Below are 72,089 nucleotides of genomic sequence, written 5' to 3' on the forward strand. Positions count from 1 at the left end.
TTAGTTGGTCTAACTAGACCCCCAACCTGCAGTCTTATATGTGTTTGGTTAGTCTACCTACTAGTATGTTGGGCCCTATCCAAGAAATCCGGAATAAATTTTTAAAAAATGATAATCAAATGGGATGGAATTTACTCCCATGAATATGTTTTACAAAAAAAGTGTGAGTTACACTCGGGAAATCGGATATTATCATATTGGATTAAAAATCACCAAAATATATGATTAACTTCAAGTCTTAATTATGGTCTGATCAAAATATTTGATCAAATACCATTGAACATATCCTTGTTGGGCTCAACAAAATATTTGGCCAAATACCAGAAGGGGCATAGGTATTACTTGTAAGCTTACTAGAGATAGTAAAAATGAGAAAGTACAATGGGGGGCACATGAATGTGGAGCTAGTGTTTGTAAATTGTGGCTTGTGTGTGTGTGGCAGAAGTGACTAAGGTACAAGTGGTTGGATAGGGCGTAACGATTGTAGAGTTAAAGGATAGCTACAAAAAGAGTTGATATTGGAGTATATGGCTTAAGCTAACTTATGAGGGGGATGTGAAGGCCAAGGGAGATTAACTTCACAAAGCATATGGTGATAATCCTAAAATGAGCGATGCATCTACTCTATAGTCCCTTTGAAAATCTTCACAAATTCTTACATGATAACATGAATTCATATCATGTACTCACATGATACAATATGTACTTACATGATGTGGTGGAAACCGTAAGCTGACTGATGCGTCTGGTCTACATCCTTTTGATAATCTTCACAATTTTCTATAAGATAGCATGGATTCATATCATGTGATTACACATCATTTATCCAATATTTGATCGTAGTGATTGAAATAATCCATGATATCAATTTTTATAAAAAATATATTCTTGCAATAACATAGTTTACCCATTTTACAACTTTAAGATGAGTAATTAAAATACCGCAAATGCATGCTACGATTTCCCTGAATTATTATGATTTTTCAGATTTTTTGGAATTCTTTTAAAGTTGCATCCCTTTTAGTTCAGAAATAAATGATTTATATAAGTTAGAATATTTATTTTGAGGATTCACTCCCACTGACTTCTGGAATTATGGGCTTTATGGATCTTCATAACAAGTGGCAAAGTGGGTTAGAAGAGTATCCCTGGGTTAGCGAGTTATAGAGCGAGAAGAAAGTCAAATGGTCTAGAAAATAGGGTTTCCAAGAGGACAATCGGCCAAATTAATTCATCGTGGACTGACTCAAACTGGATTTCAAGTGCTGGAGAGAAGTGTCGTGTAGCAGATCATTGTTGGTATCCATATCCAAAGAGCACTATTATTCTGGTTTCATTTGATTTTGATTAGAAAACCAGATCAATTTTGATATTGATATGAAAGAACAATATGCAACATTGCTATAATTAAACATTATTGTGGATATCATTTTTCTTCCAACAACAGTATCAAGTAATACAAGTCTATGCATAGTTAATATCTTTAATGATATTTGATACCCTTATCAATACCCGTATTTGATACCACCATTGGGACTTACAAACTCTACATATGGCGCCACCCATATTTATCCTAGCCACGGATTTGGACTAAGATCTTGAAAGCGATGTGAAATAACAAATTTTAGTAGATTCAAGGGTTTTCTTGGTTATACCTCTGGTTCCTCATCTTCACTTTCCCACTTAATGCAAGGAACTGGTAGTACATAGAGGCACAAAGCATAGAAGAGTGATGTAGCCAGAGCCCTCAAGGTGATATATGACATAGTTCAATAATACTATATCATACTATTAATCTGGTTAATTCACATTGCAGTGGTATAAATGGTCCTAAGACCTGTTACGCCAAAGCTGTCTTGTCTTTGGTGATTTTTTTTCATATGTACGACACCCCATGAAACAGCGACGAGGCATGATCTTCGAAGGCTTACATTTTATAGGTGTCAATCAGGTTAATTCACATCGCATTAGTATAAATGGTCCTTAGACCTGATACACCAAAGCCGTCTTGACTTTGGTGATTTGTTTTAATATGTACGACACCTCATGAAACAGCGACGAGGCACGACCTTCGAAGGCTTACATTTTATGAGTGTCAATCAGGTTAATTCACCTCGCATTATTATAAATGGTCCTTAGACCTGATACACCAAAGCCGTCTTGACTTTGGTGATTTGTTTTAGTTTGCACGGCCCCCAATGAAGCGGTCACAAGGCAGGGCCTTCAAGGGCTTATATTTTATAGGTGTTAATCAAGTTAATTCACATCACAATAGTATAACTGGTCCTTAGACCTGATACACCGAAGACGTCTTATCTTTAGTGATTTGTTCTCGTAAGTACGATTCCCCGTGAAGCCGTGACGAGGCACGAATTAATGGTCTGACTGAGCTTATATTTTATACGCCTTTGAGGGCTTATATTTTATAGGCCTCTAAAGATAGTTTAGGGGCTTAATGGTCAGACTGGGATAAAGTATTTGGATTGGTCCGTTTGCCTAAGCGAAAGTCGTCGAGAGTTTGGCCAGGTTTGACCATGGGGTCGGTTAGGGTTTTTACTTGCTGCCCAGGCGACGGAGCCGCCATTAGTTCTTCATCGCCGGTGCTGGATTGATCCTGCCGCTGCCAATTGTCCGTTTTTGATCTTTGAATTTCGATAAAAACTGGTAAATTGAGGGAATTTTGAAGCATGGGGGACGAATCTGCGAGGATTTCCGGAGTTGTTGGGGAGAATCCACTGCCGAAGCTCCCCATCCCCGGTAAAAGGAACATCCTCATCACGAGCGCTCTCCCGTATGTCAACAACGTCCCCCACCTCGGCAACATAATTGGGTGTAATTTTCTGCCTGCGCCAAAGTTTGATGTTGATTTTGGGTTTTAGAGCTTGTAGAATTCAGGAAAGATCGTTTTTTTTCATGTTTTTGTAATTTTTTAGGCGTTCTGAGTGCCGATGTATTTGCTCGATACTGCCGGATTCGGGGTTACAACGCAATTTACATCTGTGGGACGGACGAGTATGGGACTGCCACGGAGACTAAGGCTTTGGAGGAGAATGCCACGCCAAAGCAGATTTGCGATAAGTTCGTCCGGCTTGCCTTTCCTAATTATCGATTATTCTCTTTGATTGCAGCCGAAAACAAACCTCTTACTATGTTTCTCACAACCAACTGAATAATAAATGATGCAATTAAGCGTGCTTTAATTCCAAAAAATAATTAAGCGCGCTGATTTTTATCTTCCGTAGTTATTGAAAATATTCATTTTTTTGAAATATAAAAGATACTGAAGATATTCGACAATTGGTTTTGCGCATTTCCCTTAATCCTCTATAATTTATATTGCTAGGTACCATGAAATTCACAAGGAAACATGGGTTATCTTCCATGATCACAGCTGAGAACAGAACTTTTCCAATGTTTCTCACAACCAACTATATGGTATATTATATTATTACGCTAGCTGAAACATTTTATTTCTGTGGTTCCTGAAAATTTTCAACTATCGATGAAACTCTTTTGCCATAATAGTTTCCTTTACAGTCTTGTATTTTTAGGAACCATAAAATTCACAAGGAAACATGGATTAACTTCTTTGCTGACAGCTAAGAGCAGATCATTCACTATGTTTCTTACGATCAACTAACGAATGTCTGGTGTAGTTTAGCGCAATGAAATCTCTTTTCTGCAGTTCTTGAAGACATTCAAATATTGATGATGCACATTTCCCTTAATAATCCCCTTCTCGATCTTACTATATTTCTAGGTACCACGAAATTCACAAAGAAACATGGATTAATATCTTTAATTACAGTTGGGAACATATCGTTATTGATATTTCTCACAACTAACTCAATTGCTGAACTATTTCTCTTTGGTTTTTGAAGATCTCCGTCAATTGATGATTATCATTTCTCTAATTGTATCCTCTACGATCTTATCTTTCCAGGTGCCATGAAATTCAAAATGAAACATTTATTAATTTCGTCGATTACAACTGAGAGTAGACATTTCATTATGCGTGGCAAAACCAACTATAGGATAAATGATGTATTTATGCTTACTAAATCTGTTTTCTACAGTTGTCGAATTTTTTCATAAATTGATGATACTCATTTCCCTTAGCAGTCTCCCTTAAGTTCTTATAACATTTCTAGGTACCATGAAATTCACAAGGACATCTACCAGTGGTTTGGGATTAGCTTTGACCACTTTGGGCGCACATCTACCCCTCAACAAACAGAGGTCTGCCAGGCCATCTTTCAGAAACTCTTAGAAAATAACTGGCTCTCCGAGAACACTATGCAACAGGTCCACTATTTCAACGTTGAATTCTCCTTGCGCGTTTCCATTTGTGACATTCTCTGAACTGTTCCATAATAACAGCTATATTGTGATAACTGTAAAAAATTCCTGGCTGACCGGCTAGTTGAAGGCATCTGTCCAACTTCTGGATGTGATAATCAGTCTGCCCTTGGGGATCAGTGTGAGAAATGTGGAAAACTCTTGAACCCAACGGAACTAAAGGATCCCAAGTGCAAGGTAAAGAGAGAAATGCCATTTTCTACCATATTCCTGGTGTTTATTTCGTTCCTGAATTCATCATTTTCTTGATTTATTGCTTACAGGTATGCAAGGCCACGCCAAGAATCCGTGACACTGACCACCTTTTCCTTGAGCTTCCTCTGTTGAAGGATAGACTAGAGGAGTATATCAACAGCACGTCTGCCGCTGGCGGTTGGTCCCAAAATGCGATTCAGACCACTAATGCATGGCTGAAGGAAGGGCTTAAAGCTCGATGCATTACTAGAGACCTGAAGTGGGGTGTTCCTGTCCCTCACGAGAAATATAAAGACAAGGTTTCTGCTTAGTTCCTCAATCCCTTTTCATTAAATATACATTTAAGAGTTATAATCAGGATGTGAATTCGAAATTTGATTTATTTTATTAGTCTGCCAATCCTTTTTCAACTAATATAAGTTGAGAAAAACGAGGAAGCACTGTCGTTACTCCTTAATTTCTTAGTCTGCTCAGAGTGGACTAAGAATGACTGCAGGGTGGCACATTCTTCATAGCTCAATTCGTACATAGACCAAGTTACCTTTTTTTACGTATTAATATGCTTGCTCTCGCCCTTAGTTGTTAACCACTTGAAGGTGAAATGGATGCAAGTATGAGTTTCCTGTTGTAATTTATCTTGTTGTTCTTGAGCCTGAGTTTACTAGAGTAGAATACATAATTGAAATATTAATTCGGAACTTTGATGTACGTTTAATCCTTTAGCTACTTAACGAAAATATATTTTCTTATTCTCACCTCCTGATATTTAATACCAAATTTACTTTTAGGTCTAATTTTTTGCAACAATATGTATTTTTCGCTTAATAATGATTTGTATATGTTCTTTAAATCCAGGTATTTTACGTCTGGTTTGATGCTCCGATTGGCTATGTATCAATCACTTCGTGCTACACTAAAGATTGGGAGAAGTGGTGGAAGGACCCTGAGAATGTGGAGTTGTTCCAGTTCATGGGGAAAGACAACGTCCCTTTCCACACGGTAACAAATTTCATGCTCATGTAGTTCTGTCTCTTTCGGATGAATTTCCTTACTAGAATTTCTTTGTTTCTGCTTGGTGTGTGTAATTGATGATTTATGCTCTTAAAGGTTAATGAGTTTATTCACCTGATTAAATCTGCTCTTGCTGTTTACTTACAATCAGTGATTGAGTCTTAAATAGTGAGACCAGACACCTGTCGACTTCATATCAAAGCTAGATGGGATTAAGATTTGTGAAACTATATCCATTAAAATTTTTTTTGAAAAAAGAGGGGAAGGTCCCTAAATGTTCATGAAACGATGATCGCAGGGTTTAGTGTTCTAGGTTTTAGGGTTTGGGGTTAAGGGTCGTTTAATACAACTGCTGGTTACCTTTTTTTCCTGTAATTGTGTACCTATAATTCTTTTATATTTACTCAACCACTTCTTGAGAGAGATTTGTTTTTGAAAGATGATGATGGGGGTGATCACCTGACGAAATGGTAAACACCCGACATCCACGTATAAACCTCTGAAGATCTACCCGTACTTCTGGACAAAGATAACGTAATTCTTAAGTATTTCCTTGACTTGGAAAGAAACTCAAAATCAATGAAGAAATTCAATTTGTCTTATCTTTGGGTCTTTTCTGGCACTCTTTTCCTTCTCTAGTGATTACCAGTATCCATCTTTCATATTTTTGTTAAGGTCTGTAATCGCGTACTCTTCTTGTGCTCCTGAATCTTCTCATAGCTCAGATTTATGTGTTTTTTTACATTTTGCTCGGTTGGTTGAATCTCTAATTAGTTTCAATCTTGTGACATTGAGACGTCTAGGTGATGTTTCCTTCCTCCCTTCTCGGAACTGGTGAAAATTGGACTCTCATGAAGACCATTAGTGTGACAGAATATTTGAATTACGAATCAGGTACTCTTAGAAAAATCCGGGCGGTTTCTTTGCCTTGTTAGTTCGTGTGTAATTTTATCTTTTCCTAGTGTAAACAAGAAAAGAACTATTCTTAATAGCAAATGAAAGAGATTACATGGTTTTATAGGAAGCCCTAATGGGCTGACTAGAGAGGGCCCTTAATGGGCTAACAAGAGAGAGAACATAAAGACATGTAATATTCAGATCAACACTCCCCCTCAAGCTGGAGCGTGGATGTTATCCACACCCAGCTTGGAACAGAGCTCCTCAAACCTAGGGGCATGAAGCCCTTTGGTGAAGATATCTGCAAGCTGTTCAGCGGACGGAACATAAGGCGTGCAAAAATCTCCCGATTCAAGCTTCTCTTTGATGAAATGGCGATCAATCTCGATGTGCTTTGTACGGTCATGCTGAACGGGGTCATGAGCAATGCTAATCGCCGATTTGTTGTCGCAGAACAGCTGGACAAGAGAGGGAACTGGACACCGTAGCTCACGAAGAAGCTGGGTAATCCAAAGTGCTTCACACAGACCATGCGCAAGGGCACGGAACTCCGCTTCAGCACTCGATCGAGAGACCACTTTCTGCTTCTTGCTCCTCCAAGTAATCAGATTGCCGCCCAAGAACGTGCAATACCCAGATGTGGACCGACGATCAACCACAGAGCCGGCATAATCTGCATCAATGTAGACTTCAAGACGCAGGCCGGTATGGCGACGAAACAATAATCCACGGCCAATGGTGCCCTTCAGGAAACGGAGGAGACGATGAGCAGCATGAAAATGGCTCATGCGAGGAGTCTGCATGAACTGACTCAGAACACCCACTGAATATGCAATGTCCGGGCGAGTGTGGGTGAGATAAAGCAGTTTTCCCACAAGTCTTCTATATGGGCCAGGCTCAGCAAGCTCCTCATCCGCATCGGCACCAAGTCGATGGTTCGCATCAATCGGTGTCGAAGCAGGCTTGGCGTCCTCCTTTCCAAGCTCACAGAGAAGGTCCACCGTATACTTTCTCTGACAAATAAAGATCCCGCTGGAAGAATAGGCCACCTCTATGCCAAGAAAGTACCTCAACGGGCCAAGATGGCGAATAGCAAATTCCGACGAGAGATACATAGCCAGCTCAGTAATGGTCGTCGTATCATCACCCGTAATAATGATGTCATCCACGTACACAAGAAGAATAGCGACTCCCCCTGACGTGGAATGGCGGTAGAAAAGGGTGTGATCACCATTACACTGACGGTATCCACGACGCTGCATGGCCGTCGTGAAACGACCAAACCAGGCACGAGGAGATTGCTTCAAGCCATATAATGCTTTCTTCAGGCGACAGACAACAGACTGCGGAGACGATGGCACTAAGGAAGTGTAGCCAGGAGGTAATGCCATGTAGATCTCCTCAGTCAACTCTCCATGCAGAAAAGCATTCTTCACATCATATTGTTGCAAAATCCAGCCCCGATCCGCAGCAAGGGCCAATAAGATCCGCACAGTATTCAGCTTGGCGACGGGAGCAAAGGTCTCCTGATAATCAATGCCATGTTTCTGCGTGAACCCTTGTGCCACAACCCGGGCTTTGTGGCGCTCAATAGAACCGTCAAATTATGCTTCACAGCATACACCCAACGGCTACCCACGAGATGCTTCCGGCGGTAGAGGAACCAGATCCCACGTTTCATTGTGAGCAAGAGCCTGAAGTTCTTCCGCCATGGCCTGACGCCAATGCGGAAATGAAAGGGCAATGTCCACCGTCTTGGGAAGGGAAGTGGCATCAAGGGAGGTGAGAAGGGCATGATAAGAGGGTGAGAGGCGATGAGAGGAGATAGATTCCGCCAACGGATAGAGGGGAGAGGAACGGGAAGAGGGCAACACGGCTAATGAGGAGGTGGCAGGAGGGGTGGAGGTTGAGGGAGACGGGGCAGCAGGAGACGAAGAAGGAAGCCGAGGCTTGCGACGAGCAAGGGTAATACCATAGCGTTTTTCAGGCGGGCAGCGACGGATAGGGAGCGGAGGAATCGAAGAAGGTGCAGCAGAAGGGTCAAGCGCAGGAGCAGATACTGGAGGAGGCTCCACAGGAGGGACTGAGACGGCGGCCGGAGGCGGGTCGGGAGGCACAATTGCTGGAGGAGCAACAGGCAGAGACACGTCGGGCGGGGCCGGTGAAGAGGGACGAGGGACGAGGATGAGGAATTCGAGTGGATCGGAGGGAGATGGGGACGATGAGGGTTCAGGAGAGGAGGAGGAATAGTAGGGAAGCAATTCATCAAACGTGGCATCTTTGGTGACGACGAACCGACGAGAGGGTGGATGATAGCATAAATAGCCTTTTTGGGTGGAAGAATAGCCAACAAACACACACTTGATAGCACGGGGATCCAGTTTATCACGACCCAGTTGGTGGTTGGGCGCATAGCATACACATCCAAATACACGAGGAGTAAGATGAGTTCGGAGAGAGAGAGTTGGAAAGGAATGCTGAAGACGGTCAATGGGAGTGGAGTAGTCAAGCACTCGAGATGGAAGGCGATTAAGAAGATGGATGGCGGTGGAGACGGCTTCCCCCCAAAAATACTTGGGCACATGCATATGGAAGAGAAGGCTCCGAGTCATTTCAAAGATGTGACGGAATTTTCTTTCGGCAAAGCCATTTTGCTGTGGTGTATAGGGACAAGAAGTTTCATGGATAATGCCTTTGTCTTGGAAGAAGGTGCTTAACGTAGTCTTTAGCATTGTCGGAGCGGAAGCGACGAATGGATATAGAGAATTGAGTTTGGATAAGGGAGTAAAATTGAGGAATGACACGAGATATCTCCGATTTGTTCTTCAAGAAATATGCCCACGTGAATCGAGTAGCGTCGTCAATAAAGATGCATAACCACCGAGAACCGGAAGTACTATGAATAGGGAAGGCCCCACACATCGGTGTGAATAAGGAGAATGGGGTCGAAGAATGAGAAGGCGAGATAGGATCGTGAATGCGATGATGTTTGGCAATTCGACAAGCAGTACAAACAAAACGGTCCACAGAATGGCCTTGAAAGAGTTTAGGAAAGAGACGATAAAGAGTAGCAAAAGAAGGATGGCCGAGACGTCGATGAAGAAGCCACAAACGCTCGTGGGAAGCCGAAGGGAAACTGCCGCAGCAGCAAAAGCAAGAGAACTCGAAGGGCGAACAAGATAGAGCCCCTCATGCTCCTCAGCAATGGAAATCGTCCTCCCGACACCTTATCACGATAAAAACATGAATTAGGAGAGAAGGTAAGGTCTTGTTTCAAGTCGCGAACAAGGCTAGATAGGGAGAGAAGATGATGAGTAAGGCGAGGAACATGAAGAACTTTAGATAGATGCATAGAACAGGAAAGGGCCACACGACCAATACCCGCCACGGTGAGAAGATCGCCGGAGGCTGTTTTAACTTTGGAGGAGCCAGAAACGGGTGCATAAGTTTGAAAGGCTCGAGGATTTGGGGTCATGTGGGCGGTGGCACCGGAATCAAGAAGCCAAGTGGAAGAGGAAAAAGAATGGCCAGGAGGGGATGTAGGTGTGGGAAGACTGGTGGACATACCTGCGTGGGCCAAGGAGCATGAGCCCACGACTGGAGGATCAAGCAAGCGGCGTAGACGCTCCATCTCTTCCGGAGTGAAGCTAGCGGGCGAGGCACTAGTCGGGAGAAGACCGTACAGCATAGGCACTTGACCCGGGGGGGGCACGGACGAGGCGGCTGCAGCAAGGTTGCTTGGTTGTGCGCGTTTCCGTTGAAGCTTGTAGCACGTCTCCTTAGAGTGACCTCGCTTCTTGCAGTAATTGCAAAACAGCGAAGGATCACCCTTTGGAGAATCCTCCGTCCGAGCCGTCGGACCACGTGGCAAAGAGCCGGGTGGTGGAGTCGACGATGGGCGTGCAGACGAAGAGGAATGAGCTACAAGTGCCGAAGCCGAGTTCTGGGCCTGCTGAAAGCGGGATTCTTCAACCCGCACACTATGGAGCGCATCCTTGAAGGTAGGACCAGTCTCTCGATGAATAAGCTGAGCCCGTACAACTTCATATTCCGGGTTCAGTCCCATAAGAAACTGGAAAACCCGAAGTTGAAGAGTATATTGGCGGTCCACCGAATGGGGGTCGGGCGGCATGTAGTAGTCAATTTCATTCCACAACGAAATGAGCTCCGTACTGTACTCCATGATAGACCGGTCCCCTTGACGCAGGTTAGCGGGCCGATGTACCAATTCGTACAGAGTCGCAATGTTGTGCTTCTTGGAGTGGCTCTCAAGTGCTGCTTCCCAGACCGCCCGAGCTGACTCTAGAGACATGAATTCACCTTTAACACTAGGTGAAATACTGTCCAAGAGCCAACGATGAACTACCCCCTCAACGTCCAGCCAGTCATAATACTTGGGATCGGTCCGGGAAGGTCCGTCTTCTAGAAGATGGCGCATGAGACGCCCTTTTAAAGTTATCTGGACGTACTGGCGCCATTGCAGGAGATTGAATCCAGTAAACATACCATCCGGAGGCATCCGAGGCAAAGAGGATGGTCCAGAGGAGGACGACCAATTCCCGGGCTCGAGAGGCACTGCAGATGCATGTGGCGTAGATACCGGCGTCGAGTCTGGCGTAACAGTAGAGGTCTGGGCTTCAACCGGGTTTGTCATGATGAAAGCAGAGTAGACCACAGTTAGAAGGCGCCGGAACGACGAGAAGCCGGGACTGCAGGCGCCGAGACGTCGGGCGCCGGGACGGTGGGAGCCGGGACAGCGGGTGCCGGGACGTCGGGCGCCGGGACGCTGGCGCGGGGCGGGCGCAGGGCAGCGGGCGCAGGCAGCGGGCGCCGGACGATGGTCGCCGGGCGGCGAGCCGGGCGGCGCGAGCCGGGCGGCGCGAGCCGAGGGCACGAGCCGAGGCGGCGCAGGCCGGGACGGCGGCGCCGGAGCGAAGACGCTGGGACGGGCGGACGTCAGAACGGCAGCGCCTGGGAGGCCCGGAGCGACGGCGAGAGACCGGAGCGCGAGATCAGGCGGTTGTGAGAACCGCCGAAGATCGAGCGCAAGGTCGAGCCAGAAACCCAGATTAGGGTTAGGGTTAGGGCTCTGATACCATGTAAACAAGAAAAGAACTATTCTTAATAGCAAATGAAAGAGATTACAGGGTTTTATAGGAAGCCCTAATGGGCTGACTAGAGAGGGCCCTTAATGGGCTAACAAGAGAGAGAAAATAAAGACATGTAATACTCAGATCAACACCTAGAACATCATCTCAATGTGAGGGATTTAATTCTGTATTTGCCAGTCGAACAAAATTTGTGGACGGATGACGAATCATCATCTATTCCACCAGACCATCATCATTCATCCGTCCAGACATAGGGACAATGGACAGACTTATCGGGTGCGCTCTGGGTAGGCATTTACTTGGGCGCAGGACAGCATTTTGGGATTATAACAAGAGGATTAGATGAGTGATGGCTAATGACTGGAGGGGAAGGTTGGAATCGTTTGGATGATGATGGGCGATGGCTGCAACAAATGATGCCAGAAGTTGGAAAGAGCAAAAAGAATACCAAAAAAATGACGCATAATCTTTTCACCCAACTTTCCTTTATCTCTCCATTCGTCTTCATCTATTGTCCTTTTCGTTCTGTCATCAGTCTTGCAGACTGATCATGCCTTCCGATGGATGATGAATGGGATAAACATTTCCTACTTGAACAAATGACTGGACAAAGTTTGTCTGCGAACCTTACTTCCTAGGCAGTTCAATGTTATCACTCCTTTACGTTTGAAATGTTTAAGCTTTATGTTGTTTATGCCAGAGTCATCTTTCTTAGGAAATAATTCATTTGCAGGAAAGTTTTCAAAGAGCAAGGGTACAGGCGTTTTTGGCAATGATGCAAAAGAGACTAAGATTCCCCCTGAGGTGTGGAGATATTACTTACTGACTAATAGGCCGGAGGTTAGTCCATCAAATGAGACCTTTTATTTTCTTCAAAAATCCAGAACTGTTTCTTGCTTTCATGCTAATCCCCTGTTTCTTCTGCCGCAGGTGTCTGACACTCTATTCACATGGGCTGATTTGCAAGCTAAATTAAATAGCGAGTTGTTAAGTAATTTAGGCAACTTCATTAATCGAGTCTTGAGTTTTATTGCGAAACCTCAAGGTGCGTTGATCACTTCGGGACTTCTACTGCTGTTTTTATTTCTTAGAAACTAGATCTCAGCTCGGCTTCCCTCCGGTGCCACCCTCTCCACCTCTAGTGCGTTTAGGGTTTACCAAAACCCCGACCGATTCCACGTCAAAAACTGGCAAAAATACTAGTTACAAAGTTGGGCAACGGCCCACAACGAAATGTTGAGCAAACACGTGACACATTCTGTGAGCACGTGAATAGTCATAAATCCGAGTAGGCTGCTTACTTCTTGGGCCCACTCTGGTGCATCAGAAGGAAATAAAACACAAGACAAGAATTAAACAGACATTACTAACACCAGGACAGTAGAAGCGTCTTTAGATGTTTCTTTATGAAAAATTTTGGAGTCATGCTAATAGTTATATGAGGTTTAAACCTTCTCCACTTCAAAATTCTTCAAACAAAAAAACTTCATTTCTTTCACTTCTCATCTTCCCTTTGATAAGTCTTTCATACTCTTGGCAGATGGGAACTTGGCTTTGGCTGTAAACTGCGAGAAATAAATGTACAAATTTGGGGTAATTGTTGCAACATTGGTTGAATCAGGGTTCTGACCCGGGTCGACTAAAACCCCAACCTGCCCTTTCGGTTGAATCAGGTCACATGGTCTTGTAATACAACTGGTCGCATCAATTCCTAGTTATTTCTTAATTTATAAACATCAATTCCTTTGGGGTGGACTGATCTGAACTGCCAAACCAGACGACCTAAATTAATAAATTGGCTTACTGGGCTGACTGCGTCCGTAACATCAAGTAGATCTACCAACCCAGGTGGCCTGAATTCCGACCTGAAGGTCAGCTCATCTGATCTGACCTGACCTGACCCAAGCACGATGTTGAATCTTTTTTCTAACGGAGGAGTTTACCTTAAACCCGCTCTTTGAACACCAGGTCGAATCACTTTTCTCCGAAAGCATCCAAAGACTTATCAGACGGCCATTTTCTTAATTTCTATTGTTTAATATATAGACTGGTACATTTAAAATATTTAGTCGACTGATAACATGATTTATCATCAGGGCTAGGCTATGATTCTATCATCCCAGATGTTCAAAATCCTGAATTGCATCCAAAAACCAAAGCCTTGGGGGAGAAAGTTGGCGCTTACGTTGACCAATATGTTGAAGCAATGGAGAAGGTAACAAAAGTTTCATAGTTTGTTCCTCTTTTGTTGATGTCTATGATCGTGGTTTGAAATTTTAATTTTGAATTCAAATTTCCATGACAGGTTAAATTAAAGCAGGGTTTGAAGATCGCCATGAGTATTTCCAGCGAGGGGAACTTTTACCTTCAAGTGATGATTTTTCTTTTCTGTCCTTTACTGGAAGTTGGGTCCTCGTGGGAGCTGGAAATTAATTTATATTTTAATTCTGCTCGTAGGACAACCAATTCTGGAAGCTCTTTAAAGAAGATCCTGCCTCTTGTGCGATTGTAATGAAAACATCTGTCGGCATTGTCTACCTTTTGGCAACGTTGTTGGAACCATTCATGCCCTCTTTCTCTGATGAGGTGATTCTCTCTTTTTTTTATTTGATTCATAACACTAAATCAGTGCCGAACTGTTCATAAAAGTTTTATTCGGTTACTGCAAACACTCTTAAAATTTTTTTTCTAAACTTTGTATTTTCTTTGTTCCTCTTTAGTAAATGAACTTTGAATAAAATAAACAGGAAAAAAGAAGAGATGTCATTACAAATTGTGCTTTGGTTTGATAATATTTTATTAAAAGTTTCTTAAAGTAAACCTTTAGTAAAGTGAGAAAAAACAAAAAAAAGAAAACAATATCGTACCCTGCCTGCTAATGCCACAAATTCTTCGTCCTGAATATTTGTGAAAATTTCTTTTTGTTGTCAATGAAGGTGCTGAAGCAGCTCAACCTTTACGGAGTACGCCCTCTCTCTCTCTCTGATGAAAACGGGGACAGTCTTCTGGCCAAGAACCTGTGGAACATCATCCCGTCCGGTCACAAGATTGCCACGCCGCAGCCTCTGTTCAAGGAACTGGTGCGTTGACCTTTAATTGGAAATTATCAGAAATATGGAACTTTTAACTAATGGAATTAATTGTTCTTTAGAAAGACGAAGACGTAGCGGGTTTCAGGGAAAGATTTGCTGGGAGCCAGGCGGACAGGCTCCTTAAGATCTCCGAGCAAGTGAAGAACATCGCGGTTTCAGGTTTTTCTTTTTTCTCTCTTGAAATTTCATCTGGATCAAGATGAAAAAAAAAACTAAATATCTGCTTTGTTTCACTATAGATGGAAAGGGGAAGAAGGAGCAGCCGTCAGGCAAGCCGACGGCTGGGTCAAAGTCAAAGCCAAAGTCAGAGTCAAAGTCAAAGACAACACCAACGGCCGAGCCAGAGATTTGCATATCCCGGCTGGATATACGGGTTGGTCTGATCACCAAGGTTCAGAAACACCCGGACGCGGATTCTCTCTACGTGGAAGAGATCGATGTGGGGGAATCAACGCCGAGGACGGTGGTCAGCGGCCTCGTTAAGCATGTCCCCATCGAAGAGATGCAGGTCAACGCCTCATCATCCTATTCATGGACTAATTTGATTAATGGTCCATTGATCACATCTTAACGGTTGCAATTGAATTGTTTTTTACAGAATCGAAAGGTCTGCGTGCTCTGTAACCTGAAGCCTGCCACCATGAGAGGGATTAAATCCCACGCCATGGTCTTAGCCGCTTCCAACGAGACCAAGGTATGGGAGTCTTCATCCATCCCTCCAATCTTGATGAATCAGTTCTTTTCCTACCTTATCAAATCGATCGATCCATCGGATTGATTAGTTTGATCCATAAAAAAATAAAACGAGTAGATTTTTTTTTTTGAATGAAATAATCAAGTAGAAATAAAAAGCCATGGCCAGACTTTTATCAGGTGAAAAAAAGAAAAAAAATGTCCCCCAATTTCATCAAATTTAGTAACGGCCTTTTTGATCTAATCTGCTACCTTGATCCCCTTCATCAGACCCTAAATATTTACAGTCTGTTGCAAAGTGGCAGTTCTTGATATGTGTCTTGAGACTTAATCCTAGCTCAAAAGGGAAACCCAAATTCCAACTTCTGAAACTTTAAACTCTTGTGACTGCCTTGATCCAAAACCCTAAACCCGAAGCCCAGATTCTAAACCCAAAACCTAGATCGAAATCTGATAATCACTGGTGGCTTAGTGAATGGTGATTTTTTTTTCATTAAATCCCAGACCCTGAATTCAAGATTCAAAGAATATTATCGCTGTTTACTACGGATGATCAAATGAGTATTATTTTTTGCTTGGGCAAGGTGGAATTGGTGGATCCACCAGCAGACGCAAAGGTGGGAGAGAGGGTGATGTTCCCAGGATTCTCCGGGGAGTCGGACGTCGTGCTCAACCCCAAAAAGAAGGTTTGGGAAACGCTGCAGCCCGATCTCCACACCAACTCAGAGCTCATCGCGCTCTTCAAGAACATCCCTCTCACCACCTCTGCCGGCGTTTGCAGAGTGGCCTCCATTGCTGACGGCATCATCAGGTAATATTTTTGAAAGTTTTTAAATTTTTGCTGAAGGTTATTCGTCTCTTGTTCCTCGAGATTTATTCTCAGTTTGTATTTATTGAAGAGAAATTCTAGCAGTAACTGGGTGGTATTCATCCTGTTTTTCTTAATGAATTTTGTTTTTAGTCCATGTTTTTGGCCCAAGGAAGGCATTGGTGCATTGTTTTTAGTCTGGGTGTATCTTATTATCTTATTGTGGAATAGTAAAATATCCCTCACAATCAAATTTTTTTTTCTCCGAAAGCTTCTAGGACTGGTTTGGAGAGGGAGAGAGAGAGAGATAGATGGAGAGGGAGAGATGGAGAGAGACAGAGAGAGATAGATGGAGAGGGAGAGATGGAGAGAGAGAGAGAGATAGATGGAGAGGGAGAGATGGAGAGAGAGAGAGAGATAGAGAGGGAGGGATGGAGAGAGAGAGACGGACAGAGGGAGGGATGGAGAGAGAGAGAGACGGACAGAGAGATAGATGGAGAGGGAGGGATGGAGAGAGAGATGGAGAGGGAGGGATGGAGAGGGAGAGATAGATGGAGAGGGAGAGATGGAGAGAGAGAGATAGACGGAGAGGGAGGAATGGAGAGAGAGATTTTTTTTTTGAAATCATGAACTGTGATCACATGCCCATGCTGTGGTCACCGAGGACTTCCCAGTCGGTCACCTATCTTGGTACTGCTCCCGCCCAAGCACACTTAACTTCGGAGTTCAAATGGGATCCGGTACACTAGTGTGCTGATATTAGTGTGGAGACAGAGAGAGGTAGATGGAGAGAGAGATGGAGATGGAGAGAGATGGAGAGAGAGAGGTAGATGGAGAGAGAGAGGTAGATGGAGAGAGATATGGAGAGAGAGAGGTAGATGGAGAGAGAGAGGTAGATGGAGAGAGAGAGGTAGCTGGAGAGAGAGAGATGGAGAGAGAGAGGTAGATGGGGAGAGAGAGATAGATGGAGAGATATAGATGGAGAGGGAGAGATGGAGAGGGAGGGATGGAGAGAGAGAGACAGACGGAGAGGGAGGGATGGAGAGAGAGATAGATGGAGAGGAAGGGATGGAGAGAGAGACATGTAAAGAGGAGGGATGGACAGAGATGGAGAGAGAGGGATGGATGGAGAGGGAAGGATGAGAGGTATTATCTCTCAAGAATACTACCACAACTCCCCAAAAGAAAAAAAAACACACCTCTTGCAAAATAAAAATAAAAATAAATCACCATGTACAAAAATACTTTTCTTACAACAGCAGAGCCGCCACCCTCCAAAAAAGAAAAAAAAAACAAAAAAAAAAACTCAAGCAGACTTCCCCACCTTGCTCACAATCTGCTCAACCAAATCCCTCTCATCGGCGCCGCCGCCGAGCCCGGCGACGACCTCCTCCTTACTAACATCATCGAGCCGGAACCCGGCCTCGGCCATCTCCCCCACCAATTCCAGAGCCTCCCTGGCCTTACCAGCCCTACAAAACCCCCTGATCAAAACCCCATAACTAAACCCATTCCCCCTCTCTCCCCTCCTCTCCATCCTATCCCACACTCTCCCAGCCTCCTGCAACTCCCCTCTCTCACACAGCCCAGCCAACACCACATTATAAGTCATCAGCCCCACCACACAACACCCCTCCAACCTCCCCAGCACCTCCCCAGTCTCATTCATCCTCCCTTCTCTACACAGCCAGTAGACCAGCCCCCCCGCCCCCGCCACGTCAGCCTCCACCCCCTGGCCCACCAGCCACGTCCACGCGGCATAGGCCTCGGCCACGTACCCCCCGTGGCAGAGCCCCTCGACCACGTCGGCGCAGACCCGGCCTCGGGGAAGCCGCCCGCGGGCCGCGGCCTCGCGGAGCAGGCCGAGGGCCTCCCGGGGGCGGCCCGATACAGAGAGCGCCGAGACGACTGCGGAGTACGCGGCGATGGGGGGGTCGGGGAGGTCGTCCATGAGACGGGCCGCCTCGGTTATCCGGCCGTGCCGGCATAGCGCGTGGACGACGGCGGAGACGGCGGGGGGGTCGGGGTGGGGTAGCCCGCGGAACAGGTTAAGGGCCGCGGGGAGGTCGCCGGCGGCGGCGTAGCCGCGGAGGAGGGTGGTGTGGGAGACCACGTTAGGGGAGAGGCCGAGGAGGGGCATTTCGTCGAACAGGTGGTGGGCGGCCGGGAGCTGGCCGAGAGAGCAGAGCGCTTTGAGGAGGATGTTGAAGGAGCAGACGTTGGGGAGGACGCCGAAGCGGGCGGCGGAGCGGCGGAAGACGATGGCGGCGGCGGCGTACTGGCGGCACTGGATGAGCGCGTTGAGGAGGGCGTTGAGGGAGCGGACGGAGGTGCGAACGCGGAGCGAAGGGCGGATGTGGAGGAAGGCGCGGAGGGCGGCGCCGGGGCGGTGGGCGAGGCCGAAGGCGCGGATGGCGAGGATGGGGGCGGATTCGCCGCAGCGGAGGGAGGGGGCGGCGGAGAGGAGGAGGGCGAAGGCGCGGTCGAGAAAGGAGGGGGGGTGGGCGGAGAGGGCGCGGAAGAGGGCGAGGAAGGAGGGGTAGGGGGGGGCGAAGGGGGGGCGGTGGAGGGCGGAGGCGTGGTGGAAGATGCGGAGGGCGAGGTGGGGGTCGTGGGCGTGGCGGCGGAGGAGGGAGGAGAGGCGGGCGGAGGTGAGGTGGGTCGGCCAGGGATGGACGGGGGGGGTGACGGTGAAGGAGGAGGGGAGGGAGGAGAGGTGCGGGGGAGAGGTGAGGTGGGATAGCTCTGCTGCTGCTCTACGCGCCTTGGAGATGGAACCCATGTCTGCCTCTCTCACTCCCTTTCTCTCTCTCTCTCTCTCTCTCTCTCTCTCTCTCTTTGTCTTTGTCTCTCTCTCTCTCTCTCTCTCTCTCTCTTTCTCTTTGTCTCTCTCTCTCTCTCTCTCTCTCTCTCTCTCTCTCTCTCTCTATCTCTCTCTCTCTGTCTATATATATCTCTCTTTGTCTCTCTCTCTTTCTATTTGTCTTTCTCTTTCTCTTTGTCTCTCTCTCTCTCTCTCTATCTCTCTCTCTCTGTCTATATATATCTCTCTTTGTCTCTCTCTCTTTCTCTTTGTCTCTCTCTTTCTCTTTGTCTCTCTCTTTCTCTTTGTCTCTCTCTCTCTCTCTCTATCTCTCTCTCTCTCTCTGTCTATATATATATCTCTCTTTGTCTCTCTCTCTCTGTCTATCTCTCTCTCTCTCTCTGTTTATATATAGATATCTCTCTCTTTGTCTCTATCTCTCTCTCTTTGTCTATATATATATCTCTCTTTGTCTCTCTCTCTCTCTCTCTGTCTCTGTCTCTGTCTCTCTCTCTCTCTCTCTCTCTCTCTCTCTCTCTCTGTCTCTGTCTCTCTCTCTCTTTGTCTCTCTCTCTCTCTCTCTCTCTCTCTTTCTCTTTCTTGGGGCATTGTTATACAACTGGTACTCTCTCTCTCTCTCTCTCTCTCTCTCTCTCTCTCTCTATCTCTCTCTCTCTCTCTCTCTCTCTCTCTCTCTTCATGTCTCTCTCTCTCTTTGGGCATTGTTATACAACTGGTGCTCTCTCTCTCTCTCTTTATCTCCCTCTTTCCATCTCTCTCTCTCTCTGTCTATGTCTCCCTCTCTCTGACTAAGTCTCCCTCTATCACTCTCTTGCTTTTAATAGACTCGTATTGGAGAAATAGATTTGAGGTGCTGGGAGGAGGTGGGTTCTCTACTCTCTTTCTCTCTCTCTCTTTCTCTGGGCATGGTTATACATCTGGTATTTTCTCTGTCTCTGTCTCTGTCTCTCTCTCTCTCTCTCTCTCTCTTTTAATAGACTAGTGTCGGAGACACAGATTTGAGGGCTGGGAGGAGGTGGTTTTTATAATCTCTTTCTCTCTCTATGCATTGTTATACAACTAGTGCATTATCGCTCTCTCTCTATGCATTGTTATAAAGCTAGCGCACACTCTATGTCTCTCTCTATGCATTGTTATAAAACTAGTGCACACTCTATGTTTCTCTCTATGCATTGTTATACAACTAGTGCGTACAAAGACATACACACACACACACACTCTCTCTCTATGTCTTTCAGTCTCTATCCCTTTCTGTCTCTGTCTCTTTGTGATCCTCTTGGAAGGATATAGTCTCTTAAACCAACCATTGTCTTTATGTGAATTGAGGGTAATAATTATCATATAACTATGGATAATTATACTTTCATAAACTAGAGAGATAAATGATAATTATCATATAAATATGGGAATTTTTAGATGGGAGATGAAAGTAATATCGATTTTTGAAGTCAATGCTTTGAAAATTACCATGTTTGTGACATCCTGTCAAAGTCGAGAAGTTGACCTAGCAATTGATATCAGAATTGGATGAATGAGTTAGCGATAGACCTATTGGTAATAGAGGATTACAAAGATACATAAATCATACAATTTGGAAATTTAGGTACAAAGATATATGGATCTCAAAATTCATTGCCACATGGCAGCTTCTCCAATGGAGATATCAAATTCTTGAAAGAGTATAAAACATTGATAATGAATAGTATTATGAAACAACTCCTCTTGGCTGCCGATGGGTCACCTTATTCCTCGTAGCCAAAGTGTTGGTCCCATGTAGATGTGCTTGCTTGTTAAAATGCCTCTACATTGGCATACCCATGTCAGTTGCTACTATGGGCCCACATCTACATATTTTTTAGCTTTCTAGGTCCTAAAATATCATTAAAATTCTGATAAATATTGTATGTCATAGAAAAATCATATATTTTATTTTAAAACAAAATTCTAATGAAAATTTCTCCGTTGATTTCTAAATTTCATCTTCTTTAAACCCATGCCACTTATGCCACTCACGCCGAGGGGGGCCATCTCTCACTCTCTCTCTCTCTCTATGTCTGGGTGTGTGTCTCTCTCTCTGTCTCCCTTAGTAGACTATTGTTGGAGAAAATTTTTTTAAGTGTCAGGAAGATATGGCTTCTTGACTCTATTTCTCTCTCTATGACTTTTTAGTATATTGTACCGTAATCTGTATGGGGATGCCGGAGACTTTGGGAACCATCTTGTCCTTAGTTCTTTTTGTCCTGAATCATTTCATCCAGGAAACCTCCCATCTGGGAACCATCCCATTGGAGACTTCCTCGTCCCATCTGTTGTTTGAGATAATAAAAAATTGGGCCTCTTAAGGCCTCATAAGTGATAACTCAGAGCTCGACATCTTGGCCCCACTTGGCACTGGCAATGGACGTCTCAGCAGACCTGTCGGCACTTGAGGGACCTGTCTGCTCTCGTCCCTCTCTACTTTCACCCCTCTTTGTTATTGATAAGCCAAAAATAGGGGTAAAAATTATGCAGTTTTTAGCCCTTGTTGTTGTAAATTTTAGCTTATACAATAAAATTTATAAAACCTCACTTAAGATGCACATGATGAGTGAAGGTATCGTCCAAGGGACGCTAGTAAGGAGTTCAATTCGATGATTTTCTATAATTAGGGCCACTTAATCTTCAATGAGGAGCAATTTAACCTAATTGGAAAGAATATTGAGAGAGGAAGGTAGAGTAGATGAGAAGAGTAGAAGAATTTAGGGGACTCTAAGTTGAATTAGTTCATCTAAAGAAGAAGATCAAGGAATTCACTTTAGAGGGACTTAAGAAGAAGGTTTTTTACTTGGTTTGTTTGTTTTGTAGATTAAATAATTCAGAACTGACTACAACACTATGTGATAGAGATAAAAGAAACTAAAATTTTAATACCCTAGAATTCAAAGTTAATTTTTTTAGAGTTTTTCTTTGGGAATGCAGTTGAATGCCTAGTTAAATCCCTCAATTTCTCCTCTCAATCCTAATCAGGGCTTGTACATGCCGCTTAAGCCAAGCGATTTTGAAGTTCAGATCAGAATCAAGAAGAACAAACAAGAAATTGAACTAATTTCATTCAAAATGCACCAAAATTCAAATACAATGAAGGGAAAATTACCAAACAAGTTGATCCAGGCTGGGGCTCCTCTCTTTCTTGCATCTGTGATAGAGAACCATCAAGAATGACCCCCTCCTCTCGAAATTTGGCTTTTATACCTAGGTAAAATGGAAAAAATTACCATTTTACCCCCATGTAGTAATTCAAGTTTATCTATCAATGTAGGTTGGATCTGAATGATCCAACTGTATAGATAGAAAGAGGGGATCAAGACGAGCAAATCCATAAAAAAATCATCTCAATCGGACTTCTGGATTGAAAGTTATGAATAAATGAATTTAAACCAATATTAGCCATTGGATTAAATCATTTATTTATTTATTTTCTTCTTTTAATCGCTCGCTGACGTGTCGCTTTTTCATTGGTAGCGACGTTTCAACTTCTCCAGGCAGGCGTCTTCTCATTGCGCCATGTACCCCCTGGCTAAAAATGAAAATCGACAAAAGAAGGTAAAAATAGATTATGCGTATAAATATGACATGCACATGGCGCACGGCTTCTTCGCTGTGCGGACGAATCCACAAGCGCCATGTCACCGCCCGTGCATGCGCGTCGTACGCGCCACGCAGGCGGTGAACTTACCTGCCGGAGCCAATCCCTCTTCAAGCCCCGTCGGATTCTCATCCGACGGCCACGATAGCGCCACGTCGCACGCAAAGGACTCTTTGGCCTTTTTTTTCTGCGAAGCCCTTTATAAAACGTGAAATCACGAGTGGACGCCGCCCTGAAATATTTGTGTATATGTCCTTCCCGCATTCTCTCTCCTCCGCTTTTTTTTCTAAAACATTAAAACAATTAATAAACAATTTGCAATAAAACCCTGAAACTTTTTAAATCACATCTTTATGCTTGCAGTCACGACCGAGAGCTGTTTTGAGGGTCTTTTTGCAACAAAACTTTGCAAAAAGGCCCTTCAAAGTTCAAAAATGATGTTAATACTTTTTTTTTCTCTTATAAATATATCTTTTTCCCTTAGAATAAATGCATTTCCTCTTCAAATTAATCTCCAAAAAATCCTAAAAATTCGTAAAAAATTATAAAAAATTCTAGAAAATTCATTAATTCATCCCCATACTGATAAATCTTGAAATTAAATATTTAACTTGCCATTTTCATTCAAAAATAGTTATTTTGAGCTCCAATAAATCCTTTAAAATTCATAGAATTAACAGAAAATTAGGAAAAAATCAGAAATCACTTGAAAACAATATTTTCATGTAAATATATGATAACAACCCCATTTTAAGCTCTTTAAATGCATAAAATTGTGCTAATAACATGAAATAAAGACCAAATTTAGGTTTTTATCAGTTATCATCCCTCTCAGTCTCAACTCTCAGTCTTATCTGCTCTCAAATTGACCTCTATACTCTTGCTCCTCTGTATTTCCCTCTCTTCTCATCTTTCATTCTGTCTATCCCAGTCATTATTTATCTTTGTCCCTCTATTTTTCCCTCTATTTATTTCTATTTCTAGACATGCCTTTTGTTTATTTCTATCTACTTCAGTCCTTATATGCATTTCTTCCCTCTCACTCTTGCATTCTCTATTTCTCTTCATTTTTCTCTTAGACTGTTTCCATCTATGATATTGGACATCGTCGACGGCATCATCCGGCATGTAATTCCCTAACGGAGAATGTAACTATGTGAATGCGAATGACCTAGGTGGAGTGTACGTGCAGGTCCGACTTTTGGGACTTCACCGAGTTCTGAGCTCCGGGGCAGACGACCGATGACGATGACGATGACCTTCTGACCCTCGTCAGAGTGATGATGGCGGCTAGGATGCCGAATGGAATAAATACGTAGGGGTACGCACGTAATGGATGGGCTTGCCCCGTGCCTAGGGAAACACACAATTCGTAATTTTCTCAAACAATTTCTCTCACCCAAACTATAACCCGAGCCCGGTGGAGTGCAGCCAAAAGTATACTAGGAGACATAATATAACTAGCGAGCAAGAGAATGGCATACTTCGTCGGTGGTGACCTTCGTCGTCGATGTCTTCATCGATGCATAGACTGGTGCACGCAGGTGGATGGAGGCATGCCATCGACAGGCACTGCTTAGCGTGACTGGCGGTGGTGGCGAGGCGCAGGAGTGTGTTGCTAGGGATTGGAGGTGAGGATGAAGCCAGGAAGAAGGGAGGCGGTGAAGGACTCAAGCGTTCAGCCAAATCCGGAGTGTGAGCTCTTAATGGATTGGCGCAGGTGAGTCCGGGCCGAATGCGAGCAGAGGCGGATGAGTAGCAAGGGGGCACGTAAATCCGGCGGCACAAAGAGCTCTGCCGTTGGATCAGTGCGTGATCAAGCAAGTAATGCGTGAGCGGCTCACTGACCTTGGGCGCAACAAGACCAGGTTGTGGGTGACCTTCAGCACTGGCACTGGGAGCGTTAGTGAGGCCAGTGTAGCTGGCTGGTCGGCACGGGTGTAACGGCCTGCGGCATTGGCACAACAGAGGAGGCTATAGAAGGCGCAACTGACTGCCGGGTGTGGGCGGGATTTGATCATCACAAGGATACTGATCTGTATCACATATGCCACTGCACAGTGAGAGGAGTCCTTGGGACGCTGTTTCTCTACAGCAAGCGTCGAGCCGATCTGCTTGATGGAGTGTTTCACATGCCGCAGGTCAAAACTGTTTATGCAGCATGTGAGGGGTGATCTGCGTAAGCCCGATGATCGGTCAGTTGCGAGCTAGTTATCCGCAGAATTCCCGCAGCAGAGGGGCACGGATCTGTGATCTGAAGACATCAACATTGCGGGAGTTGACGGAACTCGGCAGGGCGTAGATCAATGACATTGAAGAAAATAAACATAAAATTTCATATTTTCTTAATCTCCTGCCATCCAAGGCCTCTAGGCTGCTTGGTTTTTTTCATCTTGTTAGAAAATAATATGTTTTATATTTCTCTATGTTTTTTTTGAAGTGTTGGGCATAAATTTTTTGGAAATTTTATAATATTTTTATGTCACTTCTATATGACCAAATACCCTACAAAATTTCTTGGCCACAAAAACCTTATACCCAATGGTAATCCTTGGTGAAACATCTTTGCAACTTCAGTGACCAATGCTTTACAGAAATATCCACAATACCCATATGAAAATTTGAAGTTAAAAGATACCATTTGAAGAATGTATTGAAATATTTTGGCACTTTGGGTCACTTAGATTAATATCAAATAATCATTAAATTAGGCATAGGATGGAGGCCTATGGGATACTTCATTCTATGTTTTTGATTAGGGTTGGCCATTTAGGATTGAGGATGGGTCCTCCATTTGAGGGTGGGCTGGTTGGTCAGACAGGCTCAGGTCCAAGGGTCAAACCAGACCAGAGCCAGAAGTAAATTATCAAATATTTAGTCTTCATTTTTTGTAAAACTCTAAAAATATTAAATCCAACTTGTTGGAGAGGTTTCTATTGAGCTCAGCTTAGCTGCCATATATTTGAGCATGTGTGTGCACCCAATTGATGTTGAGGACTTCTTCGTCAAATGTGGGCTGCAAGAACCCATCGAAGATTCTTTCTCGATTTAATGTTACTTATCTATTCACCTCGATAGTTCTCCATAAACAAAGGGAGGTATGGGGGCAGAAAAACCTAGAGAGGTGGGAAAGAATGGAAGTTAGGCAAAGGGGAATTCATTACAGCAGTTTTAAAGCTCATTATGTGGATATTCAGTACTTTGACTTTGACATTGACCAGTCAACCTAACTAGACCCGGACTGTTCCAGACGGGGACCGTTCAGGACCGGGACCAAACAAGAATGGGCCGGGACAAGACCAAAGTTTAGGTAAGGTTAGGTCTTTGCTAAAAAACTGGACTGGACTGGGACTGTCAAACCCTACTTTTGATATACTTAGAAACAAATATAAAATCTATGTTCATATGTTGTGTTCATAATATTTTTGTATAATTTATTACTCAGTCATACATCTATAATTTTTTTATATTAGAATCATATTCTTTCTTTACACTAACATTTTGTGAGGTTATGGGAGTGAAAATATTTATGTACGACCTCTTGGTCTGCATAAAATTCAATTAATGATATAATTTCTATTTCTCATTGTTATTAATTTTTACTACGTTGATCTCAAGTCCAATTTAATTTAGGATATTATATAAGATATTACAAATAACTAAAATGCTTCATGGTTATGATCTTATATTATCATCCATGTAAACCTTGTATAATAATTTACTACCCATATTCATCTCCTTGTAAGCGTGGATTGTAATATGGATAGAATAAGTTAATGTGGACAAAATCTAGTGGTTCACGTGTAAACTGGAAGCTCGTAGTCAACTATGCCATTCACTTGTATCCTATTGAGGAGAATAGGGTAATTTCTGTCGTGATCTTCAAAATTTATATTAAGGCCTCCCAAAATATCCCTTCTAATAACTTTACTAAATGAATGACACATTATTTTAAACATATTCTAGTCCATAGTTTCAATTCTAGTTTCAATTCATACTAATAGAAATCATATCTTACTTATTCAACCTGTCTATCACTAAGATGTTTTCAAACATATTTTCAGAAGTGTTATTTATCTTGTCCTTAGGGTGTTAAATTAAATACAGATACAAAATTGAATAATTAGGTGATTCTTAATATATTCAGATATCACAAATTAAATTTTCTTTTTTTGAATTTAAATAAAAATTTGAATTTTATTCTGCTAATTACCTCAGATAACTCAACCTGGTAGGTTATCGAGTCAAATGTGATGAATATCTATTTTCAAAGGACCTTTTTTCCTTGAATGTATGTTTCCCAAAATAAGGTATAGGTTAGGATGGGTAACTAGGACATCATACTATTAAATATATATATATATATATGTGAATGAATAAATTTGAGATAATTGATAATAATAACTCCTAGATTATCTTCCAATGAGAATATTAAATCCACTGATGTGATAGAGCATCTATAACTATATGGCAAGTCATTACTATAAAACCTAATATTTTGTGTAGAGGCCCTTGAACATAGTTAAGAGTGAATTATGATATAAGGACTCATGTGTAGATTTCTTAAAATTAGGAAACCTGATACAATCTCACTCATGTCCATGAATGGCTTGAGATCTCGAAGGGATCGTTGAGCCTCCTTGGGCTTTGAGGTATTATTTTAATATCTAATGGAGTAGGACTTCAGTATTCCCATCATTGGTGTTTCATAAATATTATTTAACAATGGTAAATGTTCTTATTATCCAATGAAAGATACTATCGTATTCTTCATCATAAACCTAATTTGACTTGAGCCTTATTTAAGGAGTCATCTCTCAATGGAAAAGCCCTATTAGACATAAAATAAGGGCATAAATTAATGTTTGAATATAGTGAATTCAAATCAAACATCTTGCTGAAAAGGGAGGCTAATCTTGTTCATTATAGAAATATATGTGCATGATATATCAATCTCACATTCCACATCTCATTCATGTTCACTAATTAAATGTATTCATTATAGTGCATGTGTGATGCTTGTAATGAAGTCCATTAATACATAATCCAACTTAGTGAATTATGATGAGAGAATAAAATAGAGATAATTAGTATTTAAGCATGTGTTCTAAATATTCGTATTCGAAGAATACTCGAGAAGGGCATCGAAGTATCTGAAATATAATAACATTATCTAACCTCACTCATATGATGATTATGGCCAGTCTTGTAGCCATTAGTGTGGAGACACCATGGATAGATTCATGGGCTCTTTAGTGAAAAGAGTTCACTAAAGTGATCAGTATGAATCCTTGAATGATATTATACAAAACTATCCGTCATGTTGATTCCCATCATGGCTATATAAATGGTCCTTAGACATGAGACACCAAAGAGGTATTGTGAATGGACAATTGTCCTTTGACTATGAGCAATAAGTTGCTAATCATGCGATTCTAAATAGTCTTAGTTTAGGTACATCAAAAAAGTTGATGGAGATGCTTGAGTGCTCAAGATGAGATTATTCATCCTCAAAATAAGAGGACCTTTCAAGTAAGATGATTTGATGAAGTCCTCAGCCAAGGTAGTAAAATATCAAAGAAGCGTTCTCTGAGGATTTTTGAACGCATCAATACTAACTCGGATGACCAATTAGGGTTTGAAAATTGACCATAACCTAAGTCTTCCTAAGAGCATCAAGTGGATGAGGGACTATACATACACGATGACCAATGATGAACAGGTTCCCTAATTTAGCCGATACATACTCCTTTGTATCTTTTAGACCACAAGGTGTAGCTTGGCACCTGACGGGTTGGAGAGTAAACCTATCGATTGGGTTAAATCAACTTGACATTAATTAATTCATACAATGATATGGTTACATAATTTGGACAGCCAATAAAAGTTATTGGGCTGCTGGAGTCATTTACTACTCTGATACATGGGCCTAGAGGGTAAAAAGCAAATGGTATTTGGAGTTGGAAGATATACTTAAGTTTGGGGGGTTTTTATGAAAAATACCTACTTAGTATAAGAAGGGAAAGACCCTAAAAGAAATTCACCCTTGCCAGAATTGTTTAGGGGCCTTCCCCTTCTTCTCCCTTCTCCCCACACCTCCACTCCATTCTGTATGGTGTAAGGACAACAATAGAGGTTGAACAGAGCTCGTCAAGATGAAGAAGTATGTCAAGGATCGCGTGGATATGCCTATAGGCTGCTCACATGAGCAGCTTGACTCCTCTCACTCGAAAATGCAAGAAATTATGGATGCGATTCATGCCAAGGTGATTCATTTTATGATTTTAATGATGTTATTATGATTGCGTTATGTGTCTTTTTCTGCATTGAATCCTCATGTTCACCCAGATCAAGGCTTCTAGAGCACAACAATATTGAGGTACCAGATATCAGGCATCAGAGGGTCTCACTAACTCGCCTAGAGTAGTGCATGATATAGAGGCTCAGTCAACATCATCAGCAAGGCGGACTCTCCATCTCCTCTGTGTTGGCCAAATTTGCCTTCTCTTCTTTCTTGTGGCCATCACATTCATATGAAAAATGCTCAAATTTGTCACAATTTTAACATTTAATTTTTGACATATAACGAGGCTTATAGTCCTGATCTCTTCCCCATCCATTGCTATCACTACTTTTGCTACAACCTCTTCCTCTCCCGCGGCCATGTCCACACCAACATGAGCTTTCATCCTCCTCTTTCTTCTTGCCATTTTCCATGGCTTTTTCCAGAAGAAATTACTCCTCTCTCCTTGATAGGCTATCCTTCAATTTGTCTTCATGAATATTGAGGGATCCCACCACTTCTTGCAAGGTCATTCATTCAATTTCTCCAAACTACTTAATGTAGGATGTAATGAAAGCAAATTTTGTCCGAGTAACTTAGAGAAGCTTGGAATCCACATCTCCTTCTTCTAACTTTTCTCTCATGGTCCTTAGCTGAGTGACGACCTTGGAAAGCTTCCCTGCAAAGTTAGCTACATGCTCATCTTCTCCCATGATAATGAGCTCGAACTCGCGTTTTAAGGCTTGAACTCAAGCCATCTGAACATGAGCAGCTCCCAAGTTCTGCGTCTTCAAAATCATCCACGTCTCCTTGGCCATGAGCTTACTATCCAGCTGAGCCAATATCTCATCAGTTATTGCACCATAGATAATCGACAACGCTTGTTGATACATATTTTTTGTTGCTGTCTCTACCTCAATAGCTTCCGATAAACAATTTGCCTCAAACAGAAATTGCATTATCATAGCCCATACAGAGAACATGAACACTATGTCCAGTCTCCAATAGAGACTTGGGCATCAGGACCAAGGTTCTAATAGACTCACCTCTTGCTGAAGACATCCCACCAGATAGAGAGACACAATCACCATCTTGTTGTGGCATGAATCTGCTTCTACTTCCTCCTTGGACCAAAATCTAGGCTCTGATACCAAATGTTATGATAGAATCCATGATGCCACACCTTGGAAGCACCAAGAGAATGCTGATGGGAGAGAACACGGGAAAAAAGGAAAAGGAGAAGAGAAAAAAAGAAACCCTCATTCTGAATCTAAAATGTCTAACATTGTTCCTTTTATTGAAGGAATACAAAACAGGAGATGAAATCTCATTGAGGGGGGAAGTAAATGTAGTGGGACCCATTCAAGGGTCAAGGCCAACTTCACATTCTCTCTCTCTTGCTCTCACTGTTCTCCCTTCTCTCTCTCTTTTGCTGTTTCATCTCTCGCTCCTCTCTCTCTCTCGTTCGCTCTTCTCTTTCTTTCTTGCCCGATTGCTTTCTTCTCCCTCTCCCTCTCCCTCTCCCTCTATCGCCCTCCTCTATCTCACTCCACTCTCTCTATGACTCACTCGCTTCTCTCTCTCTCTCACCGTTCACCCTATGAGGGGTTTGGAGCGATCAAATTTTGGCACACTTGGTGCATGTTTTGCACTGCACAACCATCTGTAATATCTGTTTTGAAGTTGGATTGAAATAGAGTTCACTTGACCTGATTAGATATATTTTCACCCTTCTACTCTTTGTTACCAGATTTCACCTTAGCATAAATTGAAAATTTTGAGAGATTTTGTGCATCTAAAAAATAACTCAGAAGAAAAATTTGAGAGTTTGTCATTCAGAAATTTCCAAAAGACCTAGATGATCATTAAATTTTTAAGGATTCAGAGAGTGTATCTTTGAGACATCTGGAGTGATATGAGTCTCACCACTGTTTGAGTTCCCGGTTATGATGAATCTGATCTCAGAGGTGGAAGCTGCACTTGTAAGATATGCTTGGGAATTCTGTTGTTGCTAGGACATAGCGATATCAATCCCAGTACTACAATTTGGAAGAACCTAACCCTATATGTAATGTTTGGCTTGATCAGAGACCTGTTTTGGTTTGGTCGAACCAATTATTTTGTCATCTATGGGTCGACACCAAATTCGAAGTGAAAAGTTGAAAGCCATAAGTCAATAAAGCCAATAAAGACAAAATTAATGTGTCAATTTTGACAGGTAAACCAGCTATTTTTTTCATGGACCTGTGACCCTCAAGAGCCAATCATTTCATTAGGATTGATATTGAAATATAACTTCCCTCTTTCAATCATACAATCTATCATCCTGATGCAAAAATGATTTCTTTTTCATGGGATATGTGGCTGAAAAAATACTATAGCAGTGAATATAAAAAAGTTAAATAAACTTAACAGTGTGCAATAAAATTGTTCTCTGGTCAATTCTGTTGATGCAAAACACAATATACTTCTTAATTTGTATTAATTAAACTATACAATATTTTTCAAATAAATAATATTCTGTAAGTTTCATAGACTAAAGTTCCATTTAATAGCAATAACAAACTAAGATGAATGAAAGGAAATGAATAAAAATTAATGGGAGAAATTGAATACTGTGGAAATACGTTAAAGTATAACAGTATAAATAATTATAAAGAACATCAAGAGCTAAAAAATAAAATAAAAATTCAGACGACAATGAAAAAGAGATAATTTAAAATGGATCATGAGTGTTAACTGGTATGGAAAGATGGAAATTACAAGATCAGAAAAAGCTACATATATATTGGGGAGAAAAATATAAAAATAAAGGTATTAAATGTGAGGGTTGACTTGATCTAATCTCCTAGATGCTTTTAGCACCTTCAAGATACTTCTAGAGCCTTATTGATGCTTCTAGAATATTATAGAGTCTTCTAGACTATTCAAGAAGATAATGGATCCTTCTAGAAGCTTGTGGGCCTTTCTAGATATTCTAGAAAGGTGTGGAAAACTGCTAGAGAGGGAGGTCCCTAGAAGCTTCCACTAAAAGGAATTTTCTGCCCCATCCTGAGGTGGAATTCGGAGGGAGCTCTAGAAGGAATGTTGCGAGCATCCTGTGAGAAATATTGGAGGGTTCAAGCTTAACGAATTGGAGACATGGAGAAGTGTTGGGGACAACATAGGGTCTTACAAAGAGGCTTTTGTGAGGAGGGGACACCAAGAGTGTATCTTCTTGTTGGTTAGTCCCCTTGGTAAACTTGTTCTCTTTACTCCTTTAGTACTTGCTGTTTTGGACCTTGATTATGAACATTTATCATCCCATTCAAGAATAATTTTTTTCTCCAATCAGTGTGTGGTTTTTGTTTACTATCATCCCTATATTCTTGGTGGATTCTGGAGCTTGGTTGGACATTAGGCTCCAATAAGTTAATATTCTCAACATAAAAATATAGCAATATATATAAAAACAAAGAGCAGTATATAAAGAAAGAGGATCAGACAGGAAATAGGATGGATCCAGAGAGAGAGAGAAATATCAAAAGAAAGATAGATAAATATGAGTTTAAAGAGAGAGATGTTGAGACAGAAATATGGAACGATCAAGAGAAATAAAGAGAGAAAGGGAACTATACAATTATAAAAAGAAAGAAAGGGAGATTAGAATCAAGCATAGACAGATAATAAGAGCGAGAGAGATATCGAGAAGAAAGAGAGTACAGAATGAAAAAGAAATATCAGAGAGAGAGAAAAAAGTTAAGAAAGAGAGACCTGCATGAAAAGATACATGAGAAGAGAGAGAGATCAGAAATGAATTAGAAAAACACGAAAGAAAGAGGGAATGAGAGAAAGAATACAACTATAGAAAGAGAGAGAAAGAGCAGACTCGAAGAGAGACACCATAAAAGTAACATGAAGATCTTTTTATCAATATATTTACTACTACAGTTCCATACGGCATCGGTTCTGCCTGAAGACTGGGATCAAAACGTAAACCAAAAGCTTGGTCTGTAAAAAGTAGACTGACCCTATGCTATCGGTTCTGTTCGGTCAGATCATATTTCGGTTGCATTGTGATGTTGTCCAGTAGCTGCTAATGGAAGCTGCTGATATTTTACTGTGGGAAATAGTTTTAAAACCGGCAAATACTACGAAAGAGCATGAACTTTCATTTTTGTCAGCCGGGCAGCATGAACTTTCATGCTTGTCTAAAAAATAGCAAGAACCAATAAGAAGACGCCAAGTGGCGTCTTTTATTTTCCCCCAGCGGCAGTCAACTCATGACGCGGCTTCCACCGTGGCAGCCAGGTGGACTCCACGGTGGCATCCACATCTCCGGCCGCCGCCGACGCCGCCCGTCTCCGTTCGCCGATGCCGCGGCCCGTCTCCGTCCGCCGACGCCTCCTGTCTCCGGCCGCCACTGCCGCACGTCTTCGGCCGCCGACGCCGCCCCTCTCCAGCCATCGACGCCGCCCGGCTCCGGCTGCTGCTGACGCCACCCATCTCCGGCTGCCGCCGACGCCACCCGTCTCAGGCTGCCGCTGACGCCCCCCGTCTCCGGCAGCCGCCGATGCCGCCCGTCTCCGGCCGCCGACGCCGCCGTCCTCTCCGCCCTCCTCCGCGCTCGCCGCCGCCCACCTCCGCCCCGCCACCCCCGCCTTCTCCGAGCTCCCCTCCCCCCCCCCCCCCCTCGCCTGGAACCTCATGCTCTTCTTCTTCTTCCTCTTCTTCCTCTTCTTCCTCTTCTTCCTCTTCTTCTTCTTCTTCTTCTTCTTCTTCTTCTTCTTCTTATTCTTCTTCTTCTTCTTCTTCTTCTTCTTCTTCTTCTTCTTCTTCTTCTTCTTCTTCTTCTTCTTCTTCTTCTTCTTCTTCTTCTTCTTCTTCTTCTTCTTATTCTTCTTCTTCTTCTTCTTCTTCTTCTTCTTCTTCTTCTTCTTCTTCCTCTTCTTCCTCTTCTTCCTCTTCTTCTTCTTCTTCTTCTTCTTCTTCTTCTTCTTCTTCTTCTTCTTCTTCTTCTTCTTCTTCTTCTTCTTCTTCTTCTTCTTCTTCTTCTTCTTCTTCTTCTTCTTCTTCTTCTTCTTCTTCTTCTTCTTCTTCTTCTTCTTCTTCTTCTTCTTCTTCTTCTTCTTCTTCTTCTTCTTCTTCTTCTTCTTCTTCTTCTTCTTCTTCTTCTTCTTCTTCTTCTTCTTCTTCTTCTTCCTCTTCTTCCTCTTCTTCTTATTCTTATTCTTCTTCTTCTTCTTCTTCTTCTTCTTATTCTTATTCTTCTTCTTCTTCTTCTTCTTCTTCTTCTTCTTCTTCTTCTTCTTCTTCTTCTTCTTCTTCTTCTTCTTCTTCTTCTTCTTCTTCTTCTTCTTCTTCTTCTTCTTCTTCTTCCTCTTCTTCTTCTTCTTCTTCTTCTTCTTCTTCTTCTTCTTCTTCTTCTTCTTCTTCTTCTTCTTCTTCTTCTTCTTCTTCTTCTTCTTCTTCTTCTTCTTCTTCTTCTTCTTCTTCTTCTTCTTCTTCCTCTTCTTCTTCTTCTTCTTCTTCTTCTTCTTCTTCTTCTTCTTCTTCTTCTTCTTCTTCTTCTTCTTCTTCTTCTTCTTCTTTTTCTTCTTCTTCTTCTTCTTCTTCTTCTTCCGGTGGCCGGATACGGGCGGTGTCGGTGGCCGGAGACGCGCGGCGGTGGCAGCCGGAGACGGGCGGCGTCGGCAGACGGAGACGGGCGGCGGCGGCGGCGGCCGGAGACGTGGATGCCACCGTGGATCCACCTGGCTGCCACGGTGGAAGCCACGTCATGAGTTGACTGCCGCTGTGGGGGGGGGGAAAGAAGACGCAACTTGGCGTCTTCTTATTGGTTCTTGCTATTTTTTAGAAAAGCATGAAAGTTTATGCTGCCCGGCTGACAAAAATGAAAGTTCATGCTCTTTCGTAGTATTTGCCCTTTGAAAACCGGTTTTGAGGTTGCGAGCATTGGAAGTTTCATTTCAAACCTTCTCCACAAACACAAACTCTGTGACCTGCTTTGCCGAAGAACTGATATCTTGGTACATACTCGTTCTGGCGACCTCTTCCTGTGCCATATCTTCGTCTACGTTTTTCTGGACTAGACTGAGGAAATTACAAAGTTAGACTGGCCAAAAAAGAAAATTCCCTAGGCCCCTGGCCTTTTTTCCATTGATTCATCTGTACCTCAATGGATCTAACCTTGAAATAACATCATCCAGGAAGGAGAGAGAGAGAGAGAGAGAGAGAGAGAGAGAGAGAGAGAGAGAGAGAGAGAGAGAGAGAGAGAGAGAGAGAGAGAGAGAGAGAGAGAGAGAGAGAGAGAGAGAGAGAGAGAGAGAGAGAGAGAGAGAGAGAGAGAGAGAGAGAGAGAGAGAGAGAGAGAGAGAGAGAGAGAGAGAGAGAGAGAGAGAGAGAGAGAGAGAGAGACAGAGAGAGAGAGAGAATCCGCACACTAAAGAGTACATCCTGAACTAAATTGTAAAACTTTGAGCAAAAGACGACCGTGAAGAAATTAGCTATTCCCGCTTCATCAGTTTCTTTTATTAGGGTGGGTTACGCATCTTTTCCTTAATTGGTAATCTTAGTTTATTTTTCATATTTTGTTCTGTTTACAAGTCTTTTTTTGGATTTGTTTCTTAGTTAAGTCTTCGCTGATTAATTACTTTTAGTTTAGTTCGGTAGTTCATTAATCCCTCATCTAAACCGGCTAAGGGGACCGGTTCAGGCCAGGAATCTTTAGAGAAGTCCAATGCAATTGGTTTCTGACGAGTTGAGGGTCATTTTCCTTTAACCCTGGTTAGACTGCCTCAATCCTTCCTGCTGCCATTGGCGATTTTATTGTAAAACATATTCTTTACATGGGCAAGTCTCAACATCAACACTTAAAGCGACACCCGTCAAGAACCGCGCACAATTTTCAATTCAACATATTCCAACGACACCCGCTTTCTCCAAAAGGTCTACGGGAAGAAATTACTGTCCTTGGACAGTATGATATTTCGCCAGGCATTCTTGGACGATGTCGTATTGAGTGCCACAAGATTTATGTCCTTTAAAACTATCTCGCGGCAAGGAACAGTTCGGCTGCACTTCAGCTCCACAATCATAGGGCTGGCGCTCGTTCCCTTGAAGTTATTGTATGTCACTTCGCTAATGGCCACGGCGGATTTCTGACCAAAAAAAGAGCGACTTATTAAACAGTTTAAATCAGAACTTGAAAAAGCTAGAAAAATTGAACCGAGTAAGATTTTAAACGATGAATACAAATTGAACCTTTTGTGGGCATGGTAACGGGGAGTCGCAGTAGTTCTGGTCGATGATGATAGGGTTCATGACCTTGTTCATGATGATATTCCTGAAAGTGATGTTTCTGACGTACCCTCTTCCTCCCTATAAAGCTAATTTAGTTAATATTTTGGAGGAAATGAAAGTTGGTAGGAGTTAGAAAGTTTGACGACCTGCCAGGTTTTGATACGAACGCCGTTGGTTGTTTCGTCTAGTTGTGCTGTGTCTATCAATACGTCGGACACAGTCTCTTTGATCCCGTTGGCTCCAAGGCTTCCAATACTGAAATTAAGAAGATGATAACAGGTTTACGTCAGGTGTAGTTAAATAGATGTTTGGTGGTACAAACGTGGAGAGACATGAAAAGAAAGAAATAAGAAGAGAGGGAGAAAGATAGACAAGTATATATACGTAAAGAGAGATATAAGTTCGTATATATAGAAACCGACGTATTTGTACAAATACACTTACATACAGATGGCGGGAAAGAAATAAGAAGAGAGAGAAAGATAGACAAGTATATATACATAAAAAGAGATATAAGTTCGTATATATATATATATATAAATGGTCGTATATGTACAAGTACATTCACATACAGATAGCGGGAAAGAAATAAGAAGAGAGAGAGAAAGATAGATAAGTATATATTCATCAACAGAGATATAAGTTCGTATATATATAAATGGACGTATATTTACATACAGAGCGGGAAGTGCAAGAGGGGGGGGGAGAGGAGGACAGAGAAAGAGAGCCAGAGGGTAGTGGAGGGGGAGGGGGAGAAGGGGACTGGAGAGGGAGGAGGAGAGGGGAGTAGAGAGAGTGGAAGGAGAGGGGCAGAGAGAAAAAGTGAAAGAAGAGGGGGAGAGAGAGTAAAAGGAGAGGGAGAGAGAGAGAGAGAAAGAGAGAGAGAGAGAAAGAGAGAGAGAGAGAGAGGGAGAGAAAGAGAGAGTGGGAGAGAGAGAGAGAGGGAGAGAGAGAGAGAGAGAGAGAGAGAGAATGGAAGGAGAGAGAGACAGTGAAAGAAGAGGGAGAGAGAGAGAGTGGAAGGAGAGGGGAAGGAGAGAGAGAGAGAGAGAGAGAGAGAGAGAGAGAGAGAGAGAGAGAGAGAGAGAGAGAGAGAGAGAGAGAGAGAGAGAGAGAGAGAGAGAGAGAGAGAGAGAGAGAGAGAGAGAGAGAGAGAAAGGAGAGAGAGAAAGAGAGAGAGAGAGAGAGAGAGGGGAGGGAGAAAGGGAGAGAGGGAGAGAGAATGAGTGGAAGGAGAGGGAGAAAGGGAGAGAGGGAGAGAGAGAGTGGAAAGAGAGGGAGAGAGAGAGTGAAAGGGGAGGGAGAAAGCGAGAGAGAGAGTGAAAGGGGAGGGAGAGAGGGAGAGAGAGTGAAAGGGGAGGGAGAGAGGGAGAGAGAGAGTGAAAGGGGAGGGAGAGAGGGAGAGAAAGAGAGTGGAAGGAAAGGGAGAGAGGAAGAGAGGGAGAGAGGGAGAGGGAGAGAGTGGAAAGGAGGAGATAGGAGAGAGAGAGTGGAAGGGGAGGGAGAGAGGGAGAGAGAGGGAGGAAGGGGAGGAAGAGAGGGAGAAAGAGGGAGACGGAGAGAGATGGAGAGAGAGGGAGAAAGGGAGAGAGGGAGGGGGAAGAGGGAGAGAGGAGTAATAACGAGAGAGAGGGAGAGGGGGGGAGAGGGGGAAGAGGGGGAAGAGGGAGAGGGGGAGACGGGGGGGGGGAGAGGGAGAGAGAGGGAGAGAGGGTGAGAAAGGGAGAGAGAGAAGGATAGATAGGGACTTGAAAGGAGAGGGAGAGAGAGGATTAAAAGGAAAGAGAGAGGGAGATATAGAGAGAAAGAAAAAGAGAGAGGGAGAGAGGGAGAGGGAGGGAGATAAAAGGAAAGAGAGAGAGGGAGTTAAAAGGAAAGAGAGGGAGATAGAGAGAGGAGGAATGAGAGATATGGAGGAAACGGGAGAGGGAGAGAGAGAGAGAGAGCGAGAGATAGGGAGAGTGCGGGAGAGAGGCGAGAGAGGAAGATAGATAAATAGATAGGTAGATATATATTTATAGAGAGAGGAAGATATATATATATAAATAGAGAGAGAGGAAGATGTATATATATATGTAAATAGAGATATATATATATATAAATAGAGAGAGAGGAAGATATATATATATATATATATAAATATAAATATATATATAGAGAGAAAGAGATATATATATATATATATAAATATATAGAGAGAGAGGAAGAGAGAGATATGTATAAAGAGAGAGAGAGGAAGATATATATATATATATAAATATATAGAGAGAGATATGTATAAAGAGAGAGAGAGGAAGAGAGAGATATGAATAAAGAGAGAGAGGAAGATATATATATATATAAATATATAGAGAGAGAGGAAGAGAGATATAAATATAAATATATAGAGAGAGAGGAAGAGAGAGATATGTATAAAGAGAGAGAGAAGAAGAGATATATATATATATACATATATAGAGAGAGAGGAAGAGAGAGATATGTATAAAGAGAGAGAGAGAAGAAGAGATATATATATATACATATATAGAGAGAGAGGAAGAGAGAGATATGTATAAAGAGAGAGAGAGAGAGAGAGAGAGAGAGAGAGAGAGAGAGAGAGAGAGAGAGAGAGAGAGAGAGAGAGAGAGAGAGAGAGAGAGAGAGAGAGAGAGAGAGAGAGAGAGAGAGAGAGAGAGAGAGAGAGAGAGAGAGAGAGCGAGAGAGAGAGAGAGAGAGAGAGAGAGAGAGAGAGAGAGAGAGAGAGAGAGAGAGAGAGAGAGAGAGAGAGAGAGAGAGAGAGAGAGAGAGAGAGAGAGAGAGAGAGAGAGAGAGAGAGAGAGAGAGAGAGAGAGAGAGAGGGAGAGAGAGAGAGAGAGAGAGAGAGAGAGAGAGAGAGAGAGAGAGAGAGAGAGAGAGAGAGAGAGAGAGAGAGAGAGAGAGAGAGAGAGAGACAGAGAGAGAGAGAGAGAGAGAGAGACAGAGAGAGAGAGAGACAGAGGCAGAGAGAAAGAGAGAGAGAGAGAGAAATATAGATAGAGAGAGATAGATTGAGAGGGAGAGAGAATGATACATAGAGACAGGGCGAAAGAGAAAGAGATGTGCATACAGGGAGTGAATGAGAGAGACCTTACAGACAGAGATAGAGAGAGAATCCTACAATGAGAGAGAGAGAGAGAAAGAGAGTTTATTCATCGGCGAGCAGAGGAATAGAAATACCTAATTCCGTGACCCGGCCCGCAGAAAATATTAGTTGCCACGATTGATCTCGAATCTCCGACAATTGACAAGCAATCGTCACCTGGTTTTCATTTCAACATGCCAAAGTTAGAAACTATTCTCAGAATTCGTAATACAGATTGAGCTCTCCGTTCTATTTCTTGCCTGTTCTGATAACGACGTTACTAATCTTCACATTTGTGCTGCCTGAAACGTGAATTCCATCGGTGTTAGGACTGGTCCCTGAGGCGGATATAGCAAGACCTGACACGTCAACATTATTGCAAAGCGCGAAGGTAACGTGCATCTCTGGACTATCTTTGAGACTCAGATCTTTGACCATCAACCTATCGCAAAATCTGAAAGTCAGAGCCTGAAATGAGTTAAAAAAGGGGGTCAAACCTCAAATCAAGGACCGTTCTGTACAGTCACATGCTTAATGACCTTACCGTTGGAGCAATCTTGCAAGGCTGAAACACAAAAAGACAAGTATTAGCCATATCTGATAAGGCCACTAAATAATTTAAAGGGTTTTTTTTTCCTTTGAAAGAAGAGAATCAGAAGAGAATTAAGAGGAGAGATCATAAATGAGAAAACAATGACTTCCCAAAGTAAATTATGAAAGTCTATCAATCCCGTACTTTGGAGGGATCTATTTTGCAAGATATCTTCCACCACACTTGCCCATTTCCGATGATGGTTCCTCCGCCATCTACGCGTAGGTATTTGACACTATCAAAGAGTATCCAGAAACTACGGTTTGTGTCATCCCAGTCTGCTCTTTCAGCTGAAGCTAGAATTGTTCCCGTGATCTGTTTGTGAAATTTGCCAGAAACCCTAAATCCGGTTATCTTTAGATTTAGAGAAGATAAGACGTGGGGGGAAATCTTTCACACCGTTACTGTGACTGCCGACTTGCAGGGACCAGAGAAGATAATCGGCTTGAGGAGATACGTACTCCCCGAGGGTATAAGCACGGTCGCTGGCGTTGTAGAGTGGCAAGCCAAAACCCAGGCCATCATGAACGCCTGCAGAAGGGATTTCAATTAGAGATTACCTTATGCTTGAAATGTAATGAGCTAAGTGTTTTCTCCGAATAAAGCATAACTTTGATCTTTATGATAATTTGTCTTTTGAGAATCGAAGAGTGGAGATGGACTTCGTCAGGAATACAGACATAAGATAGAGGAAGAAACAGCCACACACGGTTTCACAATTAGTTAAGAGACCTCCTTCCGCCTAAACCAGGCTCCACAATTAACAACATATTTATCCTTATGATAGTTTGCTTATCTCACAATAATGAACTTTTCTTTCTCTTCAATAAGATGAACGTGAGGAGAGAGCTATGAAAATTCTTCTTCAACGACCAAAGAATTACCTTATTGTCAAATGAAACTCCGTCCCCTCGCGCCCCGAAGCTCTTCACGTTGAAAATCTTTTGGAATCTTGGAGCTGGGTGGCTCTTATGTATCGTTCTTGGCAATGATATTTCCACCGAATTACCCAAAACAGGCCGAGAAGTATTAAGAAAAACTACACCCAAGATCACGAGAAGCATCAGCCGATCCATTTGATCCCTCTAGAAAGAATAAGAAGAGGATATAGAGAGGTAAGTGGAAGGAAATGTTATAACTGTGAGAAAGGGGAAGAAGGTCAGTGCATATAAAAAGGAAGAGGGGTTTAAATCTTTCCTTCCGGGCTCTCTTCGATGATAGACACCTCACTCATGATGTCTTTAATTTTGATTAATTTTCTATCCGGGGAGTTGATAGTGGATCATACGGAAGGCTTACCCTACAGTTGAGATATTTCGGACAACTGCAGCCTTGTGACCTGACAGAACAACGGAAATTTTCAGTCCTGCACTCAGTGCTCATTCTCACTGATAGATATTTTGAAGAATCGATTTTATATAGGGAGACATAAAGAGAGATGTAGATAGAGAAAGAAATAGACATAGATCTGTATATAGAGAGATAGATATATGTATGGAGAGATAAAGAGAGAGAGTTGGAGATAGAGATAGAGATCAAGATACAGATAGATAAACAGACACAGATAGAGAGAGAGAGAGATAGAAATTTCGTTCATGAAACAGGAAAAGAGCTTCTTTCGCCATCGTGAAATTGCACACGTGCCGAGTATTGCTACCCATGAAGTGTTCCACAAGGCCATCTATCTATCGGAAGCCGTAGGCCGCAACTGAAGGCTTTATGGTTAGCCCCGTCCTCTCAAGCCAACTTACTTCGCCTATACACTTTTGCTCTCCAGTCACATCCACCGTATAGTAGATCCGGAGGCTAGTCCACTTTTGCGGAACGCCTTGAAATTCAGCCAACAGAAAGAAAGGGCCAGCCTGAGAGGCTCTTCGGAGGGAACTTGCTCATGTTTTCCGCCTTCCCTAAAGGGTTGATCATTAACGAAAAGCTTCTCGTTAAGCCAGATTTTGACAATTGTTCCCGTAATAGAAGTGTTCACTATTATTTTTAATATTCGTCACAAATGAAGGAAGGCGTATGAAATGCCACACCAGTTTCTGGGAAGTCATTGAGCGGAGTACCATCTTACGGTTTTAATACTGACTAATCGTATCGGATATGTTCAATAACAAATTTATTAAGTGACCCTCTCTTGTAAAATACGTGCAATGACAGATGCATTAAAAATCGAAAAACTTCCATTTCAACGCTCTTAGGCATTCCTATTTGATTCTTCCTCTGAGGGGTTGCTCCGTAACAAGATAATGATCCACACGGTCACACATCGGGATTTTTGAATCACGTTCATCAGTTACATTTATATTTATAGTTTTATGGAATGTCAACTTAAAAGCGTAAGTTAATTGATCCCGATTGTTCAATATCGACATATATATGCATATGAAACACAGCCAAGATTAGATTGTTCAAAAGAGGTTCAGATCTTCCATCCTACATTCTATTTTCTCCGGATATCCAGTTTCAAGAACCCATGGATGTTTTGCTGGCTCACTGGCCTCATACAACTTTCGCTTCATATAATACGTTTATCAAAGTCTCTTAAACCATATTCAGTTTCAATTACCCATGGATGTTTTGCTTGCTCACTGGCCTCATAAAGCTTTCGTCCCATATAATACGTTCATCAAAGTCTCTTACCCCATATCTTCCCAAGGTTTATATCGTATCATTTATATCTACGAGATCTCTTGCTTAGTAGAGCAAGCATTCAAATACCTACCCGACATTTATACGTGAATATACTCCACAAAGGTTTAAGACATTACCTGACAGAGGAGTGGATTGTAAATTGGGCATGTCTGGTTCAGCAAATTTCTCTTCAGTAGTCAATGTATTTCAACGTTTTCCATAAAGTTTATCACGAAATTTTGCGTCATGACTTTTTAAAGCACATTCACAAATTCTTTAAGGATTAATAATAGCCCCCTACTTTATCTGGATCCGTCTCACATTTATTGATTGACAAATCGGACTATTTCAAGAGTTATAGAAGTTTCTTTTGTGGTTGAAACTTGAATACGTTGTATGTTCGTAATAGTGTATCCTTTGGCACATACAAACTTTGGTCAAACATCTAACTCGCCAAATCACCAGTAAAAATATCATATGTTTCTGCCCATAACCCTCAAATCAAACTCGCTCTCCCTAGACCTTTGAGGATATGAACTACACGATAAAGCATTTCAGATAAAATATTTCTGGGCACTTAATTTTCAAATGAGTCTGAATCCTTTTTTTCAGAAAGTAAAAGAAGCATGAAAATCAATGTAACCGATTTACTTAGACACGAGGCCTCTTCAAAATAACCCTCCCTCGGTTGGATTTCGACCAATGGTAGCCGCACCATCATCTAAGTCTTCTCCCTTTAAAGATATATTCAATCTTAAACCAGTGGCTTTCTTATAAATCAAGAAATTTTCTCGAAAATTTATAGACCGAAATTGTAGTGCTGCCATCGAATCAGAAAAATGTAGGGTCATTATGTTCAAACGGCACTATTTCCCTGCAAGACTATAAGTGACTATGAACCTCATGTAGGACTAAATACAAGAAAACATCCACCAGAAAACAAAAATTCTCCTATGATAAACCTATTATAACAAAGCAGTTGGAGTTCTGGATAGTTTCAGTCAATAACAACTGTTGTTAAATATTTTGGTGCCAGAACTACATGATTATGCTACATAATATCCATCTCATCTTCGTGATATAAATCATAAATGTTTCTCTTTACATTGATAAAAGCTATGGATCCCCAATTCAAAATATGATGATCTATTCGATTTAGCATAAATTTTACAGGGGAATGAAGTAAAAAATATGACCATTGTGACTATGATTAATATCTCATATTTTGTAACATACAGTTTGAGAGTCACCTTAAAAATCCTGAATAATTCAATTTTAACCCTGAAGATTTACAGCAATCACATGAAACTAAAAAATGGTATAAAAAGGATGGATGAAAAATATTACATAATTAGTTGTGAAAGAGATTTAAGTTGTAGACAAACTAAGGAATTCACAATGACTAACACTTGATTTTTAAAAAAAAACTAATTCATCAAACCATACTTTACTACTAAGAGATATTCAGAGTACAACTATTCTAACAACTATTCTACTGAACGATAAGATATATTTTCAAGCAGTAATAACATCAATAGCACCAATATCAAGTTTCCTCCCAATGAAATAATAATTAGGTGAAAATTTTTTCCTGGAAATAGAATAATGATTCAAGGATTTGTAAAGTTCACTATTTAATTCATGCGTAATCCACATATTTCTATCACCTTATTTAAGAAAATATTTTCTAAAAATATAAAAAGGAGCTCAAATTAAACGATTGGTTATAATCTCATTAAAGTTACATGTATCTTTGACCCAGAAGAAATATTTATTCTAGGGTTGTGTGTCCATGATGGTCATGACCCGTATATGGTTAGTGTAGTAAGAGATAAAATGGAATCATAACTTACAATTGAAATTTATCCTAGATCAAAGTTTGACCTGCGGAAACAACCTTGAGAATAACTTCTTATTATGAAAAAAGGCTCAATAGTTCTTTCCATTAGTACTAATTTTTATTCCTTCATTCATATTTAATATTTAAAATTTAAAATTAATGTTAGGTATAGATAATATTTAAAATTAATTATCCTTTTTGAAAATAATATAAATCCTGAATTAACTTTTCAAATCTGCTACCTTAATGAACTTGACTCAAAAGTCTCTCCTTCTAACACATGCTTTATGTTTGGGTTGTGAATCAAAAACCATAATGATGAATTTGATTTTTGAATCTGCTAGTTGCTCTCATATATACATTCCATATTAAAGAATTAAATTCATGATTATGAGCTTTGATTCACACGCCATAGTGATGAATTTAATTTATTTTTTTCCTGATTTACATGACTCAGTTATTACATATCTAAGAGCGGATAATTGAATAATTGTTTAAGTATCTGATGACCTATATCAATATTCAAAATTCTGATATCATTATAAATATCAAGTTTTATTTATGAAGACGTGAGATCTAAAGATTTTATAAAATTTTCTTCTGATTGAAATATCATATCATTAAAAATTTCCTATGAAATGCACTTATGTGAAATGTTGGATCACAAAACCTTTTTTATCTGAGACCTTCTATTTGAAATATCAGATCAGAAATACATTTTTTATCATTAATCCTCTATTTCAAATATTCATTCCTTCTGTAGTATTCATTTGTTTGTGATGTAATATATGAGTTACGCAATTGATTATCTGCCAGTTAGTTCCAAGTTACGTCGTTGAAGGAATTTGTGTGGATTCTGTAGAATCATGGAGATATAGTGGAATAAACATTACAAAGTAACCATTATGTCAACCTAGTAGACGTATTATATACTGGATTTTAGGGAGCATTGAGGTCAACATACGCTAACCTGAATGAAATCTTGAGAATGTAATGATAACTTAAAGCTCTAAGAAAAATTTAGGTGCCTTCATCGGGTTCGTTTGAATCAACTGTTCTTTCAGGTGCCTTCCCATTGAATTGCACGCCATGAAATCAAATTCTTTCAAGAAAATTTCAGCTTTAAACCAGGGAAAAATTCCAAAAATCTATATCCATTGATGAATACAAATAGTTCAAGGCCAAATTGAATAACATTATAATTTTATATTATTTTAAAAACATAAAAATATTATAATGAATAAATAATAATTTCAAATTTATAATGGCTGAATTAATTTGATTGAATTTTATGACTCAAATATCAAAGTATTTAATTCAAGAAGTCATTGACCCTAAATATTTTAAATCTTAATTTATTTAGATAAATATAATATAATAAATATTTCTCAATAATTTTCCTATATTATTTTTGGACAGTCAATAATTATAAAAATCATTCAAATTTAAACATATATTTATAATTATAATTATGATTTAATTGCCATCAGATAATATGACTTTTAAAATGTTAGTCAAGAAATGATGAATCCAATTTGATAGAAATATCTCAAATACAGTTTTTTTAAATAAAATATTTGTAAGTAATCATGTAATTTAAATTACTCACATTTGAATGAAATAAATATTATTTTTATTATATGTTTGAGTTTGTAGTTATAGCAGAGTGGTGGTAGCCCTAACTCTGATGTAATACGACGACACCGGGATCAAAGGTTCGTATTACAACACAGTAAGAAAGTGGTAAATTGATTAAAATCTATTTAAGTGAAGTGATGTCGATAGAAAACTCTAATTGAGCAATATGAAGTTTCTACTAACTAGAGTGAACTATCAATTAATTCCTCTAAGGGAAGGGATATCCACGTTTGACTCCCAATGACCCTCCGGATCAACTACGGTGATTACGACGTAAGGGGCATTTGACGGCCCAAGGTTGTCCCAATTCTAAAATCAACAAGTAATCATCTACCTCAATAAAGTCCTAACTCACGACAAAGTGGCTATCCTATTCAATTGACGTCCTCTACCTAGACAGCCTTGGGAAGACTGCACTGCACTAAGTAATGATACTAAAATGCAAAAAGGGGGAAGCCGAGAAGGTACCTGAGTGAAGCTAATCCGTAGGCGGGCTAACAGGGACGACTGAAGTTGGCAGCGTCGACGTATCACGCGTGTGATCAAGACTTGCAGGCAAAGTGGGCACTCACGGCCGCGAGGGCACTCAGGCGCCGAGGAAGTGGCCGCGTGCGCGGGTGGCAGCGCACGGGCACCGGCTTGGGCGTGCCTGGGCAGGCGCGCGGGGAAGAGAGCTACAGGCACGCGATGGCATGTGGAGGAGAAGGCCGCGGGCACAAGCGACAGCGCGTGGAGTGCCTGGCTCGGGCGTGTTGACGTGTGCGCGGGGAGGAGGGCCGTGAGCACGCGATGGCGTGCGGAGGTGAAGACTGCGCGAGGAGGAGGGCCGTGGCTGCATGATGGCGCGCGAAGGTGAGGGCCGCGGGCGCGAGCGACAGCGCGCGGAGCACCTGGCTCAGGCGCATTGACGTGTGCACGGGGAGGAGGGCCATGGGCGCGCAGTGGCGTGCGGAGGTGAAGACTGCAGGGCCAGGTGGCCGCGCGAGGGGCACCGACTCGGGCGCGCGCGGACGTGCATGCGGGGGAGCATGCTCACCATCCTTCAAGGTGATCTTGCAATGCTGGGAGTCCGCCCAAGATCTCCAAGAATGGGGAAACCCTCCTCGTTTCTTGAAGTTTCTTGACGGAAGAGCAGGGCGGTTCCAAGAGATGGGGTTGCGAACGATGGGAGAGCAACGACGGCGCAACCTTAGAGTGATGTCGACAAGGGAGGCGATGGCGACGATGGTCCCAAGAAACTAGAATCTTGAAAATTCAAGAAGTCTACCAGTGCAGGCGTGGAGCGTCTCTGCGGCGTCGAAGCAGTCTCAGAGTGATCTCGACGAGGACATTGACGATGGCGGCTCACGGAGTGGTCTCAACATGAGGCGGGGCGAGGGCAGCCACGTTCCCTCTACTCTCTAAATTCTATCTTATAAGCACTAAGATAGAAGAAAACATACTTTCAGTTCATCAAATTGCCCTTTTCAATTGGGGCATGCTATCCCCTTATGTAGGGAAGAGAGGTGCCAAGTGATGTCTCTAGAGGAGGAACCATCGCGAGACGTGGTCCGTCCTCTAGTCAACAGTTACAAATAAGAACTGGAAGATAACGTGGACAAGGCCCAAACATACCGGCTCGGTCCGTAAGTTGAATAAAACAAAAATACAACCAAACAAATAAGGCGCGAAATGAAATAACCACTTACGTGGAATACTTGAACGCAGGGTGGCGAGCGTCGATGCAAGCAGCCCGGTGTGGTTGAACTCGTCCCGTCCTGGCATCGTCCCGATGGTCCCCCATCAAACTCTCAATCGACATGTCCTGGTTTAGGCTCTTGCAAAGTAGAAAGTAAGTTCTTTAATTTTTTACCATAGCTGCAAGCTTTTTGGACACCATTTGTTGCCATCTGGTGAAAATTACCTGGGTTGTATTTTTAATTAACATAAGACACCTGAGTATCATTACCACATCACCTTGGGCACCTATTTCTATCATGTGGCTTCCGACACCTACCTAGTATCATCATGTGGCCTTGGATGTAGATGTGATAGTGATGCACAACCTCAAGCACCTACATGACACTGACATGTGGTTTAGCCAACTGATTGTAACCTAAAAAGTTGTGGATGAGGTATAACACAATTTATGGCAGGTAGTGGTGAGGTAGGGTTGGTAGGTTCACCAAATTTAAATGAAGCTTGACCTGATGTGTGCTACATGAGAATTGTCAATCTTAATCTCTGGGCCATAATGGGGCATGGGGGCTGTATTGTGGTGGCTGTTACATTTTTGCTGCAAGCTCATGGTACTTACCACAATGGGTCACCAGTATCTTTCTATTCATATCCCATAAAACCCTACTTATCACAAAAAGGTCCGTTTGAGGTCTAACACGACCTTGAAGTGTCCAAAGATATAGCAGTTTATAATTTAGCTAAAAATAGATTTGATTCAAAATATTTCCAGTTTTTTCTCAATTTTTTTTAGTTCAATTTATAAATAAGCTTTATAAAGTGTATATGTATATAATTTTTTTACATTCTGAGGTGATAACTATCAAATGGAAATGCCAATACAACGCATTTAGATGCTTAGATGTGGATGTCATCCCACATGCCAGTTACTTGTTGAGCTGATACATAAGTGTGTGTACCAGGCTGGATGGTTATTGGCCTAGGTGTACTCACTCGGTGAGATTAGTGGTTATTACATGGCCTTAACATGCTTGAAAGCCGGTGGAATGCATGCGCGCATCTTATTGAAATAGTTACTGCTTGGCTTATAGGGTGAAAGTGTTTCAAATCTTTTAGATGTGGGACTTAACTTTTCTATGTTTTTTAGGACACATGATGGATTAATCAGTGTCGACCATACATGTTTGAATCACTACCATTGATGTTTACTTAAGTGATAGGGGGTAATGTTGCTATCTGATTTAGTAAGAATTAGCTGAAGAAGTATGAAGGAAGTGCTGGCATGTAGCTCCAAACACACCCATTATTGGGTGTAGATGATCTCAATAGATGGATTTATCACTATTGTTTCTTGTATGTTTCTTAAGACATGTGGCATCATCTTGCCTATCATGGTCTTGATGAACGACAATCTGTTGGCCAAGAAATGCTACGGTCATATATTCAAATCATTTTAACACTTCCGGTGATTTATCTCCAATTTTCAGATTGAATTGAAGCAGGTAATTATTCTTAAGTTTTGGTGATTCCCGAAGCTTTATCTCCTCCTCTGGCTAAGAAATCCTACAATATTAGGTTGGATGAAGCCCTAAGAGAGTGAAAATTGAAGGGAGAACATCATTCTTGAAGTGTATGCTTTGCTGGAAAATTTGTTTATTAGAAGTTTTTGTCTGGCATCAATTGGATCAATTTTTGGTCTCATTCAGGTTAGTGAAAAGCTATTCCATAAAAAAGGACGCATTCATAAGCTTAGTCATGAATTAGATGAATAAGTAAGGAAGAGTTCATGGTTTCCTCTCATCTCGACATTGATTTTCTTGAATATCTTAAATCATCGATTTCTTTGTCATTGTACATTCCATTTGTGTTCTTAGTCTCGTTGAAATCAAATTTTCCATTTATTTGAAATCTACATTCTTAACCTTTGCGACCTAAATGAATGAATCAAAATTTCTAAATTACTAGTGAGTGCATTTAGTGATTTATGTAGTGCTTGACTTTAACTATTATTAGATTTTATTTTATTTTTATTGTAATTGAGTTGAGGTTTCATTTTCACCACATAGCGTTATGTTTTTATAGATACCAAAATGACATTTGTCAAATGGCACTGTTATTAGTCAATGATTTCTGCATTTTGTTGTCAACGTATTTTCGTTAAAAAAATAAATTACAGTGGATTATTTTTCTTTTATTAGATAATGTTGGACAAGGCATATACTTACATGTGATATATGGTCTTTTGTTTGAATTATTATCTTTTGGTTAGATGTATCTGGCAACTAGGAAGATTTAATTGTTAGCAGTGGTGACGAGGGATATTTTAGTGTTTTCTACTTCCTTACTCTTTAAAGTGAGGGGGGACCATAGTCCGAGAGAGGTTTAAACGATGAATTGTTTTTGGCTACAGCTGAAACTATCTGAATATATATACAGTCCCCACAAAATCATATGGTGCTATCACATTGCTTTTTTAAAATTTGGAAACTAATAGAGGAGAAGCCATGGCGCAGGAGAAATGAGCGGAGGCTACTATGAGGCTCATTTCTTATGCAAAAAAATTACAAAAAATGAAAATTACCTGAGCCAATGCCCTCTTGTATGGGGTAAAAACTTTCAAATTCTCTCCCATTATTAGTTTTTTACCTTCCTTTCATGAGGTGGCTTCAAAAGATTATTACTGAGATGTAGATGAGTTTTTTGCGGTCATTAAATATGTACAGTTCAATTGTTAAGAAGTTCTTTATATTCTCGCTCAAAGAGAAAGCCAAAGAGTGGTTTTGGAACTTGGTTCATATGTTTTAATCGTGAGATAAGTGAAACAAAATTTTCTGACAAATATTATTATGCAGGGAATAATGGCAGATGTGCGCACTCATTTAATTAGCCTTATCATACAACTGTGGTTGCACAATGCTTTTTAATCCAAATATTATGATGTACAAATCAATTATGCTTAAAATAGAAATATTTATAAACATGTTTAAGGGCCAGTGATATCTTAATTATAATATGACAACAATTTACTTAGTCATCATATGCGTTAATGTATATAATTGGATGCAATATAGAATTAGGTTAATTACTGGATAGGGTTAATTACTTAATTTATAATATGGAAATTACTTAATAACTGTTTTTGTAATCAAATTATACAATAATATTTTTAATGAGTCTTGTATCTTAGTATGTATAAGATGAATAGAGGGGTCGTCCAAAAGGATGCACAGTTCAAGGATTCGATTCAAGATATCCAGAATGAAGTTTTATTGGATTTAATATTGATTAGATCAGATCTTCATGGTAGATCAGGTCTCCAAGATTAAATGGGGTTGATTTCTATTGATTTCCCTTCTAAATAAAGGGCGACTCCTTATATCCATTGAGTAATTAACCTTAAATATTTCATCTAGTTATATCATTAAGTAATTAAGCTAAATAAAGGACGACTCCTTAGAGATCATGAGGCCAACGAATCGACAAGAGCGAGGTAGGACAGATGAGATAACATGAAGAGAATATAGGTCCTTACCTCTATTAACCTTGTCCTAAAAAGAGCATCTAGAATCAGAAGTGTAATTAGACTATTCAAGTTTTTAAACAATAATATAGGGGTTTTAAACAATGAGCGTTGGTAAATAATGTAGGGGTCGAGAAAAACGTAATGATTAAATAATCGATCCAAAATGTAATGTATTTTTTATGTATGATAATATAATTTGATCAATAATCATTCCTTCTCAAATCAAGATGAGGGCTAGTACATTTCAGGCTAGCTGAGGTAATTCAGAAGAACAAAAATCAAAATCAATGAAGAAAGAAACTGAAAATCAAATAAAAAACCATGATAATATTTAATCCCATGCGAGCTCCCCCCTAAGTGCAGACTGTGGTAGAATATCCAAAGATTACAAAGATGAAACAAAATATGATTTTTTATACCTATGGTAAGAGGGCTGGGACAATCCCACTTTTGATCCTAGGTTTTACCAAAAAGTATATACTTTACGACATTACTGGTCAATCCATCCATACAGATGGAAGAGAATACAATGAAGAAACATCCCTGAAAATTTGAGCTTGATAGGACGGTTGGATCATTAGGTATCAAGGTTTCTATCTTTACAAAATTTCACAAAAATACCCCCACTTTTGTGAAAACTTATTTATATGTTGATCCTAGAAATATTAGGATATATGCCCACCACTTTTAAATCACCTTCATTACCACTCTCATTTACTTGAAAAATTGTCAAAAAGCCCTCTATTCTTCCAAGAAAAAGTTAAAGTACCTAAATATTTTGGGGAAATCGGAGATTTATTCCAGGATAGTCCGAGAGAAGTTTCAGAGCCCATTTCTTCATATTCTCCACTAATAAATTTAAAGATACATTTTGAAAAAATAATTTCAAATAGGAAAAGTTTTAGGAGAATATACTAAAGACTATTTTTTTCTCATTTTTACTATGATAAAATAAAATTATAATAATTTTAGTGTGAATAAAAATGCATTATATATGAAATTAATAGTGTATATTGCATGTTATGATATTGTATCAATGAATATAGAATAAGATATGTTATTTGTGATTAGGTTGCCAACCACATATGTTTTTATCACTTATTCCTCAAATCAACTTTTAACGTATCAGATTTTACTGACACTGTCTAGATTGATATAAACCAAAGGTCTCTGAAAATTAAGGAAATATTCATTTTTTCAGGGCAAGGATTATGGACATATTGGGGATGAAATAATATGAAGGAAGGAAATTTAAGTAGGAAAGTGAAAGTTATTTTAGTTTCCAACAGATAAATAAAAAATGATAAGATATATTATTTGAACCACTTGCCGATGTAGTCCACTAAGTCCCAGTTCTTGAAGCCCATTAGCAACTAGTAGCCCAAGGTGGAGATTCTTCTAGAAACTGACCCAAAGACCAAAAAATTCTCCAAAAGATTTTTCTCTGACTGAATCCTCTAACATATTTGTCTTTTTAGAGGTGTAGATCTTCTTTTCTGTCTCATTATAATCTTCTTGACATATTCCACAAGCCCCATAATCTGTAGAATATCTACGCTGAGGCTTGCCAAGCTTCGTATCCTTTGTTTTATTTTGTTAGAGTTGTTTTTCCCAACGTATTAGGTAACCTTTTCATGGGTATTGTCATTATGGAGGAACCTGGGAATTTAGTTGCATTTTAGTCTTGAAGGAGCATTATTGAAGTATATTTTTTTGTTGAGAACCATGCTTTTCCTCTTTCAGTTTTCTCTTTGGTAAGTCTGCTCTTGTGCATGTGGACTCATACACAACCCCATGTGGGCTCAACTGTTGGAGAAGCTAGTTTTGTGGATTCAGGAATTGGTTGCTTCAAGTAGAGCATGACTTCTGGCTTCATGACTTAGGTGCATCTGTTAAAGTATCTAAAAATTATCCTAATGATCTTCCTTGATTAGACTAACAAAATTTATGATTGAATAGTGTTTTTTATTAACCTTCAATAATAAATTCATCAATTTCTGTATAACTTTTAGTCTAGCCAAATTATATAGATTGGCCAAGTTTTAACTAAGTCCTGAATTATCAGAATATTTTACAAAGAATGGAACCTTTGATATATCATGGATACGATTGAGTTGCAACACCATGTTGAAGAAGGATTGAAGGTCTTTCAATGAAATAAAATACAAAAGATAAAAAAAAAACAAATGAAATGGAAGACAAGTGAGAAATATTTTAGTATACTATATTATGAAAATTATGCTTCCAATTTGATTTAATGAACCATAACAAACTTCCAACCCTGCCTATTTAACATGTTTGTGGTTATAAAGCATTAAATGTATTAAACATTCAATGCTTTATAAATTGAGATTTAAAAATAAGGAACATGTATCTAGGGAAAATAACTAACTATAGTTAACTAATCCATGTGGTTCTTTCGGAAAATTAATTTTCAATGTCTTGGATCTGTCATGGTGGACATTTGTTGTTTCTATGACCTGAATGTTGTTGTTTCTACTTTTGGGTGAAGAGATAAATATGTGGCTACATTCATATATATACAAATTATTCTTATTGTTCATTCAAAGTCCTTGACACATTTTTTCATATTCATAAGAACGGATTGTCTTAATGGCCTCTAGCACACCATATACCCATTATGTCTTAACGTAAAAATGGGGGGTCCACTGATCAGTTGTTAACCTATCAGCTCGCCTCAACTACTCACTAGTCTGCTGCAATAAATCAGATCGCTGAATATATCAAAATACTTAAGTCAAAGTTAAAAAGTTCTTCACATAATGCCTTATTTTCATTAATATATCCAGAAATTGGATAATACAGAAAATAAAGAGTTATAATGATTTGACAAAAATTTAAGAAGAATAATTCTTTCTGTTTCACAAGTAATGTTTACTTCAAACTGATCTTAAAATAATAAAACGTATTTCATTTGAGTGAAGATAATCCCTATTTTTTAGAGTTTAATAGCTTTAAAAAAGCAGAAAATATGTTTTTATTTATTTGTCTACATTTAAGTTGATTTTAAAAACATGATTGTCTAGATTCCAGTTCATGGAACGCTAACTATTAATTAGTAAAGTATTGAAATAGTATTAACTTTAAGATAAATTAATACTGTTTTGTTCGCTGCAATTGATTATATATAAAAATCATATTTTGTTTTAAATTAAGGATTCATGAACACATGACCACAAAGAAAATATGAGTCCTTTATTTCCAAAATATCATTATGTTGTTAATGGTTCTTCCAATGTACAAATATCAATGTATAATTAGATCTTTTTTCATAATATGTATATAATGTTTCTAGGTCTTACTCTAAATTTTACCTTATTATTATGGAATATCTGACTAGTTTAGAAATTACCAACACATCATTAAATTTTATAAGGAAACAATTTAGTTTGAATCCTAACTAATTTGGGACTACGCAAATTACTCATTGCATTTAAATTTCTCAATGTTTTATTCCATACCCAGTTTATGTTTTAATTCCTTATATATTAAATTTACTTATTATTCAGAATCATACTATGGTTAAATTGGTTAATAAATAGTGGCTGCATGGCTTAATTATCATCATCATAACATGACACATAAAAATCACACTATTTTGGACAGAAAATTTAAATAAATAAATGGGATCTTATTTCGTAGTTTTAAAAATTCTACGAACAAGTATAGTTTATTAAGTGTTTCCTATATTATTCAATGGCTCCTTATATTCATTGTATATTTATATAACTAGTATTAATTCTTGGGTTCTTAATAAGATGTGCACTAACATCCAACCTAACAAAACTATACATTCAAATCAAATACAATAAAGTGTTTGAAATATTTTTCTTTCACGACTAGTAGAGGAATCCAAAAAAAAACAAATAGTTCCTTTTCATTTTTACATTTTAGTATGTACGATGCTGAATGCAAGAAAATGTAATTTTATAAATTTGATAAAAAATCCTTTTATGTTTATAAAAATTTTCATATATAACCTATGAGGGGTACCTTATCTGAGTTAATTGTTTATGTCTAAGGGAGGTGTTTTTCAAACTTATGAATGGGAAGAAAAAATGAGCCCCAAAAGTCCCACTAATATTGGGATGTATTAATAGAGTAAATATGTTATTTTATATAAATTTAGTGCTTTAAGTTTTTAGTTTATGATTGAACGCCATTACTCTCTAAGGAACATATATCAAATGCTACCTACCAACACCATCTACAAGTCAAAGTACGTAACACACATTCACTATCATCTGATGGACACTACTATAGGAGACTATCCTTTACTATTGAGATATATGAGAACCTGATTGGTTTTAGATCAGATATCCTCACTACTCTATACTCCAATTTCACCATCATTTCAACTATTGTTATAAATTAAGCACTACATACTTTTGCTTTGAGTATTCCCTTTTAACTCCTACGTGTGGTTGCATATTGATGAGTTTACTATTACGCCAATAAATCATATAAATCTGACTAATTTATAACAGATGTCATTGAAATTAAGTTTTATGAAAATATTATCCTCCACACTCAAGGATAGAGGCCAACTGATATCCTAAAAAATTAAGGTTATGATTTTTTGTAGGTGACTTTTAGTTTAATCAATAAAAAAATAAACTTGTACTCACTTAAGTAAATTTAGCTAGTGATGCATACCGATAGTCTCCTCTTGGAACGATAATTAAGGATTGATTATTCTTGAAATAGCAAGATGAGGTGAGAGACATATAAAACAAAGAATCCTTTCAAGGATAAAGTGTATGCAGGACAATGATAATTAATATTAGAATTAAAATGGTTGCAGTATTGAGTAAATAGCAATAATTATGATTTAGAAGATCAAGCAAGAGTGAGGAAAGAGAGATGATACCAATAATTATGTGTGAGAGTGACCTAAAGAGCAAGTGATATAAGGGGAATGATGAATAGAATAATGATGTTACAGTGAAGTGAAAATGATCGGACTTGATTAGAGGATATGGAGACAAAACTGGAATGTGGAATGTCATAGTGAAGTTTATATAAACTAATGATGATACCAAGAAGAACCCATCTGTAGCAAGGATACTAACTGTAGATCATTACATTCTGTGAGGAACATGATAATTGGCAAGTGAAATTAAGCTCCCCCCTTCTCTATTGCCTTTTTTCACACACCAGGACACTAAGAACAGGCTTGATGGATCTGAAAAAAACTTACCGGCTTTCAATCATTTCACATTTGTAGGTAGCAAGTTTAAGAATGAACTTGACAAAGGTCCACCATATATTTATAGATCAATGGGTGTGGATCGAAAAGAGGGGGTGAAGACATAACATCCTACGTGTTGCATATTAATGAGTTTAGATATCAAGCTATGAAGTTGGAGCAATCCTGGTTGTCCATTTTTCTCTCTCCTCATTATATGAATTAAATCTTCCTTGTTTTCCATTAAGAGTTGAAATATCAAATCGCCATTCATTTAACCATTTGTGGGAGCACCTTGCCTTCTGCAATGAGTCACTCCTAGAATGCTATGTGTCCCTACGGGGAGAAAGAAGACAAAAAACTATTTGTAGTCATTCTTCATTTTGTTTTTTTCCTTTTGAATTCCGTGCTGACATAACTCATTCACATCGCCAAAAAACATTGTTCTTCAATGATTACGTGATGTGGTGGTGCCTTTTTGAGTGCCACCTTAAAACTAGTCTCACTTTCGAATCAATGGACTGTTACACGTGTGCCATGTGTACACCCACAACTTTTGACTTTTTTAGAACCATTTATGGAATTATGTTTCCTCGATCTTTGAATTCCACTTATTGCAATCTAAATCTGTCATCTTTCATTGGTCCATTAACAAGAGGTCATCATTCAATGATTGGGCTTTATTGCATCGCCATTCACGATGCCATAATGAGATCTTTGTCATAATTATCAGTTGAGCTAGTCATTCTAGAAATTAGTAATTGGTAGCCATTTGATCAAGTCAAAGGGTGACTCAGGGTGGGTGCAATGTGATGAGCTTAAGTTTATTAATTAATATTTATAAAATGAATCTTAAGTCATCAAATATAATGAATATAAATTTATAATTAGAAAATTAATAACACTTAAATATTTATTTTCATGCATTAAATACATAAATTTAATGGAAATAATCCAATACTTTGTTTGTTATCACCAAAATAGTTTTTAGGATTCGTTCGGTATCTTAACTGATTTCCCTGGCTTTAATAGATAGTATCATTCATGGTTTAGAACTGGCATCACTTAATCTCAGATCTGGAAGTTTCTTTTTGACATTTATCGTCGACCAGATCTTACCCCAAGAGAGGAAGAAGAGAGGGAGGAAAAGAAAGAAGAAGTGGGAGAAAAAAGGCGGAGGAAGAAGGAGGAGGAGAAGAAAGTGAGAGGGAAAGGATCATCACCGCCCATGCCTGGTTGCCGCCCCTGCTGGTCTTCGTGCCGCCCAAGATTGTGCTTTGTGGCCGTTTGTGTCACCTTTGACCCCAATCAGGCAACACTACCGCTTGCCTTCCTGCTTGCCACTAGTGGTAATGTCATAGTGTTGCCTTCTTGTATTTTGGGTATTTCATTAATTTTGAGGGCATGTTTGTCTTTTCCCCCTCTACATTCCCTACGGTTGGATAATTAAATAGAGGTCTAGAAAAGGAAAAAAATTACTTTTTGAAGCTCTCCTCAAGGATTTGGCCGGGAAGGACATAGGAGTTGCTTTGGAAGTCGACAGATCTTGATCCCGCATTCAAAGTTGTAAGTTCCTGATTTGTATTTTGAGCTTCTTCTTGAACGATTCTAAAACGCCAAGGCATGGGCGAAATGTACATGCCTTGGAAGTTGTTTTTAATGAAATTAGTATTGCATTTTGAGTCTGATTTGAGATATGATTGTTAATCTTTAGTTTTAAATAGATTTGGAACAATTCTGCATTTTTAGATTTTTATTTTAGGGTCGAATTTCACATTTTCCCCAAATTCTTCACTTTCTCTCTCTAGGATAACTCGTCTATTTTCTCTCTCTATATTTCAAAATTTATTATTTGGAAATTCAATTCAGTATATAAAAACCATAAAAATAAAATTTCAGCCATAAATTCGTCCATCTTGGACTCCAATTTCAAAATCCTTTTCTTGATTATTAAATTCCAAATTTTAATTCATAAAAATTGTCTTAAAATTTTACAATAATTGGGAAATTAATAATCCGAACTAATCTGATCTTATAATTGAAATAACTCAATCTTGAGCTTTTTGAACGAAATATTTTAAATCAAAATTAAGTTTTTACTTGATTTTGATTAATTATGAAACATTATTAAGTATAATTAAGGTTTATTAATTACAAATTTAATTCATACTTGAACTAATTCATTAAAAATTGTATAAAATTCTTGCTTGCTGCCTCCCTGTGGTTCGACCCCTTCCTTGCTCTATATTTTATATTTAGTGAGTAAGGGCATTTATACATTTTATTGTATAAGTCTAATTGTCAAATCATCGACATATTTCGACGCAATTTTAGGCTTATCATTCTCCACCCGAGATATACATATGCCGCCTACTGCGGTTGAGGTCCCCACCTATGACTATGGCAACGCCTCCATGCCTCTGTTACCGTGTCTATGCCCGTAGTGTCCATCGTTGTCGCACGCGCCCACACCATTCCACCGTTAGCGATTGCCCTTGAGTAGCACCCCACGCTGCTCGCAACAGCTAGTGCCGTTGGACGTGTCCGCACTATGTTCATGTATCGATCGCGGTACCCGTAAGATCATCGCCACCTCGCCGCACCATAGCCACTGCACTCCGCGCCGCCACTACCACACTCCGCCCGTCCTTCCCACTTGCCTCCAACCTTCGACTCTTGCTCCTGTGCTGCATCTGCCGCTACCAGTCGAGCTATACCATGTCGCCTTTGGCACATCTCCGCCCACCGGTGTGCAATACCCCATGTACCAAGACAACGAACACCGCCACTGACGAGGTACATTGTTCCACTTTCCCATCAATAATATTATGTCTTCTGGTATATTATTGGCTGCACTCTATAGCGCTTGGGTTTATATAGGTGAGAGAATATCTTGAGAAAAATTACAAATTGAGTGAATTCTTTGGTATGGGCTGAGCCCGTCCGTTACGTGCAAGTACCAATGGAAAGTATTCTGTTCGACGCTGTAGTCATCGTCCTCACTCTAGTGAGGGTCAGAAGGTCGTCGACACTGTCATCGACGACCCACTCGGACCTCGGAGTTCGGGGAACTTTCCCCACGAGTCGGGACCTGCACATATATCCACGTAGGATTCACATCATCACATAGTTTTATCTCTCAATAGGGAATTACCCGTCGGACGGCGCCATCGACGATGTTCAGCATCATCTCGGTATCCAAGCATCGCATCAGTATTGCCCGAAGGACGTCCTTGAGGACGTCCGTCATCACTCTCCCCCCCCCCCTCTGTGTGGGGTTTGACCTTGAATGGGCCCTACCTATTTTCATTTCCCGCTCAACAGCTTTTTCTTTCCCACTCAATGTTCCTTGTTAAACGGAACACTTTGGATATTGTGTTTTTCAGAACGAGGGTTTCTTCTATTATCTTTTATTCTTCATTCTTTTTATCCCTTGGTCTCTTCCAAGGAGTGGTAGAAGGGATTCTATCTCAACATTTGGTATTAGAGCCTGAAATCTGGTCTATGGAAGAAGCAGGAGCAGATCCATGCCACGAAAAGCTGGTAAATATGTCTTGCAAGCTGGTGGGATGTCATCAGTAGAAGGTGAGTATGCTGGAACCTCTGTCGTGATGCCTAGCTCTCTGGTCGAGACTGGACATGGTTTTCCCATTCCCTCCAAGAAGAACTGTTCTATATGGGATATGAGAATGGGAGTTCTGTTGGAGGCGAATGGCTTATGGGAAGCTATTGAGGCAGAGACGGTGACGAAGAAGAAGGATTGGCAAGGGTTGTCAGTTATCTATGGCAAAATATATGAAGAGATATTGGCTCAGTTGGATAGCAAGCTCACGGCCAAGGACATGTGGATGATGTTGAAGATGAATAGCCTGGGAGCTGGTCGTGTTCAGAAGGCTAGAGTGCAAGCCCTCAAATGAGAGTTCAAGCTTCTCATCATGGGAAAGGATGAGCATGTAAAGGATCTTGCCAGGAAGCTGTCCAAGGTTGTCACTCAGTTAAGGACCATGGGTGAGAAGTTAGAAGAAGGAGACGTGGTGGCAAAGCTAGTTCGAGCTACTGCAGCAAAATTTTACTCCATTACATCCTCTGTTGAGCAATTTGGGGAGATGGAGTTAATGAATTTGGAAGAAGCAAGTTGAATGCTCGCCAATCAAGAAGAGAGGAGCAAGTTATGCTAGCGAGAGCTATCAAAAAGGCGAAGATTAAAACTCCCATGGTCATGGATGTGGCCGCGGTAGAGGAAGTAACTATGGCCAAAGCAGTGATGGCAAAGGATGGAGCAAAGACAATGTCTACATACCTCGAGATAAGTCAAAACTTAAATGTTACAATTGTGAGAAATTTGTCCATTTTGCTTCCGAATGCCGCATCAACAAGAAAGAGACAAGGCAAATTTGGCCAACACTGAGGAGAAGGTAGAGTCATCATTGTTGATGACGTTGACAAAGCCTCTAGATCATGCATTACTCCAGGGGAGCGAGCGAGATGCTCTGATGTCAGATAAGTGGTACCTGGACACGGAGGCAAGCAACCATATAACGAGCATGAGAAGTCTGGCCACAGGTCGAAGGTGGATATTCAAGGCAAAGGAAACATCATACTGCAGTGTCAAGATGGAGAAGAAATGGCAGAGTAACGTTCTATTTATCCCAAAATTATGCTCTAACATTTTGAGTATTGGGCAGCTCGATGAACAAGGCTGCACGAGAGTGATGGAGCGTGGGCATTTGATCATATACGATCAGCAAGGGAGACTGCTGGTTCAGGTAAAAAAGATGAATGGTCATTTATATTTGTTGAAGTTAAACACTATCAGAGAATGTTTGGTTTTGGTTGATGATTCTAGCCGAGTATGGCATGAGCGCTATATGCATCTCAACCACCAAGCATTGAAGTTGATGGCTGATCAAGAATTGTGCTTGTATGGCATGTCGTTTTTACTTAAGCTTATACAAAAAAATTATAGAATTCCCTTTTTTAAAATATAGAAAGTTTAGAATGAGAAAGTGGTCAAAACTAGGGAGGCGCTTTGCAAGAATTGTTATCCTAGTTCCAATGGATTAATTCAAGAATGAATTGATTCTTGTATTTAATGAGCTTTTATTATGTTTAATATTGTTTTGTAACTAATCAAAATTCAGCAAAAGCTAAATGGTGATGTTAGTCTTTCCGATCAAGACACTCTAGATAGGATAATTTTGATTCTTATATCAGATTAATGTGGATTAGCTAGATTTAAATCGATCTGAATTATCGACATAATTCTTTTGAATTAAAATTGGGAATTTAAGAGAAAGAAAGGGGTTTTGAAATTGGACTTAAAGATGGACGAATTTTTCAATGAGATTTCTGATTTAGGTATTGTAAATGTTGAATTGAATTTCTAAACAATTAATTTCTATATCTAGAGAGAAAAATGGGACGAATTAACCTAGATAGAGAAAGTAGAAAGATTTGGAGAAAAATGAATTAAGATGACATTCGACCCTAATCTACCGATCTAAGATGCAGTATGAGATGAAAATCAATTTAGAACTAAGAATTACAAGTCATATACTGAATCAGATTCAAATTGCAGTGCTAATCACCATTACAATCATCTCCAAGGGCATATACATTTCGCCCATGCCTTAGCATTTTGAAATCGTTCCAAAAGAATATCAAATAGTGAATAAAAAACTTACAACTTTGATGCTTGAACCAAGATCTGTCAACTTCAAAAGCAACACCTGTGTTCTTCCTAGCCAAATTATTGGGGGAGAGCTTCCTTGGTAGTTTTCCCCTTCTTACCAACCTCTATTTAAAAATCCAATCATTTGGATTGTAGAGGGTGAAAAGACAAACCTACCCTCAAAATTTGGGCACAATCGGACGGCTAGATCTCAAGATATTGCCATTTTACTGGCACTTAATTCTAGCCATTGGATCTTTTTTAATCTCTCCGTGATGCAAGTAGAAATGTCATCTTCTGATTTTTTGCCTTGTTTTCTCTGCCCTTAGATGGTACGCTGCCATGTTGTTATGTGCGAAAAACAACAAAATCATTACCATTGATAAGAGAGAGAGCTCATACCTTTTTAGCGGCTGGAAAAGTATATTAAAATGGTAATCTTACCTATTTAATAGTTGAATGCAGAGTATCAATTGGCCGCATGCATTTACCACATGCAACTATTGATTCTCCACGTGCATTTTATACACAAAAATGCCAATACAACAAAAAAAACAAATTTACCTTTTTCCTCAAGCTGCCCAATCACAGTAATCATCAAACCAATGATTCACTCATTATGGCATCACGAATTGCGATGCCATAATGAGCCTATAAAAGGCTTATTTGGTGCTTCCAATCATTCGTCCGAATTTTCGAGCAACGAATGTGGAAATATGGCTAGTAAAACACATATATGTAATGTAATATTCATCAATTTAACATTTTAATTTGTGAGTTATTAGTACCCCGCTCTCTCATGGTTTTCCAATGTTAACTAACAACTTTGATGGTCAGGTGGATGAGATATCAGTCGAGGAAGCTGATATTGCATCACCTCCGCATGAAGTGAGCCCTGGACCATGGGAAGGAGATCCTGTTCTCACTAACGAAGACAGCTCGCCCAAGAGGTTTAGAAGTTTACTACGAGTTTATAAAGACATGGAGCAAGAACACCTTGACCAAGAAAAGTGCTTGGTGATAGAAGGGGAACTAGAAAATCTCCTAGAAGCTTCCAAGGAGGAGGTTTGGAGAGGTGCCATGGAGGAGGAGATGGACTCCATAGAGAAGAACTGAACATGGAGCTGGTGAATCCACCTAAAGGCTGCAAGACAATTGCCTTAAGTGGGTGATAACATGCATATTTAGTACATTGCTATGATCATATTTACATGTCCATTTGCATTAGATCAGGCAAAGTTGCATGTTATCAGGCTAAAAATGATTAAATTTATGTATGTGATGCATTCCTGAATTTTATACATTTTTTGTGTATTTGTTCAAAGGTTTCTGACTAGAGATTCTAAAAAAATATAATTTTTGAGACATAATATGATTTCTTCTGAAATTTTTTAGACGTTAAATTTGGAAAGCTATGATTTTTGTAAGTCAAAATATATATTTATATGTATTTGTGGGTTTTTATTTTAATAATTATGAATTTTTAATTTTTTTAGGCCTTTTTATTTGCATGGCCACGTGTCGCCATTTGATTTGTCAAACTTTGATGAACCCTAGCACTCGTTGATGATTGGCAACATCCAATCATTAGTAAACTCAATGATTGGCATGAGCCAACCATTAGCCATGCAATCATTGCTTCGCAATTCGCAAAGCAATGATGCATTTATGACTGATAAAAAGTTTTCTTTATTTACTTTTGGCATAAGATGGCGTGGCCCAATAAATAAAAGAACGCATTTTTTTGCAATGAATGAGTGCGCGGGCGAGGGAGAAAAAGACAATAAAACTAATTTTTTTTCTTTTTTTTTGGGTATAGCAGCGTGTAACATTGCCGCACCACATGAGGCCACATGTACATGTGGCCCACACAAAGCAATGTGGTACTTGCGTGGCGGCCATTGAGAGGACTAGAAAATAGGCCCGCATTGAAATGTTGTGCGCTGACACGCTGCCACGTCAGCGATGAGTGGAATCTTTTTTTTATCATTTCTTCTTTTCTATCTTTTGTATTTTCTTCTCTTTTCTCATTTTATTATAGATACACGTGGACTCCGAAAAGTGCACACGCAGAATATGAAAAGTGAAAAATATCAAGTGCTTTGACTTCTTAACAAAAATGGAAAGCGAGGATGCTGACGAGGAGAGAGAAGGAAATCAAGGGCTAGGATTGGCTCAACTTCAAACGACCATAACTTTTGATCAAAAACTTAGATGGAGGTGAAATTTTCAGCATTCCTGCATCCTCCCCTCCTCTTTCCATCAATCTCTCTGATATAAAAATAGAGGCCTGAATCACTGTGATATTCATCTTGAACTTGCTTCCTACTTGTGTGGGCTTATTGAAAGATAGTGAGTTTTGAGATCCATCAAGTGTGTTCTTGGTGTCTTGGGTATGTAAGAAGAAGCATTAGAGAAGAGGGGGAGCTTACCGGCACTCGTAGATCGTAATGATCCTGCAAAAACATAATGATCTAAGGTAAGTGTCATCTCCTTATGTTGTTTCTCTCCCAAAATCATCGTTATTGTAATTATAATTTTTTATCATCTTTTATTTATCATTTCACTTACCTACGTCCCCGTTATATTGTCTCTATCTTTACCATTATACCGTTTGCGCATTTGATCACTATTGTATCCGTCGCACCCTCTACCTTATTCTTGTAACACTTTGTGTAATTTTACTTAGATTTCCTAGATATCACTATCTTGACTATTATATTCTCGTATTTATCTCTTCTCGTATCATAATAAATATAGTGAGAAAATTAAATCCTTAATCATCGTTCCCTAAGGAGACGATTCGTACTCATCGCTAACTGCATATTCTTAATTTAATATGGTTAAATATATTTTTATTGAAGAATGTCAATTACCAACAACGAATTAAAACTCCTTAAATTGAGATTATTAGTGGGTTTTCAAGCACAAGAAGAACTCACAAGGAGAAGTGGAGGTACACAAGGCCAGACTGGTTGCGAAGGGCTACCTCCAAAGGCTTGGAGTCAACTTTGAGGAGGCATTTGCACTAGTTGCAAGAATTGACACTATCCATGCCTTGGTGGCCCTAACAGTACAAGGAGGATGAGACATGCATCATCTTGATGTCAAGTCAGCTTTTCTCAATCGAGTTATAAAGGAAGAAGTGTACGTGAAGCAACCTGAGGGGTTCATAAAGAGGGGCGAAGAACATCTGGTTCTTCAGCTGAAGAAGGCCTTGTATGGCCTAAGACAAGCATCGTGAGCATGTTACACCAAATTGGATAACTTTCGTATTTCCATTGGTTTACCAGGAATGTGTACGAGCACACAGTCTACATGAAAATTGTAACTGATGTGCACTTTCTTGTGGGAGTATACGTTGATGACTTGATCGTGACCGTGCTAGAGAGCTGTCACGTTGAGGCATTCAAGGGTGAGATGATGGACATGTTCGAGATGAGCAACTTGGGATTGCTCAACTCTTTCTTGGGCATAGAAGTTATTCAGTTAGATGGGGGGGATCAAACTGCATCAGAAAGTTATGCAATGAAGATTCTACAACAGAGTGGGATGATGAGTTGTAACCCAGTCCATATGCCGCTTGAAGCAAGACACAAATTTACCGCTGAAGGCTCGTCCCCTCCCGTTGACTCCATGGAGTATGAGAGTCTGATCGGCAGCCTAAGGTATTTGACTCATACCAGGAATGACTTAAATTATTATGTGGGAAATCTAAGCAAGTTTTTGGAGAGACCGACAGCTGAACACATCATGGCAGTGAAGAGGCTCTTAAGGTACATCAAGGGAACATTAGACCTTGGTCTATGTTATGAGAACAAGAGCTGGTTGGCTATTAGGATAGTGACCACGATGGAGACCTTGATGACTGTAAGAGCACCATTGGCATGGCATTCTTCCTTGGGCCAAACCTGATAAGTTGGACCTTGCAGATGTGGAAGATTGTGACTCTCTCTTCTTGTAAGGCCGAGTATATATCCATGACTGCTGTGGTGTGTCAAGGAATTTGATTGCGAGAGAGAAAGTCTGAAGCTCTCTTCTCTGTCTCTCTTGTTCTCTCTATCTCTCACACACACTCTCTCCCTGTCTCTCTCTCTCTCACGTTCTCTTTTCTCTCTCCCAATTTTTTTTCTCTCTCTCTCTGTCTTGCATGCTTTCTTTTCTCTCGTTCCTGTTCTCTCTATCTCTCAAACACACTCTATCCCTCTCTCTCTCTCGCAGGCTCTCTTCTCTCTCTCACGTTCTCTTTTCTCTTTCCCATTTTTTTTTCTCTCTCTCTCTCTCTCTGTCTCGCACGCTCTCTTTTCTCTCGTTCCTATTCTCTCTATCTCTCAGACACACACTCTATCCCTCTCTCTATCTCTTTCTCTCTCTCTCTCTCTCTCTCTCTCTCTCTCTCTCTCGCAGACTCTCTTCTCTCTCTCTCACATGTTCTCTTCTCTCTCTCCCTTTCTCTCTCTCTCTCTCTCTCTCTCTCTCTCTCTCTCTCTCTCTCTGTCTCGCACGCTCTCTTCTCTCACTCCCATTTTCTCTCTCTCTCTTGCATGCTCTGTGCTCTCTCTCTCTCTCTCGCATGCTCTCTGCTCTCTCTCCCATTCTCTCTCTCTCTCGCACCCTCTCTTCTCTCTCTCCCATTCTCTCTCTCTCTCTCCTGTTCTCTCTCTCTCCCGTTCTCTCTCTCTCAGATTCTCTCTCTCTCACTCTCTCTTCTCTCTCTCCCATTTTCTCTCTCTCTCTCTCTTTCTTGCTCTCTTCTCTCTCTCTCTCTCGCATGCTCTCTGCTCTCTCTCCCATTCTCTCTCTCTCTCGCACCCTCTCTTCTCTCTCTCCCATTCTCTCTCTCTCTCCTGTTCTCTCTCTCTCTCTCTCCCGTTCTCTCTCTCTCAGATTCTCTCTCTCTCACTCTCTCTTCTCTCTCTCCCATTCTCTCTCTCTCTCTCTCTGGTTCTCTCTCTTTTTCACATGCTCTCTTTCTCTCTCCCATTCTCTTTCTCTCATCTCTCTTTGTCTAGTTCTGCCTCTCTCTCACTCTCTCTCTCTCACGCTCTCGTCTATCTTCCTTTCTATCTCTCTCGCACGAGCTCGGCTCTCTTCCATTCTCTCTCTCAGGCTCTCCTCTCTCTCTCCTGCCCTCTCTCTCGTACGTTCCCTTCTTTCTCCCTCGGACGCTTTCTTCTCTCTCTACCTTTCTCAATCTCTATCTCACTCTTATCCCTCTCTCCAGTTCTCTCTCTCTCTCTCTTTTATGCTCTCTTCTCTCTTCCATTCACTCTCTCTCACTTCTAAGTCCTTGTTTCTTGCTCTGAATTTCTAGAATGTTTCATTTATACTAATTCATTTCTCTCCTCCAACTCTGTCAAGCTTGGTTCATTATAGGTTTTCCTGCTTATTTTTCTTACTATATCACCCAACACTCTACTCTATCAAGTTTTCTCCATTTCTTTTAGTGTTTTTCACTTTTATTTCATTCTTCTTATCATCATTTAGGATTCTTTCATTTTCTTTTTCTCCTATTTTTTATTATTCTTTTATTCTTATTTCTTCTTCTTTCCATATTATTATTTTTTTATTTTGTTCTACTTATTCATTTCCCTTTCTAGTCTTCTTTTACATTTTGTTATTCATTACCTTTTCCCTACTATTTTTTTACATCCTCTTTCTCCTGATTTCCTTAATTCCAATTATGTTTCTTTACCTTCTTCCTTTTCAGCATCCTTTATTCTTCTTTTATTATTTTTTTATTTTTTAATTATTCTTTTTCTTTCAACCTTCTTTTATTTTTCTCTTTTTATTGTGTTCATCTTTTCATTTGCCACGATGGACTTGATACGTGACTTTGCAATAAATTTTACCTCTGATGAAAAGTCCAAACCATTTTTTTATCTTAACTTTTTGTTCTTTGACTTTGACTAGTCAACATGACTGGACCGCGACCAGACCAGGACCGGACAAGGACTTGCACTGGATTGGACGAGACCGGACGAGACCGGACCAGAACTGGACTGATCTTTAGGTAAGGTTTAGCTCCTTGCTAAAAGTACAGACCGGACCAGGACCACCAAATCGAGCTTCTGATGATGATAAAATATTTTTATGAAAATTAATATACGATTACCAGAAAAGATTTTTTATTTTTGATTTGAACAAAAAAAATCTATATCATAAGAAATATATCAATAGTTTTCATATATTTATTTTAGTGGCAGGGAAATATATGAATAAGTTTTGATCAAAATATGTGAAAAGGCAAATGTTAATATACTATTATTTTAAGATCAAAGTATGATTATTTGATTATATTAGTTCATAGAAGTCCATTCATAATAAATCACAGATCAAAATCAAAACAATTTGAAAAAATAAGTGTAAATTGAAAAAATATGTGTAATTAAAATTTATTTAATTAAAATTTTTCAATGCATAATTAACTGCTTAATTACATAAACTTATTCATACATAAAACTTATGAATATGAAAATTTTGTTAATAATATCAGTATTGTGATTTTATGAATTTAAGAAAAAATAATATCATTCTCGAGACTTTAAAATTTCCAATTGTTTTATTTTAAAAATTCATGTTTTCATGGTGATCACCTCCAGTGTATTGTTTTAATGCATTTCTCTTAGAAGAAAACAAAAGTAGTTTTTGCTCATTATAAGGTTTGAAATTTTTTTACTGTGTTTAGGAATTGGCATTTTCTAAATTATCATGAAATCAAGACACCAAGGCATCAGATTAATTGTTATATAAAGTTATGTGAATTGACATTGATGTTGCAACCTTTGTCCTTTTTATGCTTCACCACCAAAATAATTACTTTTAAGCACGAAATAATTTTGAAAAATATTACTAAATAGTTACTTTATTTAATAATATGGTTAAATCTTGAAGTTGAGCATGGATGTATTTTGCATTAACGTGGCGAAGGTTTGAGAAACCTTTTAATCATTGGACCTAATGATTTAAAGCTCACATAATAGTTATAATACTCAGAAAATATTTAAAATAAAACCAGTGAAGTAATTACAAATAAACATGAATTTGGGGGGCTAATTCATCATTCATCTTTAACTTATTCAATAAATTCATTATCAATGTGAAATTCAATATGACCCGGACTCACAAAGGAATATGAATAGAAGTTATCAGAAAACTTATCAATATGAAATTCATCAATAATATTCATATTACAATTGGAAATGATGAGGCTCACCTGACTCATGAAATGCATCATTAAGGAAAATATTTCTATCATATATAGAAATCTAATTTTTATAATCTCGTTCATCAAATATGGGCTCATAGTGTAGTAAATAAATAAACATGATTAAAAACATCAAAGATAAATTAGAAAAAGATTAAAACATACCTGTATGCATGGGTTTCCACAGCCGTCCTATCAAAATTTACTCTCCAAAAATCTTATGCTATTATTTTATGTTTTAAAAATGGTATCACGAAGGCCAGTAATGCGGGAATTATCATATCAGATGCTGTGATGCAGGAATATTACATTTTCACAGATATTGGAAGAACAATCATTAGTTTTCAGTGTTTTTTTTCTGTCACCAATGATTCGCAGTACTCCATATAATCTGATTGAGACATCTAGAAAACAGAAAATAAGCCCCAATGTTTGTGGAACCCTTTCGATAATTCTATAGAAACTATTCATTTTCAAAACATCCTTCAAAACTCTATTCCAACATGAAAAAAATAATATCATTGGAAATAGTGACAAAACATTCAGAAGCATATTTCGCAATTTACTAAAATATTATATTTACAAATAAGGTCACAAGAATTTCAATTTCATGACATAAAATATTATTGTAATAATATTTTTTATCATTTGAATTGAAGTAAAGCATATAGATAATATTTGCAATGCAAATAGATATCTAAAATTAACAATATTATTATAAAAATTAGCAGCTTATCAGTATGATATTTTGTGAAAGTCTCATTTGTCATTTTGCACTCATGTTTGAGCACCCTTTTTTGTTTATATTTATGGAACTTGCACATTTTTTAGGGTTAGGAGGGCTCTTAGTTCATTGCTCTAGAATTTCATATAAATGCTAATTTTTTACAAAAGTAGGTCAAAATAATATAAGTTGACTTTAACCAGACCTTGATGAACTCGCTCCTGAGGTATATTTAAAAAGTTTCTTTTGCTTCGTAAAATAAATTATTTCCTGAAGTTCCAAAATGCTGTAATTAAAATTTTCTTACAGTTTTTCTGTGAGAAGTTCCTAATATACGTATGAAATTACAACGTCTATGTTTCGAGCACACATATTATAGAAAATTTCTAGGTTGTCAGCACAGTGTATGAAAGGATTATATTCATACTTTTTGAATATTTTCTTCTATGAAACCAGAATATTATTTACAGTGATTCCATATTATTATTCTTCGAAACACAATTTTAATCAAGCGTGACAGGAGCTTAAAGACTACATCAACTGTCCACTCCATTGTTGTTTGAGACCCAAGCCACTTTTCTTAAAATACATCTCCAAGGTTAAGAATATTAAGTTTATATATACCAAGTATCAAGGGGATAAAAGAGTTAACATAAAAAAACAAGTTTAATGATTATTTCTTTGTGGATAGGGGAGACAAATTTTATAAAATTTGAATTAAGAATTGATTCACATTGGACTAGCTTATAACATGGTTTCCTAATTTTCCATATATGTGTCCCTAGGAGAGTTGATATAAACATAAATCCTAACAAGAGGTTCCAAATTTTTTCATGCATTGTAAATATAGTAAAGTGAAAAATCAAATTGGCAGGAAATTTAGAATCTTTGAGGTTTGTGCTGTGAGAGAAACTACGATATGTTATGTTTAATGAATATAAAAACCTCTATAATTGAATAAACTATGATATGTTATTATTATATTTTTATTGCCTGTCTACACATCTATTTATAAACAATTAAATGTAGGATAACAAAAGGTCCAATTATACACATGGATATTTTTGAAGTAGTTCCAAGACTTAATTGTGATATTCAGATTAATGATCAGTTTCTCCGTCCGATACACATCGCATAACAATGACCAATTTTTATTTTGAGGATATCTTTTATTTTATAGTGAATTATTAGTGATTATAAAATGGAAGTATTTTTGATCCTTTCATATGCCGTGATACATATGTAAAAATAAACATTTATTATTAAGTATAGTAAAAAGGTAAACAACAAATGTAACATCCATTTGTGCTAGACTATCAACTTGAGGAGGACCGAGAATCCTTTCGATTGACTCTAAGAAATTTTGAGACCATTAAACTTTGTAGTGAGAGATTTTCAGTAAAATAGGCTTATTTCCACTTGGACATCATCATCTCTATTGTCACATTTAAAGGCTAGAAAAGAATATGACACATCTAGTGCAGTAAACAAGGAAAATTTTCTATGATTTAGAAAATATAATTCCGTCAATAGATTGTATATGATAATTAAAAATAAATATTAAATTAAAAACTTATTTATATTTTCTGATTAATAGAGCCAAGTTGAGAATTTTCTCCCATTTCACAGTGATAAGAGGCCACAACAGAGACTAGGTATTCAAATACTAATTTTTAATTCATAATATTTATTTTGAATATTTAGGATTATTTATATTTTCTTGGAATTGATATGACTGTATTGAACTTAATGTAAGCAAAACTGAAATGACACTAAGGAAAGACAAACTCACATGAATTTGACTCATTTTTAATGAATATTTAGGGCGATTTTGTTTTGGATTTTGGGGCTATGGTTTAAAAGCAAGAAACTAATTTTCATCAGCAGGAGCATGATATCATTTCATAAATAATCTCTAAAACATGTAATGTTTTTAGTATCTTGTGGATAATTTCTTTTACCCTTAGTTTGCTTCTTGGGAGGGTTTCTTAATGGTGATTAATTGGTTGACCTCCAGCATTTTCATATAGCTAGAAGCTTGCTTGATCTCCTCTCCTTGTTCACCACTCCTTGAAGATCTTGTGATTATTCTTAT

General features: G+C 39.6%; 3 protein-coding genes across 4 annotated transcripts; 1 reads left to right on the forward strand and 2 right to left on the reverse strand.

The window, feature by feature from the left end:
* Positions 1–2,509: 2,509 nt before the first annotated feature.
* LOC144706290 (methionine-tRNA ligase, putative / methionyl-tRNA synthetase, putative / MetRS) lies at positions 2,510–16,323 on the forward strand. Of its 2 annotated transcripts, none has more exons than XM_078579166.1 (17): positions 2,510–2,832; positions 2,934–3,078; positions 4,152–4,305; positions 4,381–4,536; positions 4,623–4,853; positions 5,410–5,553; positions 6,369–6,459; positions 12,307–12,413; positions 12,504–12,618; positions 13,670–13,788; positions 13,879–13,944; positions 14,031–14,159; positions 14,510–14,653; positions 14,725–14,824; positions 14,905–15,173; positions 15,264–15,359; positions 15,943–16,323. In XM_078579166.1, exons 1-17 carry the CDS (start codon positions 2,688–2,690, stop codon positions 16,171–16,173), a joined length of 2,442 nt encoding a protein of 813 aa, XP_078435292.1. In that variant the 5' UTR covers positions 2,510–2,687; the 3' UTR covers positions 16,174–16,323. The 2 variants fall into 2 exon arrangements, with proteins under 2 accessions (XP_078435292.1, XP_078435293.1); XM_078579167.1 differs by lacking the exon at positions 2,510–2,832 and adding an exon at positions 3,344–3,435 and having other exon boundaries at positions 2,940–3,078.
* A 1,045-nt stretch (positions 16,324–17,368) lies between these two features.
* On the reverse strand, positions 17,369–19,367 carry LOC144706291 (uncharacterized). The gene has a single exon (XM_078579169.1). It carries the CDS (start codon positions 18,946–18,948, stop codon positions 17,473–17,475), a length of 1,476 nt encoding a protein of 491 aa, XP_078435295.1. The 5' UTR covers positions 18,949–19,367; the 3' UTR covers positions 17,369–17,472.
* Positions 19,368–35,685: 16,318 nt separating this feature from the next.
* On the reverse strand, positions 35,686–41,027 carry LOC144706686 (polygalacturonase-like). The gene is made up of 9 exons (XM_078579686.1): positions 40,756–41,027; positions 40,271–40,402; positions 40,016–40,186; positions 39,824–39,844; positions 39,540–39,747; positions 39,375–39,456; positions 36,326–36,434; positions 36,141–36,257; positions 35,686–36,037 (listed from the first exon to the last, which is right to left on the reverse strand). Exons 1-9 carry the CDS (start codon positions 40,945–40,947, stop codon positions 35,828–35,830), a joined length of 1,242 nt encoding a protein of 413 aa, XP_078435812.1. The 5' UTR covers positions 40,948–41,027; the 3' UTR covers positions 35,686–35,827.
* Between the last annotated feature and the right edge of the window lie 31,062 nt (positions 41,028–72,089).

The sequence above is a fragment of the Wolffia australiana genome, chromosome 8, assembly GCF_029677425.1.
Source record: "Wolffia australiana isolate 7733 chromosome 8, ASM2967742v1".
Lineage (NCBI taxonomy): Eukaryota > Viridiplantae > Streptophyta > Magnoliopsida > Alismatales > Araceae > Wolffia > Wolffia australiana.

Bases quoted from the DNA above. Each gene is read 5' to 3' on its own strand.
- LOC144706290 (XM_078579166.1), top strand. From the start codon at position 2,688: ATGGGGGACGAATCTGCGAGGATTTCCGGAGTTGTTGGGGAGAATCCA. The intron at 2,833-2,933 runs GTAATTTTCTGC...GTAATTTTTTAG, and splicing joins CCTCGGCAACATAATTGGGT to GCGTTCTGAGTGCCGATGTA. The intron at 4,306-4,380 runs GTCCACTATTTC...CCATAATAACAG, and splicing joins CCGAGAACACTATGCAACAG to CTATATTGTGATAACTGTAA.
- LOC144706291 (XM_078579169.1), bottom strand. From the start codon at position 18,948: ATGGGTTCCATCTCCAAGGCGCGTAGAGCAGCAGCAGAGCTATCCCAC.
- LOC144706686 (XM_078579686.1), bottom strand. From the start codon at position 40,947: ATGGATCGGCTGATGCTTCTCGTGATCTTGGGTGTAGTTTTTCTTAAT. The intron at 39,845-40,015 runs GTACGGGATTGA...TTTGTGTTTCAG, and splicing joins GCAAAATAGATCCCTCCAAA to CCTTGCAAGATTGCTCCAAC. The intron at 36,038-36,140 runs GTTCAATTTGTA...TTTTTTGGTCAG, and splicing joins CGTTACCATGCCCACAAAAG to AAATCCGCCGTGGCCATTAG.